Source organism: Nicotiana attenuata, unplaced genomic scaffold (assembly GCF_001879085.1).
Source record: "Nicotiana attenuata strain UT unplaced genomic scaffold, NIATTr2, whole genome shotgun sequence".
Classification (NCBI taxonomy): domain Eukaryota; kingdom Viridiplantae; phylum Streptophyta; class Magnoliopsida; order Solanales; family Solanaceae; genus Nicotiana; species Nicotiana attenuata.
Window position 1 is genome coordinate 155,393 of NW_017671594.1, and position 72,089 is coordinate 227,481.

At 40.8% G+C, this 72,089-nt stretch overlaps 4 protein-coding genes and 2 long non-coding RNA genes across 7 annotated transcripts; 4 read left to right on the forward strand and 2 right to left on the reverse strand.

Moving 5' to 3' along the window:
• The first annotated feature begins 19,070 nt into the window (after nucleotides 1–19,070).
• LOC109209181 (non-specific lipid-transfer protein-like protein At2g13820) lies at nucleotides 19,071–20,520 on the forward strand. 2 transcript variants are annotated; one of them, XM_019372390.1, is made up of 3 exons: nucleotides 19,071–19,480; nucleotides 19,720–19,845; nucleotides 20,207–20,520. In XM_019372390.1, exons 1-3 carry the CDS (start codon nucleotides 19,162–19,164, stop codon nucleotides 20,338–20,340), a joined length of 579 nt encoding a protein of 192 aa, XP_019227935.1. In that variant the 5' UTR covers nucleotides 19,071–19,161; the 3' UTR covers nucleotides 20,341–20,520. The 2 variants fall into 2 exon arrangements, with proteins under 2 accessions (XP_019227935.1, XP_019227934.1); XM_019372389.1 differs by having other exon boundaries at nucleotides 19,077–19,480; nucleotides 19,717–19,845.
• A 1,841-nt stretch (nucleotides 20,521–22,361) lies between these two features.
• LOC109209170 (non-specific lipid transfer protein GPI-anchored 2-like) lies at nucleotides 22,362–24,126 on the forward strand. Its single transcript, XM_019372378.1, has 3 exons — nucleotides 22,362–22,823; nucleotides 23,515–23,559; nucleotides 23,691–24,126. The coding sequence occupies exons 1-3, from the start codon at nucleotides 22,508–22,510 to the stop codon at nucleotides 23,807–23,809; spliced, it is 480 nt and encodes a 159-aa protein (XP_019227923.1). The 5' UTR covers nucleotides 22,362–22,507; the 3' UTR covers nucleotides 23,810–24,126.
• A 1,864-nt stretch (nucleotides 24,127–25,990) lies between these two features.
• LOC109209172 lies at nucleotides 25,991–27,347 on the reverse strand. The gene is made up of 2 exons (XR_002065316.1): nucleotides 26,500–27,347; nucleotides 25,991–26,395 (listed from the first exon to the last, which is right to left on the reverse strand). It is a non-coding gene; the product is annotated as an uncharacterized LOC109209172 (long non-coding RNA).
• Nucleotides 27,348–27,485: 138 nt separating this feature from the next.
• Nucleotides 27,486–28,091, reverse strand: LOC109209179. The gene has a single exon (XM_019372388.1). The coding sequence runs from the start codon at nucleotides 28,089–28,091 to the stop codon at nucleotides 27,486–27,488; it is 606 nt and encodes a 201-aa protein (XP_019227933.1).
• Nucleotides 28,092–46,934: 18,843 nt separating this feature from the next.
• Nucleotides 46,935–48,691, forward strand: LOC109209182. The gene is made up of 2 exons (XR_002065317.1): nucleotides 46,935–47,662; nucleotides 48,366–48,691. It is a non-coding gene; the product is annotated as an uncharacterized LOC109209182 (long non-coding RNA).
• Nucleotides 48,692–66,226: 17,535 nt separating this feature from the next.
• LOC109209183 lies at nucleotides 66,227–67,124 on the forward strand. Its single transcript, XM_019372391.1, has one exon. The coding sequence runs from the start codon at nucleotides 66,493–66,495 to the stop codon at nucleotides 66,982–66,984; it is 492 nt and encodes a 163-aa protein (XP_019227936.1). The 5' UTR covers nucleotides 66,227–66,492; the 3' UTR covers nucleotides 66,985–67,124.
• The last annotated feature ends 4,965 nt before the right edge of the window (nucleotides 67,125–72,089 follow it).

Genomic DNA, 72,089 nt, shown 5'->3' on the forward strand with positions numbered 1-72,089 from the left:
ATACTAAAACAGTATCTTGCTGGAGGATTTGCTAAGCAATCCTTGAGCATCAAAATCAGTTGAGGATGCTCGGTTGAGTCAAGCTGACGACTATAACTCAGAACTACCTTTAACTCTTCTACTATTTAGATTTTTCACTTTTGTTTATAGCGTAGAATAGAGAGAAAGTAGTGTATATTATGATGTGGTAGGTGCAGGAAGGTACATGTCGCGGAAGGTAGGAAGTGAGGTGTCTAAAAGAGCCCTTTTGAATGTATATGTGCGCGACCGCGCACCTGGGGAGGGGGGGGAACACCTCGCACATTTGGTCGCGCAAAAGGCAACGTCAGCTGAGGCGAAACGTGCGCAGCTTTGCACCTGGTCGTGCACTTTCACTTATGTTCTACCATACTTGCGCGGCCGTGCACGAGGCGACCCGATCGCGCACAGGTAAGATTTTTTTTCCCTTTCCCTTTTTAATTTCGAACACCCCTCTCATTTTCAGTATTTTGTTTTGAAATAATTACTCGAGTCATCGAGCCGCACTTGTTGACATTTTAATATTTTATTAATGCATTACTACTTTTCGTATTTATTATCATTCTTTATATTTTCTTTACAGCATTATTTTTACCTATCCCGAGGAACCTATGATTGTGACATGTAATGAGACAATGCAACATAAGGATAGTGATTCAAAGGATCTGCAAGATGATATAACACCTAAGGAAATCATTAGAGAAGTGGAAAACTTTGAAAACAAACCAAAGTCTAATTTGGAGGAAATCGAGACCATTAACTTAGGGGATTCCGGAACAGTCAAGGAAACACGCATAAGCATTCACCTATCACCGTCAGAGAAGGAAGAGTACACCATATTCCTAAAAGAGTATGAAGATGTCTTTGCATGGTCCTACAATGATATGACTGGTTTGAGCACATCCATAGTGTCTCACAAGCTACCCATTAATCTCATGTGTCCACCGGTAAAGCAGAAACTCAAAAAGTTCAAGCCGGATATGAGTTTGAAGATAAAAGAGGAGGTCACCAAGCAAAGCAAAGCCAAGGTTCTTAGAGTGGTCGAATATCCGACTTGGTTGGCCAACATTGTGCCAGTTCCGAAGAAAGACGGGAAAGTTAGAGTATGTGTTGATTACCGAGATCTAAACAGAGCAAGTCCCAAAGACGATTTCCCATTACCCAATATACACATGCTGATTGACAACTGTGCCAAGCATGAACTCCAATCCTTTGTGGATTGCTTCACAGGATACCACCATATCTGGATGGTTGAACAGGATGCCGAAAAGACATCCTTCATTACACCGTGGGGGATATAGTGTTACAAAATGATGACGTCCACCTACATGAGAGTTATGACAACCATTTTCCATGACATGATACACAAGGAAATAGAGGTGTACGTGGATGACGTTATCATCAAATCTAAAAGGAGTACGGATCATATAGCGGACCTGAAGAAATTCTTCAATCGGCTTCGAAGGTACAATCAAAAGCTGAATCCTGCAAAGTGTGCCTTCGGAGTCCCTGTTGGAAAGTTGTTAGGATTCATCGTCAGTCACCGAGGGATTGAGTTATACCCATCAAAAGTCAAAGTAATCCAGGACTTGCCACCTCCGAAGAATAAGAAAGATGTGATGAGCTTTTTAGGGCGTCTCAATTACATCGGTCGTTTCATAGCACAGTCAACCGTGATATGTGTGCCGACAGTCAGGATGCTGAGGAAAGATGCTGCAACGAACTGGACTGAAGAATGCCAGAAAGCCTTTGACAAATCAAGGAGTATTTATCTTAACCACCCATTCTAGTCCCACCAGAACCAGGAAGACCTCTGCTGCTTTATTTGTCCATATTGGACGGAGCTTTTGGTTGCGTTCTGGGACAACATGATGAAACTAGAAGAAAGGAGCAGGCGATATATTATATGAGCAAGAAGTTCACGCCTTACGAAGCCCGGTACTCTTTGACAGAACGTACCTGTTGTGCTTTGACATGGATAGCTCAGAAGTTGAGGCATTACTTCTATGCATACACCACATATCTCAAATTAAAGATGGATTCACTAAAATACATCTTTCAGAAACCCATGACTATGGGTAAGTTAGCAAAGTGGAAGCTATTGTTGAGCGAGTTCGACATCATCTACGTAACTCAGAAAGCATTCAAAGGGCAAGCATTGGTAGATCATCTATCAGAGAACTTGTAGACGGAGAATACGAACCATTGAAAATGTATTTTCCCGGTGAGGAGGTATCATTTGTAGCAGAAGATATCGCCGAGGCATATGATGGTAGGAGAATGTTCTCGATGGAGCCACAAACTTCAAAAGAGTGGGTATCGGAGCTATCTTAGTATCAGAGACCAGCTAACACTATCCAGTTTCCGCAAAGCTCAGGTTTCCATGCACGAACAATATGGCAGAATATGAGGCTTGCATCTTGGGACTCAGGTTGGCCATTGACTTGAATGTTCAGGAGCTACTGGTAATTGGAGATTCCAATCTTTTGGTGCACCAGGTTCTAGGAGAATGGGCCACAAAGAACACCAAAATATTGCCATATTTGTACTATGTACAAGAGCTGATCAAAAGGTTCACAAAGATAGAATTCAAACATGTTCCAAGGATTCAGAATGAGTTTGCAGATGCATTAGCCACTTTTTCTTCCATGATACAACATCCAGACAAGAATTTCATTGATCCTATCCCAATAGGAATTCATAAGCAGTCGGCTTATTGTGTACAAGTTAAAGAAGAGATTGATGGAAATCTGTGCTTCCATGATATCAAAAGGTACCTAGAAATAGGAGAATACACAGAGGCTGCTACCCATACTCAGAAGCGCACGCCTCAGAGATTAGCCAATCACTTCTTTCAAAGTGGGGGAATTCTGTATAGAAGGACTCCAGACCTGGGATTATTACGGTGTGTCGATGCCAAGGAGGTATCCAGATTGCCCGAGGAAATACATGCTGGAACCTGTGGACCGCATATGAATGGGTTCACCTTAGCCAAGATGATACTAAGAGCGGGGTATTTCTGGATGACCATGGAAACAGACTGCATCAAGTATGTTTAGAAGTGTCACCAGTGCCAGATACATGCTGACATGATACGAGTACCACCAAATAAACTCAACGCAACAAGTTCACCCTGGCCTTTCTCCGCTTGGGGTATGGATGTCATCGGCCCAATCGAACCCGCTGCTTCAAATGGGCATAGGTTCGTTGTGGTGGCCATAGACTACTTCACAAAATGGGTGGAAGCTGCATCTTATAAAGCTGTAGCTAAGAAAGTCATAGCAGATTTTGTTCAGGGCCGCATTAGTTGTCGGTTCGGAGTATCAGAGTCAATCATCACTGACAACACCGCCAATCTCAACAGTGATCTGATAAGGAAAAGATCAAGCATAAGGACTCCACAGCATACAGTCCACAATGAACGGAGCTGTAGAAGCCGCCAACAAGAACATCAAGAATATATTGAGGAAAATGGTAGACAATTACAAAAAATGGCACGAGAAGCTGCGATTTGCTTTGCTTGGATATCGTACCACAGTTCGGACATCAACTGGGGCAACTCCCTAACTACTGGTTTCTGTACTGAAGTGGTTATTCCTGCCGAAGTAGAAATCCCTTCTCTAAGAATCATACAAGAAGCTGAGCTCAGCGATGCAGAATGGGTATAGAGCCGCTATGAACAACTAGCTCTCATTGATGGGAAGAGAATGAATGCAGTATGTCACGGTCAACTCTACCAGAACAGAATGGCAAGAGCTTTCAACAAAAATGTTAGACCAAGGCAATGCACACCGGGGCAATTGGTGCTAAAGCGAATCTTCCCACATCAGGATGAAGCCAAGGGGAAGTTCTCACCCAAATGGCAAGGTCCCTACATGGTTCATCGAGTACTAACTGGAGCAGCACTTATACTTGTTAGAAACTAAGCGTCCACCAGACTGTATAGAGAACCAAGTTCTCTATGAGTTTCCACTGAAGATACTAATGAACCAAACTGTATAGCGATCTGGTCCTATATCAGTTCCCACAATGCTAACTACTGAATCAATATGTAAATGAGACACAGGATAAGTTCCTACTGTACAGAGAACCAGATTCTCTATCAGCTCCTACTGTAAGCAACAGACTGTAAAACCAACCAGTATAGGGAATCAGGTTCTCTAATTGTTCCACAGTAGCTTGGCAGTAAGTAAAGAACACAGAGGATTTTTACGTGGAAAAATCCCAACTCAAGGGGACAAAAACCACGACCTACACTTGTAGGCTTTCAACTTCACTAACTTGTAAACACCTATTACAAGCCACTTTGTAATGACTCTATTACAAAGAATTCAACTAACTTGTGGTACTCTTACCACAAGCCACTTTGTGACTCCCTAGTTACATAGACTTTAACTAACTTGTGATGCTCTCACCACAAGCCACTTTGTCACTGTATAGTTACAAAGGCTTTTACTCACTCTAACTTGTAATAACACTTATTAGAAGCCACTTTGTAACTCTCTAGTTACAAAGACTTTAACTTATGACTAAACCAAGTCACAACATAAGAGTTTAGGAATTTTGGGTTTCCTAAAAATAGCTTCTAAGAAAGCAAGATAGGAGTTACAATGAAGAACAAATAACAAAGACTCAAAAAACCTAAGGACTTAAGATATCTTCGATCTTGGATCAGGTCTTTGAGGTTGCAGCAGCTTTTTTCTTAAGAGAGGTTGTGGCAAGCACTTGAGAGAGTATTTTTGTTTCTGATTTTGCAAGCGTTGGAGAAGAGTGTCTTTTGCCTTGCACCAGGTTTATACTACAAAAGACATCACCTTAGTGATGTCAAATCTTGGTTAGTACATGCCTCTTCTCAATGGGAAGTGACTGCTGCACTGTCTGCTGAACTGTTGCGTGTACAGTTGCAGGCAGTCACTTTCTATAGTTGTTTTCCAGCTGTAGTTGACTTATATTTCTGTTAGGAGAACACCAAGGTATCAGGTTCCTAATCTGGTTCCTGTCAATCTAAAGGCACACTGCCTAGATTATCTTGAATTATTGTACCAGGATGCTTCAGGTCCTTTATCAGGTTCTCTCATGAAGTAAGTTGTTTTACCTTCCTTGTTTGTATTTATACGTGTGTGACATCACTTACAATGATGTAAGCAAGGTTGGTAAAAAGCCCTCCATAGAAAGTTGACTACTGCACTGTTCCTGTGCAGTAGCGTGTGCAGGCAGCAACTTTCCTGCTGGAGAGTTGACTTCATACAGTCTCCTCGGGAACAGGTAAACCTGTTTCCTCAGCTGTTCCTTCCACTCTGAAGAGTTGAGTTATATCCCACACTGGATCCCAACCTGGAACTCGTGATCTCGAGGTCTTGTGAATGTGTAACAGGTTCCTTATCTGGTTCTGGATGGTAAGTTTGTTAGATCATCAAAACATAAAGTAAAGTACCTATGCCCAAGGTACTTGTAACCTATCAATTTCCCCCTTTTTGATGACGACAAACTTTGAATTGATATTCCCCCTGCGAACCAGATCTCCACATTGTTCCCCATACGAATCAGCCTTATTCCCCATGAGAACCGAACCTAAGGAGCTGATCACAACCTGTTCCTCAAGACTGTTTGACAAATCATCAAAACTCAAAGTACCATAACTTATCAATTTCCCCCTTTTTGATGAATGACAAACCCAGAATTATTCCCCTTGAGAATCAGATTCCTAACATACATTAATCACATCTGGTCCGTGCCCAGTTCGTTGAGAACGTTTGTCATCATCAAAACATGACATAGTATAACTTGGATCAATTTCCCCATTTTTGATGATGACAAACCCGAAATTATTATTTCTCTTGAGAACCAGATTCCTCACATGTTTCCCTGCGGATCAGACCTATAATCAACATATTAGCAGCATCGTTCCCCCTGCGAAGCAGAGCTATCTTTCATGCACAACACAACATATCAATTCGATTATGTTCCTCCCCCATGTTGACACCTATGTAACTTCCCCCTTTTGGCATCATCAAAAAGAATAACAGAAGAAGCACAACCAAAAGAAGTTCAGCAACATTAACTCAGGCCACTTGAGCAATATAGCATAAACAATAACAAGAACAACAAGTGAATGTCAGTGCACAAAATAGAGTGATTGCCCATAGTGGAGTAATTATAATAAAAGCACAGTAGTGTCAACAATACATAATATGACAATTTAAACAACTGAAGTACCAATGTCATCAAATATAGGAATCAAAAGAGGATAAAAATTCAAGGGAATTTGGAAGGAGTGAAAGACATGGATCACTGGGCAGGAAGAAAGGTAAGGGGCTAAGGCCTTGATGAGCTTGTTCATTCGTGCGTTTACTCTCCTTTGATCAATGATCATCTGCTCTCTCAGTTCTTCCACCCGTTTCCTCAATTTTTCATTCTCACCCTTCAACTTAGCATCTATTCTGCCGAGGGTCTTCGAGGACCAGGTTCTCAACCTTTCTGAATAGGTTGAATCATCAATCAGATCACCAAGAATCTCCCCAAGCTTCGTCTCATCAAGAACAGACTCAATCCCATGCACATATATCATCATAGTATCACATGAAACATAGAAGTTTTTACTTCTTCTCCAGAAACATTAGGACTTGGAGGAACAAAGAAGTGATTCTATTTTTGGAACTCAACAATGTCTAGAAGTTCCTCCATTTTTCAGTCAATATCAGAGTCAACACTCTGCCTTACGACACTTTTTGAGACTTCAAAGTCTTCTCCCTCCAAACCTAATGGCTCAACCTTTTGCTTCTGTAAGGAACCAGGTTCCTTACTTACACTACCCTTTCTATCCCTGAGCAGCCATGTATCCATCTTCTTCTTCTCAATCTGTTTACCCTTATCATCTGTTGCATCTTCCTCAACCAACCACACCCTTTTTTTTAATTTTATTTTTCTCACAAGGAATCGGTCACACCACTTCATCATCAATCAACCTACTTTTCATCAATCATTTTTACTGGATCGGAAGTTCGTTTATACATAGAACTAAAGAAAAAAAGATTACCATTAAAATTGACTTCATGAGAAGGACTTCAGGAATCAGTTCCCTCATTCAGTCCTCACATTTACCAATTTCTCCATCCTTCAAGGCTTCCACAAATCCAGCAACAACTTCAGCCTCACGCTCTAGAATATTAGATCTACCCTGTTCCCTTTCAGTTAAACTTCCATCAAAATCTACCAAAGAGTTCTTGGGGTTTTGATTCTGATGGAGTTGGGTTTTTTGGAAAGTGAGAGAGTTGGGTTCACTTCTGGCATATTTGGAGAGAAGTATTATTTTGAGATAAGATTGATTTTGTTTTTGAGGAAAAGAATTGGTTTTATTTGGGTGTAAGATAGAGAAGTGCCTTTTTTGAGGCAACGGGTCAGTTCAGAAAAGGTTTATCATTTTGGACTTCAAAAGTTAGGAGGAGAGGCAGGAGAAAGGCAGAAACAAATTGATGACATGACACTTCAGCAGCTTAAAAAGGCATATAAGTATTGAAGAGACTACTAACCTGAGTCACAGGAACCAGGTTCCGTGACGGTTTTTTGAAAATTTTGAGCAAAGACTCCTAGAAGTGCAATGTCACTCTTACTTGTTTTTGTCCTGAAACTGCCATATGTGTATGCCTGTAACAGTATAGATTTGAGTTAGATGTCGCCGAAAAATACTTTTTAGCATTGTACCTTTCCTTCTTAACATAGCCAATCATTGAGGGACCAGGTCCTTAGTTGAGCTTGATCAACCCCAACTACAGACGATTTCTTTCAAAATGTTCCCTGCTCAGCGCCTTGGTGAATATGTCTGCTACCTAATCCTTCGTCTTCCAGAACTTCATACAAATCAGAACCTTTTTAACATTGTCCCTGAGAAAATGGTGTCTGACATCAACGTGCTTGGTTTTCTTGTGTTGAACCGGGTTCTTTGCCATGTTGAGAGCACTGGTGTTGTCGCATAGAAGCGGTACAAAATCGATGTATACACCAAAATCTTGCAATTGTTGTTTAATACACGGTGAATGAGCGCAGCACGAGGCAGGTGCAACATTTTCAGCTTCAACAGTAGAAAGAGCCACACAGTTTGTTTCTTTGTACCCCATGAGATCAAGCATGACTCCAGAAAATGTGCCGTTCCAGAAGTGCTTTTTCTATCCACCAGATATTCAATACACTCAGCATCAACATATCTAACCGAATCAAAAGAATCTCCTAAACAATAGACGAGGACCAGGTCCTGCGTTCCCTTAAAGAAGTAATTGATGCAAGTAATTGAAGTAAAAGAAAAATTAAAGAAGCTGAAAATTGAGCAGTTTCTTTTTTTTTTTTTAAATTCTGAAAGATTAAACAGCTTCTTTAATTTTTCTTTTGATTTGTAAGAAAACTGAATTGCTTTTGATAAATTCCATAAATGTTTTAAACATCGGAGCTCTTTCTTGCCAAAACAAAAATGCGAAAGGAAAGTAAACTAGTAAAAATAATATAGTGCATGGTGCTTGTTCAACCTTGCTACCCCGAGGCATGCCGGGCTCTAGCGGTTCTGACGCTCCAGTTGTTGAGGCATGCTCCTCCGCTTACAGCCTGTATGGAAGGTCCTTCCTCCCCCTCCTCCTCAAAAATAACACAGCAATCCATGTCATCATCTTCTAGGAACAAGTTCCTCATTGCTGCTAGTGCTTCCTCTTCTTCTGACCCATATATAACATCGGCTGGCTGGAAAGTCTGCTCTAAGCGAGGTATTAGTTGTTCCAATAGATAGTAAGGACTGTGCCAGGTGGCGACCATTCATTGAATTCCTTCCAGGTATACTCATATCCCAATCCGAAGGTGGTGCCGTGTTTCTTGAGCTTGATGGGCTTAGTTCCTTGGAGATTCTTGCCAAGTCCCTTGCCAGGTTCATACCCGCTCCAGTTCAATATGCTTTCAATTTTGTTGTCCCACCACTTGTCCTTATGAATGGCGTTGACTCGCTCGATGTGATGATAGGTCTCCCCACCTATCTTCCTTCTTCCTCCGACTGGGATGGTCTGGTGACTGTATATGGGATTGCTACCGTCGCCGTGAATAATCACCTCTTGGTGAATCCATTCAAACTTCACTGCCTGATGTAGGGTTGATGCTACGGCCCCAGCGGCATGAATCCAAGGCCGCCCCAGAAGCAAGTTGTAAGATGCGGGCACGTCTATCACTTGAAAATCAACATCAAACCAAGTAGGCCCCATTTGCAGACATAAGCTAATTTCCCCAATAGTGGACCTTTGGGAACCGTCGAAAGCTTTGACGTTGATGGCTCCATCCTTGATCTCATGCAGGCTCTTTCCCAACATTCTGAGAGTTACCAATGGACAAATGTTGAGGCTGGACCCTCCATTAATCAGGATTCTAGTGATAAAATAATCTTCGCGTTGCACGGTGATGTGCAACGCCTTGTTGTGACTCAACCCTTCTGGTGGTAGCTCATCTTCATGAAAAGTGATTTTGTGACTTTCCAATACCCGACCCAACATGTTTGCCATTTCTCCTCCAGTGTTATTGCTTGGTACATATGCCTCACTCAGCACTCTTAACAAGGCATGCTTGTGTGCATCGGAACTCTGTAGCAAAGCCAGGATAGAAATCTGCGCCGGTGTTTTGTTCAACTGATCAATGACTGAGTATTCCTTCGCTTGTATCTTTCTCCAGAGATCATCGGGCCCGGTTTCAGAGATGGCTTGTCGACCAGAGGTCTGCTTACTCAACTAAGCCAAGTGTTCCGGAGTATAAACCCTGCCGGTTCTTGTCATACCTTGTGCGGCAACCGTTTCCCCGAACTTGGCTTTCCCCTTCCTTCTTGCCTCGGCTGAGTAGTCCCATGGTATTGCTTTTGTGTGGAATGGAGTTACGGCTGCCATTGCCACTGGGATGGGCACCCTTGCTTTGGAAGGTAATACAGCAACTTCAAATGGCTCAAGCGCCTTTGGGGACCCAAACTCGACCTCAATTGGTGTTGGCGTCTTTGCAGAGGCCGGTGTTTCAAACTCAAGTGGTATGGACATGTTCACCTCGGCATCTTCAGAAGGCTGAATCTGGACTACAATCGGATTAAGGGTGACTGTTGGTTTCTTTGGATCGTCGCCTTCGGTGATCAAACCGATTGATCCCTTGGGATCCCAATCATCCTCTATTTCAATCATATGGACACCTCCACCCTTGTGGTCTGGTAGAGGGTTATTGCGGACATTCGGGGCTGGCTCCTTTGCCATCTTGTTGTCAATCAAAGTCTGGATCTTATCCTTGAGAGAGCGGCATTCATCAATGGTATGCCCCTTCATGCCAGAATGGTATGCACAGGTTTTATTTGGGTTAACCCATTGGGAAGGGTTTTTAGGGGTTATAGCAGGGATAGGGGTGACGTAACCAGCAGCTTTGAGCCTTTCATACAGCTGGTCGATTGGTTCAGCAATGGCAGTATACTGTTTGGGAGGTCTGCGGTCGAAATTTGGTCGAGGTCTAGGAAAGTTTGGCGAGTGGGAGGTGATTGATGGTGGGATGGTTGAGTGTTGTAAGCTTGGTAGACGTGTGCGGGTTGGGAATATCTGGGTGAAGCACGTTGATATGTAGGAGGTGGAGGCGATTGATAGGTAGGCGGTGGTGTTTGGTAGGAGGGTGCAGGTGTTTGGAAATTTGGAGTGGGCTGATATGTAAGTGGAGGTATTGGGTAAGTTTGGTATTTGACAGGTGATTTGGTACTCTGTGCAACCATTACGGCACCTACGTCCCTTTTCTTGGACGTACCACCAAACTGTAGAGCCTTGTTGGTGGCTTGCAAAGCTTCAAAGTTTGTAACCATACCAGTCTTGATACATTCCTCAATCCTTTCTCCTAGCTTGATGATGTCAGAAAATTTATGGTTTTCGATCAACATCAGTCTTTCATAGTATCGTGGATCCTGAGCCCGGACGAAAAACTTGTTCATCTGTTCTTCCCCTAAAGCAGGTCGAACCTTAGCAGCCTCTGATCTCCAACGAGCGGCGTACTCGCGGAATGTTTCTGTGGGTTTCTTCTTTAGATTCTGAATGTAAAACACATCCGGTGCATTTTCCGTATTGAACCTGAATCTGTCCATGAAGTCAGACTCCATACTTACCCAGTTTGACCACTTCTTTGGGTCTTAGGTAATGTACCAGGACAGAGCATCTCCTTTCAGGCTCCTCATGAAAAGCTTCATGCGGATCTTCTCATCTTTTCCTACTCCGACCAGCTTGTCGCAGTATGTCCTCAAGTTAACCCTGGGATCCCCTGTACCATCAAACATTTCGAACTTGGGAGGTTTGTACCCCTCGGGCAGTTCGACATCGGGCTGTATGCATAAGTCTTCATAGTTTAGCCCCTTAATTCCCTTACTACCTTCAACGCCTTGAATTCTGGTGGTCAACTTCTTAAGCTTTTCGGCCAGATTTCTGATGAGCAAGTCCTTATCATCGGACTCGGGTGTGCTTGAGATGGGCTGGGTGGAGCGTGGCACGGTCTCCACGTAGATGGGGGTGTTGTGTTGGGTGTGGCAGTGGTCATTTGTGGAGTTCAACGGTTCCGGGATGAGCAGTGGAGTGTTGTTGGGAGTGTGGAAAGTATTGCAGTGGTGATGAGGAGCGGGCTGCTTCGGGATGTTTTGTGGACGTATGGGATTCTGAGTATTTGGGAAGGTAACTTCTGGAGTGGTAAGGGAAAATGACAGACTTGCCAAATCCTGGACTTGATCAAGCTCTTCTTGGATTTCAGTAGTTTTTGTTCTATCTGAGAGGCATTTTCCTTGGGGACCATAGCACCACGAGTGACCTCTACCCGTTCAGCTGAGTTGTTTGAATCTTCCATTTTTCTTTTGCTTTTGTGCCTGACGGGACTGGGAGGAGGAGTAGGTGGAGGGCCCCTGGATCTGGTAAAGTATGTTGATGTTGCCAGAGTTCACGAACTAACCTTTGGGGAGGGGAATAAACAAAAAGTAAAACAAAAGGTGACAAGTTAGTAAGGATCATAAGGAAAAATGTTTCGATATTTAAACACGTAGTGCAGGAAATATAAAGCGTGTCCTAATTTTGGGGGACCTCGTTGTGCCCGAGGTAGGCCTAGCGACAAGTAAATTTGGAGAACTTGGAATGCTAAATGCCTCATTTTATTGATAAAAGGTAGACGAATCCCAAAACGACACTAAATAACAGGAAATAAAAATGTCACTAGTGGCCATAGGCCTTATTACATTTCTCAAAGAAAAAAGGAAAAGCTCTTATCTATTTGGTCCCAGAAGGACCTTCCCCAGACTCGGCAGTGTTAGCTCCCTCGAACAGCTCTCCCAACTCGCGCAATCCTAGCAGCAGGTAAGCTCTGGCCAGATGTCCTCCTTCATTGCCTTCAGCAACTCGGCAGTCTTCGACCCTCTTTAGAAACTTCTTTTCCAGTTCCACTATACCTCGCTCTAAATAGACCAGTCGTTTGTTGGCGCTGACAGCCATATCCTTCCATTCTTCAATTAGTTTTTGATTGGCTTCTTGTATTTCACGGTGCTCATTTTCACATTCACGCATCCTCTTGCGTAGTTGGTTGTACTTTACTTGTGCTTCAGCCTTTTCATCGATGATTCTGTGACCTCGAACAAACCCAGGTTGACCCAAACCGTTGTGATTGTCCTCCAGCCAGCCTGAATAATGTAGGGTAAAACCAGCATGGTAGCGATCCGGTTCGATGGTGTATTTTCCCAGGACAATTTTGCAGTGCCACATATGCTGAGCCTTGCACCTGTGCGGACTATCGTCGTTCTGGAAGTCATCCCGGAAGTGACTCATCTTGTCGACCCTTGGTATAACCTGCTTCCTACCAGCCTGTCTCATAACTCGAAGAGGGACATAAGGGTAGGTCCCCTTCAAATCGATCAATATCAAAAATGGCGCATCCCTAGATCGAACGATGAATTCTTCAGTAGGGAACCACTCGAACATCCATTTCACTCGGTCCTCAGTCAGATTATCAAAGAGTTCGACCCATTCTCTAGCATTCTCCGGTTGGGCGAACATGTTGGGCATGTAATTCATTCGCTTTGGGTGATGAAAGGCGATTGATCGTCCCAGTCTCTACGATGGATTTCCTATCGGTATTCACCCTTTTGGAGGTGTTCCATGAGCCATAGTTGAAGTAGAAGATTACAACCCTCGAAGTGCTTGGCTCCCTGTTGACACCTTTCTAGGGCTCGGTATATTTCTATGATGATCATTGGTACGAGACTAAATGGTTGTCCGTCAATTCCTTCCATTAGAGTTTTCGTGACCATAGCTAGCCCGGTATGGATTCTTGATTTCTTCATTGGAAACACTATCATCCCCAAGAAACAGAACATGAAGACAAAGACCCTTCGATGGATATGCCCCAATGATGTAAGGGCGAACTCATCAGGATAAGTACGGAAAGATTTGCTGTGACCGTACCTTTTGTACAGATAGTCAAAGGGAATGTACGACTCCTTCAAACATGTCAAGTCAGGATTCTTCTTTAGACCTATCATTTTGAGAAAACCTCTACCTTTGCGGTTTTCCGGCATCAACAAACCCGGATTTTCCCACAGTATTCCAGCCAGTCCTCCTATCTCCTCAAGCAAAGGTGTCATCTCAATGTCTCCGAAGCGGAATACCGACCTATCACAGTCCCAGAATAGAGTGGCAGCTTCTATGATTTTGTTGTCGGGTTGAATTTCTACCAGAGAAGGTAGGTTTCCTAGAAATTTTCGGACAAGAGCTTGATCACTGGAATGAAGATCTTCTCACCATCTTAACAATCTGGGGTGAATGTTGGTGACCATGCCAAATCTGGGAACCTCGTGCCTCATTTCTGCAAGACAAAAGTGTTAGACCCTTACCCCCACCAGACTCGACTATTTAATATCAACAATTAGCATAAGAAGCATTTAGTTCTCCAAATAAATGCACAGAACGTGGTAGTGTCCGTTTGAGTTTCAAGGAAACCCAGTGGACTTTTGACAAGGCTATCTTAAAGAGTCATTATGCGGACAACATAACTGACTCGGCTAGGTTTGACAATGATGCATGCAGAATTACACAGAGTAGGGTTTCTATGGAGTATTAGACTGGTACCCTTGAGCGGACAACTCAAGAGGGAAAGGCACGGAACCGTCGACTACACCGTTGATCAACTGGTTTTACCGCAAATATGCCTTTGCTGGATTTAGGGGGTGATAATATCGGAAGGGAGCAACCAGTCATTATAAGCGTTGCTATGGTATTTTGTTTGGCACGAGTGAAATATGATGTTGAATATGCAGTTACAATAATTAAACAAATTGTCATGTATTTGCACGTTCATAGAGTAATAATTACAACAGTTTCTCATAATTTACAATAGTATTAAAGGAAAGCGACAAAGAAAAGCATTAAGAAAAGAAACAAAGAGCCAAGTTAGTTTCGTAGTAGAAGAAAGAATAAATACTTAAAGGCATTTAAACAAGTAAAGACATGTAAAGAAACATAAAGTCACAAATAGCATGAAATGGTAAAAGCCTTAAAGAAGTCCCCAGCAGAGTCGCCATGCTGTCGATGCCCCCTTTCTCTCGCGAAATCGGGTTTATGACATTTGGGCGGACAACTCATTTCCTTTTGGGAATTGGTTTGCAATTGAAGAGTCGTCACCTAATGATTAAGTGCATTAGGAGACTAAAGAAATTTGATTTAGAAAAACCAGAGATTGGGTAAGGGCTTGAAATTATCTCGAGGGAAGGTGTTAGGCACCCCTCAAGATCCACTAGTGTGGTTCCCAGCAATGCTACAATTGTGACTTTAAGTGCAAATGACAAGTGAACAAGCAAGAATTGCAAATACGAGATAGTTTTCACATAACGGTTGCAAGCAACTGAAGCAAAAGAAGTTAAAGAAACTGAAAGTTGGGAAGAAAGCAATTTTAAAGTTCTGGAAATAAACAAGTAAAAGGAAGGTTTTTACGTAATTGATGCAAGTAATTAAAGTAAAAGAAAAGTTAAAGAAGCTGAAAATTGAGCAGTTTCTTTCTTTTTTTTTAAAGAAATTCTGAAAGATTAAACAAGTAAAGGGAAGGGGGGGTCCTAGGTTTATAAATAATATGGATCACCCCATATAACACCCGGTAACCGTTTATACACGTGGTGTTATCGCGTGGTCATCATATCCATATCTATCCTTTCCCACCCTGTTAAGGTATTAAAGCGCGGAATAGTCTTGTTACTTATTGCATGCTATTACCCGTCCCAATCCTATCAGTCCGGAGGCATTTGGGACTACTAGTCCTAAAGGAGGGGTCAATTTGGCTATAATTGAAATAAATTGAGGCTATATACTAAATAGCCAGTTTTTCCTTTTTTATTTTATAAAAAATAGTAAAATGATTCTGAAATTAAATTAAAAGTACTGAATCAGTAAATACTATATAAATATTAATTTAAAAATATTTGAACCAAATTTATAGTTATAAAGTGCTATTAATCTTAAAATAGGCTAAAATTGCAATTATATGTAATTTAGCTTTTAAAATACCAAATAAATTTGTAAAAAATATACAAAAATTACCTTAACTTTATTTTGGTATAAATATGGGAAATAAAACAAATTATCCACCAAAATAATAATTTTGGGAATAATTATTGGTTTTTATACTGCTAAAATGGGCAATAAATTGATTTTCAAAATTAGGAAAAATACTAAAACACTTTGGCATGCTTATATATGCATGCATATGTTATTTTGAAAATACATATAAGGAAAAATTGGGTATCAAAATTAGCTCTCTGCAATCTTCTATTTTATGGCCATGGGTGCCATGATACTTGCATATTTGGTTTGGGTTTCTTTGGGTCGGATCGGTCTGCAGAGGTCGAGGCCACCTAGTATCTTTTATACGCCCAATGGCCAATACTATGGCGAAAGCATCTACGCTGAAGTTATATTCTGACAGTCGAGGTGCTTCTTTGGACCCGGCATCCCTGTCGAAACTACTCTTACTCATGAGCCCTCGAGAGCTTCGTCCCCGATCATTCCTTCTATCATTTCGAACAGGTTTGTGTCCAGACCTGTTGTTTCTCCGATCTCTCCCGTATGGCTGATATCGGTCTCTGTTCGATCGTGGTTCCCGATCAACATCCCTTTTAACTTTGTCCACGGGCCTTTTGGGATAAATCAAAACAATTGGATCCCCCAGTTGATCGTCTTCAACCCTAATCTTCGACTGATATCGATTATGTACATCGGACCAAGTGACGACTGGATATTCGATCAAATTCTACTTTAATTACTGCGAAGATATGGAACTCCATTCGTTGAGACCTTGTGTGAAGGCTTGAACAGCCCAATCGTCGGTGACCGGTGGTAAATCCATCCATTTCATTTGAAATCAAGATACAAATTCCCTGAGCATTTCGTTGTCTTTTTGCCTTACCTTGAATAGGTCCGACTTTTTAGTTGCAACCTTAATGGCTCCCGCGTGCGCCTTCGCAAAAAAATCTGCAAGCATAGCAAATGAATCAATAGAATTAGGTGGTAAATTATGGTACCATATCATGGCACCCTTTGATAGAGTTTCTCCGAATTTCTTCAGCAACACGGATTCAATCTCGTCATCTTCCAAATCATTTCCCTTAATGTCGAACGTATATGAGGTGACGTGTTCGTTTGGATATGTCGTCCCATTATACTTCGGAATCTCGGGCATACGGAACTTCTTTGGGATTGGCTTTGGGGCCGCACTTGGGGGGAAAGGTTTTTGGACAAACATTTTGGAATCAAGTCCTTTCAATACCGATGGTGCCCCCAGGATTTGGTCGACCCTGGAGTTATAAGTTTCCACCTTCTTATCATTTTCCTCGATCTTCTTTTTCCCTGTTTCGATTCGCTTTGTCAGGTCTTCTAGCGTCATTTTGATAGAAGGATTGGTCTTCGATTCTCCTCCATTCGTTTCCTTTGGCACCGACTCGGCTCTAGGAACAATTTCTTGCGATGGCTCGAGCTCGACCCTACTTTGTGCACGATTCTGATTTTGGAGTTGTGCTATTGTAGCTTGTTGAGTCTACAGTATCTCGAATATCATTCGAAGGCTAATTCCGCCTTCTTCACTGCTCTGTGCGTTTTGATCGGCTGCTCGTGCGTCTCTGCAGACGTTATTCTCAGGGTCGACGCCCAAATTCCCATTAATAGCAATATGGGATCTGACGTCGATTGGGTCCACGACCGGAGCTCCATCGGAGTTAACTGGAGGTACTCCGTTTCCTGGGGCGGCTATGTTTTCGTTCTCTCCATGAAGACCAAGGTCGTTGTCTGTGTGTGTGGGTGCTACTTGGGAGTTTGACATGTTTATCCTGAAATCAAAGACACTTCAAAGAACAAGCGTAAAATAATGTGTGTTACGAAAATTGTACCATGCAATCACTATTCTCCTTAGCCCCACGGTGGGCGCCAAACTTTTTACCCTCAAAATCGGATAACAATTAAACTTATAAGTGATTTTAAGGATATGTAATTTCACTTGGCACAAACTGATAAATATAAGAATTAATGCTAGGAATTAACAGTAAAACAAAGCAACCCAATGTGATGAACAATTATGGCCCTTGAGCTAATTGCCCTTGAGCCAACTGAACAAGCTATTGAAAGTATGAACTGGACAACAGAGCTTGCAAGAGATAAAAGTGTGATATATTGCTTTGATGTAAGATGGTTACAAAATGATTAGAACCCTATTTATATAGTAGAGGGATCCTATTTATGGTACAATTCTAATTACAGAAGTAAATCCCATGATGGGCTAAGTATCCGATCCTAATTCGATACGTGCCGAGATTTCCGCCACGATTCTCGCCTAATCACAAATATCTCGGCTTTTTGTTATTCGACATAGCAGGCCTTCTTCGATCTTGTTCGATCTCTTTCTCGCTTTGATCTCGGTCACGGCCAGCCTCGATCTTCATCGGCCATTGATCCACGAGTTTATCAATCTGTCTTCGTACCATGCTCCGATATAACTAGGGCCGGGCCTTGATCTTCCGTCCCGACTTCGGTTAGTCGTACAAAATTAGGCAAACTCGATTTTGATCGTATACAATAAGAAAAAGGAAATCAACGAAGCAACAAAAAGAAAGCCCATTCTATTCTTGGAAGAAAATCATCTTGATTGATTCTGAGAATTAACTCCCTTGGGTTGCCTTTCAACCATTACACTATCACGCCATGAAGAATGGAGACCAACTCTTTATATATTCTATAGAAGATGCAAAGGAAGAATATACTTTGATCGAACCAATATCAATCTCTTTGTTCTAATTCAAACAAGCACTCTAGTCTGCTATAGATTTATTTGTGTAACTAAGAAGAGAAGAAAGAGAAAAGAACACTAGTGAGGCATTGTATCAAGCATATAGAAAAGAACAATGTGACAAAGTTGTTGGTGTATAACAACATCAACCCATACGTACTAAGCTACTTCATACTTGAAAGAGAACACCCTTGCAACCTAAGAGGACTGGACGTATGATTCATTCTGAATCCGAACTAGTATAAAAACATTCTGTGTCATTTACTTCTATAATTTATTTCCTGTATTCAGTTTTTAAAAGCCCAGTCGACTAGAACGCAAGTTAGTCGACTACATCGAAAAAGAAAAGAAAAATTACTATTCACCCCCTTTTGCATTTTCAAGAATGACGTGGTGAACAAAGTCATATAGCCTTAATGTGCTGGTACACGCAAAGATAAAAAAAATTGTTAACGAACTTTTCCTATATAAGAAGACAATCTAAACCTTTTCAAACGAATAATACTACAAAGGGAAGATCACCTAATTTGGTAAACAATTGTCAAGGAGATAGATATAAACCGTATTCTTTATTGAGGTTTAGTTATGAAATAAAGCCTTCCTCAGAGTTGCTAACCATTCATTTGGGTGTGGTAATTAGTTTAATAGTTGGCCAACAAAACTACCTATCTTTTCTTGTTCTTTTGTGCTGAAACTTGCGTATATAACCCCCAAAGCTCTGTTCTTGCTCTGCACTCAAACCTGACAAAAAAAAAAAAACATAACCAAATTTCTTTTTCTTTTGCTCTTTTCTGAAAATCTGTTTTATCCTCAAAAACAAAAATGGCATCGAAAATCAATGTGATGGCTCTAGTTATTACTCTTGTGGCCTTTTTTGGGACTGGAGCTTTAGCTCAATCAAGTTGCATGACTACACTTGTAAGCTTGTCCCCGTGTTTGAATTATGTTAGTGGAAATTCATCAACACCATCTTCATCTTGCTGCACTTCACTATCTAGTGTTGTCCAGTCCAATCCTCAATGCCTTTGTGTTTTGGTTAATGGTGGTGGTTCTAATCTTGGCATTGCCATTAATCAAACTCTTGCTCTTGCATTACCTAGTGCTTGTAATTTACAAACTCCTCCAGTGAGCCGGTGCAATGGTAAGACAAAATCTCTAATTTTTCATTATATGAGCATTGCATGTAAATGATAATTACAGGTAACTGTTCATAATAAGTGAAATTAATAACGTGAAAAATAAAGCAGCTAACATGCTACAATAGGTTAAAATATACTGATATTGGAAGATTTTGTACAGTGTCAGTGCGTATAAAGTAAATCCTTGAATTGTTATAAAATATAATGATCTAACTGATTGTTGTGTGCATATATTAAGCAGCTGCAAATGGACCAACTGCTTCAGCTGCAGTACCAGCAAGTTCTCCTACAGGTTCCACTACCCCATCTGATTCCTCAAATGAACTTCCAACAACTCCATCAGGATCAGGCTCCACTGTTCCAACAGGTAAATCTGAAGGATTTAACTTATATATACTTAAAGTAGGAGTAACATATTTAATTTGTACAATATCAGTGTATTTTAACATGTTATAATCAGTGGCGAAGCCAGAAAATTCAATAAGGCCGTTCAAAATTTGAACATACTTTTCCGGTGGGCTATGCAAGGTTGTTCAAAGTCTATTTTTTGGTCAATAGCAAGTAATATTTTACCCTATACACAATATAATTTTGAGAGAAGAGTGTTCAGTTGACCATTATTGGTCACATATAGCTTCGCCCCAGGTTATAGTTGGTTGCCTAAGAGAACTAGAGAGCTAGAGTGTATATTAGTTAAACTCAAACGCGAATGCTTTTTATTGATGCAGGCGCTACAGGTTCTAAAACAGTTCCTTCAACACCTGGATCGTCATCAGCAGGAAACAACTCAAAAATTTCAATCAGTTTAGTTGGATTCCTCCTATTTGTTGCATCATTTGCTTTCACTTCTAGGGGATTCTGAGTTTGTGGAGCATCATGAGAGCTTGAGGAAAAAGTCATTTTTATGTCAATGTTGTATTAATAGAACAGTACTACTGTTATTCTTTTGGTTTCTCTGTTTTTAGTAGGAGTGTCACATTGGTTGTAATTTAGCTATTTATTGTTGCTTATTTGATTAATATATTCAGGATTTATTCTGTCACTTGTTTTAAGATAATATAATTTTTCTTTCAACACATAAACAGATAGTATTTGTTTTTTGTCCCTTCATTAATTTTCTTAGCAAAATGTGGCTTCATAATTCAATTCAATATTGGGAGAACATCACCTTTCAAGATTTTCAAACATAATTATCCAAACAGGTCATTAATGGCGTGATAGCAATATGTAACTTGTGCGGCGAATGAACAAATTAGATTACTTACCGAATGTGAACTATCTAGATCATGGTCCGGAAGAAGAGTCTTGGAGCAACGATAAAGTTGTCTTCGTGTGACCTATAGGTCACGGGTTTGAGTGTGAAAGTAGCCATTAATGCTTGCATTAGAGTAGATTGTTTACATCACAGTGCGTGATGAAATGCCTTGTGTATCAAGCTGCCTTTTTTAGATCATTGTCTGATCAATAGCGTAAAAAATTATTTATAACAGCTAAGAAAGAAATATTTGTGGGTAATCTGAAAGATATCCAGCAAAAGTCAGCTATCTGTCTATCTGTTTCAATCTTTTATACTTTTACAATGATAACTCAATGTTAACGTCTCACTAGACCTATAAGGTTTGAACACTGCATTAAACCTTCTTTTCATTTCCTATTTCTCTTTTTTTTTTTTCAAACTGTTGAAGGGAAGCCTTAGAGCAGCGGTAAAATTGTCTCAGTATAACCTATAGGACATAAATTCGAGCCATGTAAGCAGCAACTAATGTTTGCATTAGGGTAGACTGTCTAAATCACACCCCTAATAATGCGACCCTTCACCGAACCCTACGTGAATACGGGCTGCTTTGGGCATCGGGATACCCTTTTTCTTATGGTGGACAACCTTATACTATTCTTAATTCATGCTTCCAATATTTGGTTTCGACATCATGGTACTACAGTGATGGCAATGGGGCGGGGTAGGGCAAGCCTTTACCTGCTTAACATTTTTACCCGTCCTGCCCTGCCCCATATGAAAGAGCATATTCTCCAACCTTTTTCCCATTTTGAGGGAATAATGACCAAATTAATCGAGGTCTAAAAACCGATATCTGTTTTGAATTATGAATACGAAATGTGAAAATTGACCTGTCTCTCCATCCAAATGCGGCCGGCACACATGTGAATATTGGTTCTCCAATCACCGGCCATGACTGCCGACCTATCCAGTTTGACTAAGCCGTTAAGTATAGGCGAACTAGAATTTAAAGTTTATTGATTTTGAATTTGATGCTAAACGCTTAAATCGTTTACTAATTGAGTTGAGATTTAAATATTTATATATATTTAATAAATTTTCTAATACAAACATAAAGTCTAATCAAAAGTTATTAGTTCGTCCAATCCATACGTAATACACTAACTCCGCATATTCCATTAAGAATTAAAAAATGTAGGCACCTTTCTGTCCACATGCTTAAGGAGTTTAACCTGTGTATACTTATAATGTAAAAGAGTTTTACGTTATTAAATTATGTAAAAATAACTAAATAATTGTTCATAATTAGTACGAAAGTTGTTATAATTCATAACCTGCTACAAAATTAAATCATTAACCATCTAGAAGTACATGATATATTTAAGTTAAACACATATTTAAGTTGCATGATATAAGAGTGTTATTTGCTGGAATAAGCAGCAAAGATAACCTTTTCTACTCCTTGAACGTGGAAGCTATAGAGTGGAAGTACTTGTCTTTTCACAAAAAATATAGACCAAACCAGAAAACCTACACCTATAATATATAGTACCGCTGTCATTTAATAAAAGTCGAATGTAGAAAGAAAATTAATAAATGCTTACTCACGGATTCGTTATAAAGTAGGAAAAAAGTTGGTCACCCACATAACAAATCTGTCTTTAATTTATTACACCATTTTTCCCCTTATAAATATCTTTTTCCTCCTATTCACTCTACTACTCAAATATCAGAAACTCCTAACCAAAACTTAGATTTTGAGAAGAGTTTCAAAGATCAAATATTCAAGAAAATGAAAATGTTAGCTAGTGCAAATACAATTTTTGTAGCTATTGTTTTTCTTTCATTACATGTTAGGGCTCAATCGGATTGCCAACAAGTGATCGTTGGTTTAGCCCCGTGTTTGCAATACATTCAAGGAAATGCGACGACCCCATCATCAGGATGTTGCACTCAACTTGCTACTATAGTGAAAAATCAGCCACAATGCTTGTGTCAAGTGGTTAATGGTGGGGGTTCAAATTTAGGAATTAATGTTAATCAGACACAGGCTATGGCTCTTCCTAAAGCTTGCAATGTCCGGACACCCTCTGTTAGCCTTTGCAAAGGTAAGTTATGTTTATCAATAATATACTGCTTTTTTCTTTTTTCTTTTTCCTTTTTTCTTTTTTCTTTTTTCTTTTTTCTTTTCACTTTTGTTCAAACTTGATGTATATATTTTTGTTTCTAGATAAATATTTTCTTTAAAGAAGTCATTTTCTAAGAAATACATTTTCAATCAAAAGGGAAGAATGACTTCCCTTGGACGAAATTTGTTTTCCTTACAACAGTATAATTTTAAGTTTTAATTTTATATTAGTTACTTTCTTTGTTATTATTATTATTATTATTCTGCTATATAACTTCTTTTTTCAAAAAATATTACTTTCCAAAAAAAAAAAAAAAAAAACTTGGAAAACGCCTTCTTTTCTTCCTATATGTTGATACTTGCTGGTCTTGGACAAAGATTTTATCAGCAATTAGGTAAACTTAGGACATTTTTATTTTTTTTATTTGTGAGTACTTTAATTAATGAGAATATTATCGTTTATGGCTCTATGCAATATTCAAGTCAAACAAATCGAAGTTACTTGATCGAATAAACCGAGACCGAAAGAAGAAATCGAACCATATCGAATTTAATTATGTATGGTATTGGTATAGCATTTTAAAAAATCGAATATTGTACCGTACTGGCCAACTAATTACGCTATATTTTTCAAGTTTATAACATGTTTTGTCTTAATATAAACATTTCAGGTACTACTCCTTCAGCTTCACCGGGGTCTCCATCTACTCCTTCAGGTACGGATAATACGAGCAAAACTTCAATTTCTAGTAATATATAACAAAACTCGATCTTTTTTTTTTTAACTCCACTCTTTGGATTTTTTTTTTTTCCTCTTAACATAACTAATCTTGTATACTTTTGGCAGGTGGATCTAAAGGTGAGCCAAGTGGAAATTCATCAGGAAACTCAGTCAAGATGCCATACTCTCTCTTGTTTGTACTTGTAGCTATCGCATCTTTAGCCACAGTCTTCACCACCATTTGAGCTCCAGTTTTGCCTATTCTTTGCAATTGGATTGTAGTGTGGAGTTGGCACAGTTTGGTTACGCATTTTAATTAAATTTTTTGTTTATTTTGTTAATGTGATTGATATACCCTTTTGTAATACACTACGCTAAAGGCTAAGGCAGAGGATTTGATGTAATAAGTTAAATTTTGAGCTGTATTGAGAGCTGATCAAGATTGCTTTGTTTCTATCCGTACTAGATAAAGCTATTCTTTTTATGAGCTACTTGCCTACTTCTAGTGTATATTCTATTATGCCTTCAATGGTAACGAGTAATATCAATATGAATTTTCAGATAATTGAGATGTCAACATCACTCTGCCTTATATCTAAGGCAGCTAGATATCAATATGAACTGATTTTTGTTTATTTTGTCCTCTAAATGAAATCTCCCTTTCTTTTTCTCCATTCCGCTTTGACATAGATTCTCGACTAAGAATTTTATGTTTGTATCTTATAGATAATCATATCTGCTAAGGCTATCATCAGGATAAAAGAACATCATATTTTGCAACTGAATACAAGAAGATATGAGAAAGAGAAAGGGATTTTTAACTATGGAGCTGAATCCACCGATATTTCCCAATTAATTGCAAATAACTGCTGCTGAAGAGCTATAAATCATCATTTCATTTTTCGATTATAAAAAATAACAGTAACCCTTCTTACAATGTTCCCCAATAATGCTTCATATGCAATAAGATACAGAAGCAATATCTACCAAGATTAGGAATAAGAATAGTTTATCCTGTAACATAAAAGAGATATAAATAGGAAGGACCTATGCGCTTCCTAATGAAAACAAGCTTTTCTGGTAAATTCCAGAACCCAATGTCTGAATTATGGTGTCTAGGCAAATTCCAAAATCAATTTTCCCTGCTCTAAAGCATTTTCTTTTTAGGCCATAGAAGACAACCTTACCCAAATGTATAAATGTTAGTATTTCTTTATCCAACGTCCTGAGTGAAGATAGGCAAAGTATGGCCAGCTAGGCGCAAAGTTGACCAAATTGAATGTATTTAAAACAGTAGGTGAAGATTTCGGCAATTTACAGAATTGTTGCATGACAGGATTGCACAGATAAATGCAATCATCCGATGAAAGGCAAACTAATAGCCCGTTTGGCCAAGCTGCAAAAATCAATTTATTTTGAGAAGTGCTTTTTTTCAAAAGTGATTTTCTCAAAAGTACATTTGGTGAGAAGCAGTTTGTGTTTGGCCAATTAGTTTGAAAAGCACTTCTGAGCAGCAATTAGTGTTTGGCCAAGCTTTAAAAAACTGCTTCTAAGTGTATTTTTCTCAAAAGTGCTTCTCAAAAAAGTGCTTTTGGAGAGAAGCTACTTTTTTCTGCTTCTCCAAAACTGTTTCTGCCTCTCCCCAAAAGCTTTTTTTTTCCCTTCCAAAAGCTTGGCCAAACACCTCAATTTTTGGCCGAAAGTCCTTTTGGCCAAAATAAAGCACTTTTGACCAAAAAGAAGCTTGACCAGGCTATAAGCCAGCGGCCACATGGAAACCGTATTCTCCCTTTCCTTCCATTTCTACTGAAACAATGTGGCGCTCTTGCTTGCGTCATGGCTAACACTTCTAACAAACGTTTGACCTTAAAAACTCATATGGCAAGCGAGAGGTACAAGTTAAAGACAACCCCAAAAAGTATCATATTTCTACAAATTCTTGGAGCACTTAAAATGGGAGCTTTAACTAGGTTTGAATAACCATGGCGCTCCTAGCCCTAAACCGGAGTTCATGGTCCACTAGACCCTAGCGTGTGTTCTTCAATTTCTTCAGCAACAATGAAGCTCGTCAGGTCCATTTCAAAGCTTCAATGTCTTTTCTCAATTAATATAAGCATAGTTATGGATTTAACTTTAACCGTTTGTTCAGATTTTTCATGCAGTGGAACAACGAGTCTGTATCTATTGAGCTCAAAAACGGCAGCCTGTTATGAAGTAGAATGGAGTAACATATTTGAAAGGGAAGATGTACGTACACAAACACAACTATGACAAGTAGGTCAAGTAATTTGTAGCAACCTTTCGCCTAAACAAAGAACCACCATAATTTAGGATAAATGACAGATTAACTACTCTCATCTTGGCTACAAAAAGTATACAGAGTTATCCATATGAAATCACCAGTAACGATAGCTGTCTTTGCTAAGTACAGGAAAATCGGTCAAGTTATTAAAAAATTCCGACTCCAAAAGAGGAGAGCCAAGTAAAATATTAGTATGTCGCAGCAGCGGCATACACTTAGGAAGGCAAACGAATGTGGCAAAAGAAATTAAACTAGTCTTTATCGAACTGCTAGATTAAAAGCAAGACGGCATTGCTTAGTACAACGACAAAAGTAAAAGCTCCAAAACCTAAAACATGATATAACTAGATTACTGCACAGTACCAGTTTTGTCGAAAGAAAGCAACTATAGACCGAAGTGTCCAATAAAAAAAATTAAACGAAACATAACCAGTAATGCTACCACCGAGAAAGCATGGAGGAGATCATCTTCAACAATGATGAGGAGCCTCTTCAACTATCTTCTTCCAACAGCTCAAACAGAAAAGCACTATACACAAAAAGAAGTAAACAAATATAAGCAAAAGTTATAGCAAATCATAGCTAAATACAAAGCAGACATCAACAAAACAAAGAAAACTTAGGATAGCTTACCTTATGAATAGCTAGGTGATCATCAATCTCCAGAGCAAATGGAATTTAGCTGAGAGAAGGCGGAATAAACCACTTAACATGCATAATTGGACTCACAAGAGGAAAGCTAAAAGAGAAGATACCAAAGACCAGGAGGTGAAAGGATAGAACTAACTATTAATTCCCCTTACCAATTTTCATTCCAAAAAACAGAAAAATGGTCAAGGGGAAGAAGTAGGAATTAGATCCTATTCAAAGTAAAGAAGTAAAAATGACAAGAATACAGGTAACGGGGTGACGACCAGCCAATTTAGGCAGACTCTGATATACTACAAGGAGATAGAGATGGTTAGGATGCAAGATTGAATGGAAGGGCTAAGAGTTTGGTAACAGAATAAAACAGAAATCCAAGTTGCAGCTATCTAATCTGGTAGAGTCTAAGATATATACAATATCTCTGACAAACGGAAGATCTAAAGTAATGTGAAGAAGCAAAGAATGAACAATCCTATGAGAACTAGAATCAAGAATGAAAATTGATGATTAGATGTTATCTCTATAGCATCAAAGAGTTGACCAACAGTTCTGCAGCCCCACAAAGGACTGTAAAGCTATCTATCAATTACTGCAACAGGAGCTTCCCACTCAACACCCAGCTTCTTCATCCACTGATGTATGCACAAGTATGCATACTTCCAAGATGTTGAACCCCATAGAATTTAACCACATCGGCACATAAATGCATGAACTTTGAAGCAACCTGGAGAGAGTTGACCAACCTGCCAATGTTCATATTGTACTTCCCTTAAACCAACCACAATTAACAGCTGTTGAAGCTTCACCACTGAGCTTAAGCTGCTCTCCACCACGACAAATGCTAAGCAACTAACACAAAGTCAATCTAAAGACTGCTTTATTCACGATTTATACAAATCTACTAGTACTACCAAATTCAAACTACATTATCCCCTACTTAGCTGCTACTCAGCACTCCCACTACACATTCATCAATCTGTAATTTCGAGATTGAGGATACGACGAAGAGTCTGTGTGGCAGAGTCAGTACTGACAAGTACGATTCCTGGAGAAGGGCTGTGCTCCCTGGTTGGGGATGCAGGAGCAGACTTGGCAATGGGACGCAAATCAATATCAGACGCTGAAGCAGGCAATTCAAGAGAGACAGTCCTTTTAGGCCTGAGAGAAAATTTGGGCATCGGCAATGAACTAGGGGGAGGAGAATTTGAATAAGCTGGCCCCGCCCACAGTTCAGAAAAATTGTCATTCAAAGAATCCTTCTTGGTAGAACCAACATCCACTTTGATTTTAATTGGTATCGCAATCATGCTACTTGTGGCTGGTTTTCTTGATTTCGTTTGATTTTCAGAGTGACACTTCACAGTATTAACTGGCAGTGATGTCAAAGGTGAACGTATTTTGGGAGACAAGGAATCCAAAATGCCCCGTTTAATGACATGTTTAGACTCGAAAGCCCGGTAATTTTCCTCCCTGCACCTACCAGAAGGAGGTGAACCAAATGACCCATATCGAGCAGGGCCATGTTGTACTCTGCTTCTCCCATAGTACTGATTCCTATGCTGAGCAACAACAATCATTTTCCAACTGACTCAAATAACCAACCCAATCAAAATCCACTCTAACTAACTATCTTATCAACAAACCTAAAGATCTAACAATAAACAACAGAGGTCAAAGGTTCATACTGGAGTTCTGAAATTCTGTAAAATGACTACAGATCTTAGATCCTCTTTTTAACCACCAGATCTGAGCACATCAAAATCACTACCAGATTTGTCCACTATCACCACTGTAATCTTCAGTTTCTTCAGATCTATAAGCCAGTAATAAAAAGGCAACAAAAAAAGCAATAAGAAAAAAATATCAGCCAAATTACATGATATCAAAACAAATCAGTAATCAAAAATGAAACACACAAATCAAAAAATACGAACCTCTAGCATCACACAACATAACCATTACATCTCAATTCCATAAGGTTTATTCTAATTAAAAAATCTCAGAAATGTAACTTCATAAAAATCTAAGTTCTTAATTTTCATTTTCGAGTAAAGTTTCGAAAATTTACCTGATGTCAGAAAGTATGTAGTGAAGCAGATGTCCTGATAGTGTGGTTTTGGGTGAGAATTTTTATCCCTAAACCTAACAAAATTAGATGTACGTATGTATATCTGAATTTGAACAGTAAATACTATTTGTATGGTTGTCTGTGCAACCGTTTGTATTATTATGGAGACACCATTGGATTTGCCGACTAAGCTTTTTTGAGCCCTGAATCCCCGGATCTGAAAATGAATCCAAAAGTCGTATTTAAATTTTTCATCATAGGTCCAGCGGCGTGATTGTACGATTAGCCCTCCGTTATGACGTATAATTACGAAAACGCCATTACTTTTTATGATAGAATATATATTTTGTTACAAAACTTAGCTCAAAGTAATAATATAAAACAAAAAGATAGACAACAATGTAGAGAGAAAGAGAGAAGAGAATCTATTTCTTCCATGTATTCAAGTGTGTACAATGTGATGCCAAAACCCTCTATTTATAGGATTACATAGAGGCATACAAAAGAATGCCATAAACATGACATTGAACATTTGAGATCATGGAGGAAGATCATGGGGAGGTTATGGAGGTTGTATGGGTCAGAATCTGTTCTCACGGTAATTAACAGAGTTAATCTCGTCTTGAGCTAATCCATAATTAATGAGTGGTATGGCCACTTATTCATAACAGGATTCGACTCTTGTCCGATTTAATCTACGAGGGCACGGCCCAGTCATTCCCCCATGGGGACGGAACCTCAGAGTGGCCACGGTCATTTATTGCCAGCTCATGAAGCTCACATCTATAAATGCTAAGAGTGGAAGCCCTAGAAGGAGGGCTGCTTCTTCACCACTATTAAGAAGAGAGAGAGAGAGAAGAGAAAAATATACCCATCTTATGGGAAGAGAAAACACCATTGTAAGGCTCTGAACCTCTTCATGGAGAGGCAGACCAAACCAATATTATCAATAAAAGCTGTTAAGATTTCTTCTCCTAACCTTGAGTACTTATTTTCATGTTCTTCGCTTGGTCCAATGGATTATTACGATTTGCTATAATTTTCCCGTAACTTATTTATATTGTTTTGCACTTATAAAGCACATGATAACTTTTGAGCAAACAATTTGGCGCCGTCTGTGGGGATTTCCTAGCAAAATCGCGTAGTTCTTCCCCGGACCAAAAGAAAAGAAACACCAAACTCGAAGGGGAACTCGAAGATCTCAAATCAAGATCTAAGTCCTCTCTCTCTCTCTCTCCGATCTCAGATAGTGCAAACAAAAAGAAGAAGCCCTCCCCCCCCTCCTAACGGGAGATCTCTGTAAGGCATCTCCNCCGCATCTGATTCGATCAGCAAGGCCATGGCCCATCCGCCACCATGAAGGCGAAATCCCAACGTGGTCACGGCCACTTATTGCCAGCTCACGAAGCTCACAGCTATAAATACCAAGAGAGGAAATCCTAGAAAGGGGGACTTCTTCTTCTTCACTATTGACGAGAGAAAAAAGAGATAACGAGACCCATATTATGGGCAAGAGGAACACCATTGTAAGGCTCTGAACCTCTTCATGGAGAGGCACACCAAACCAATATTATCAATAAAGGCTCCTAATGTTTCTCCCCCTAATCCTGAGTACTTATTTTCGTCTCATTCATTTGGTCCAATGGATTATTACGTTTTGCTATGATTTTTTCGTGATTTACTTATATTGTTTTATACTCATAATATATGCGATAACTTTTGAGCAAACAATTTGGCGCCGTCTGTGGGGATTTCTTAGCAAAATCGTGTAGTTCGTCCCTGGACCAAAAGGAAAGAGACGCCAAACTCGAAGGGGAACTCGAAGATCTCAAATCAAGATCTAAGTCCTCTCTCTCTCTCTCTCCGATCTCAGATAGTGCAAACAAAAAGAAGAAGACCCCCCCAAGGGAAGGTCTCTGTAAGGCATCTCCCACATCCCTGATACGAGCTCCGGCCAGAAACCGGCACGGAGATATCTCGAGCCGAGAGTCGCCTCAAGACAGCCTATATACCCTGGTTGGGAAGACAACGGATGAGCCGCTCAAGGTCTCGAATCCAAATCGAGCTTCGGCACTCAATACCAATAATATGGGACTCAGGCCATGAGCCTTCGTCATCAAGATCGACATAGTTCAACAACAGTTGAACTGGGACTCAGGCCATGAGCCTTCGCCATCAAGATCGACAAAGTTCAACAACAGTTGAACTGGGATTCAGGCTATGCGCCTTCGCCAGTAAGTTCGACTACGGTTGAACCAAGATTCAGGCTATGCGCCTTCGCCAGTAAGTTCAACTACGGTTGAACCAAGATTCAGGCTAAGCGCCTTCATCATTAAATCAAGGCTAAGCGCCTTCGCCATTAAATCAAGGCTATGCGCCTTTGCCAGTAAGTTCAACTACGATTGAACCAAGATTCAGGCTATGCACCTTCGCCAGTGAGTTCAACTACGGTTGAACCAAGACTCAGGCTATGCGCCTTCGCCATTAAATCTAGGCGATGCGCCTTCGCCAGTAAGTTCAACTACGGTTGAACCAAGACTCAGGCTATGCGCCTTCGCCATTAAATCAAGGCTATGCGCCTTCGCCAATAAGTTCAACTACGGTTGAACCAAGNATTGCCAGCTCGCGAAGCTATCATCTATAAATACTAAGAGTGGAAGCCCTAGAAAGGGGGCTGCTTCTTCACCACTATTGACAAAAGAGAGAGAGAAGAGAAAAATATACCCATCTTATGGGAAGAGAAAACACCATTGTAAGGCTCTGAACCTCTTCATGGAGAGGCAGACCAAACCAATATTATCAATAAAAGTTGTTAAGATTTCTTCTCCTAACCTTGAGTGCTTATTTTCATGTTCTTCGCTTGGTCCAATGGATTATTACGATTTGCTATGATTTTCCCGTAACTTCTTTGTATTGTTTTGCTTATTGTTTTGCACTCATAAAGCTTATGATAACTTTTGAGCAAACAATTTGGCGCCGTCTGTGGGGATTTTATAGCAAAATCGCGTAGTTCTTCCATGGACCAAAAGGAAAGAAACGCCGGAAAGGAAGAATAACCCCGCATAAACAAGCCCAAGCGGCATATCAGGCCGATGGAACTCGAAGATCTCAAATCAAGATCTAAGTCCTCTCTCTCTCTCTCTCCGATCTCAGATAGTGCAAACAAAAAGAAGAAGCCCCCCCCCCCCTAAGGGAATGTCTCTGTAAGGCATCTCCTACATCCCTGATACGAGCTCCGGCCAGAAACCGGCACGAAGATATCTCGAGCCGAGAGTCGCCTCAAGACAACCTATAAACCCTAGTTGGGAAGACAACGGATGAGCCGCTCAAGGTCTCGAATCCAAATCGAGCTTCAGCACTCAATACAAACAATATGGGACTCAGGCCATGAGCCTTCGTCATCAAGATCGACAAAGTTCAACAACAGTTGAACTGGGACTCAGGCCATGAGCCTTCGTCATCAAAGATCGACAAAGTTCAACAACAGTTGAACTGGGACTCAGGCCATGAGCCTTCGCCATCAAGATCGACAAAATTCAACAACAGTTGAACTGGGATTCAGGCTATGCGCCTTCGCCAGTAAGTTCAACTACGGTTGAACCAAGATTCAGGCTATGCGCCTTCGCCAGTAAGTTCAACTACGGTTGAACCAAGACTCAGGCTAAGCGCCTTCGTCATTAAATCAAGGCTAAGCGCCTTCACCAGTAAGTTCAACTACGGTTGAACCAAGATTCAGGCTATGCGCCTTCGCCAGTGAGTTCAACTACGGTTGAACCAAGACTCAGGCTAAGCGCCTTCGCCATTAAATCAAGGCTATGCGCCTTCGCCAGTAAGTTCAACTACGGTTGAACCAAGATTCAGGCTATGCGCCTTCGCCAAAAAGTTCAACTACGATTGAACCAAGACAGGCTATGCGCCTTCACCAACAAGTTCAACTACGGTCGAACTGGGACTCAGGCTATGCGCCTTCACCAAAAAGTTCAACTACGATTGAACCAAGACAGGCTATGCGCCTTCACCAGCAAGTTCAACTACGGTTGAACCAAGACAGGCTAAACGCCTTCACCAAAAAGTTCAACTACGGTTGAACCAAGACAGGCTATGCGCCTTCACCAAAAAGTTCAACTACGGTTGAACCAAGACAGGCTATGCGCCTTCACCAACAAGTTCAACTACGGTTGAACCAAGACAGGCTATGCGCCTTCACCAAAAAGTTCAACCGTAGGCTATGCGCCTTCACCAGCAAGTTCAACTACGGTTGAACCAAGACAGGCTATGCGCCTTCACCAAAAAGTTCAACTACGATTGAACCAAGACAGGCTATGCGCCTTCACCAAAAAAGTTCAACTACGGTCGAACCGGGACTCAGGCTATGCGCCTTCACCAAAAAGTTCAACTACGGTTGAACCAAGACAGGCTATGCGCCTTCACCAAAAAGTTCAACTACGGTTGAACCAAGACAGGCTATGCGCCTTCGCCAGAAAGTTCAACTACGGTTGAACCAAGACAGGCTATGCGCCTTCACCAACAAGTTCAACTACGGTCGAACTAGGACTCAGGCTATGCGCCTTCACCAAAAAGTTCAACTACGGTTGAACCAAGACAGGCTATGTGCCTTCACCAACAAGTTCAACTACGGTTGAACCAAGACAGGCTATGCGCCTTCACCAAAAAGTTCAACTACGGTTGAACCAAGACAGGCTATGCGCCTTCACCAGCAAGTTCAACTACGGTTGAACCAAGACAGGCTATGCGCCTTCACCAAAAAGTTCAACTACGGTTGAACTAAGACAGGCTATGCGCCTTCACCAACAAGTTCAACTACGGTCGAACCGAGACTCAGGCTATGCGCCTTCACCAAAAAAGTTCAACTACGGTTGAACTGGGATTCAGGCTACCCGCCTTCGCCAATAAGTTCAACTACGGTTGAACCAAGACAGGCTATGCGCCTTCACCAAAAAAGTTCAACTACGGTTGAACCGGGACTAAGGCTACCCGCCTTCGCCAATAAGTTCAACCACGGTTGAACCAAGACTCAGGCTATGTGCCTTCGCCGTTAAATCCAACGAGCTCGACCTCGCTCGAACTTCAAGGATGGACGCCTTCGTCCTCAACTTTAGCAAGTTCAACCACAGTTGAACCGAGGTTCAGGCCAAACGCCTTCATTTGTGAAAGCAAAATCACGACCTCCAACGAATCGAAGCGCAAGATAGGCACCCTCGCCATTCAAGTAAGTACTCCCAACTCAAACTAAGATTGGGGACACGTGAAGTCCGGCCCCGGTCAAACTACAAGGCCGCGTTTCTGTCATAACGGCCGACAGTTCGACCGCGCCCGAACTGGGACTAAGGCTAAGTGCCGCTATCGCCAAGCAACGGCTCCGACTCGCTCACCCCGAGTCGAAGAAGAAGAGTCGTCAACAATTAAAAACTAACATGCCTACCAGAGTCGAACTCGAAGGCAAATCACCCCTTCGAGCGCATGCAAAGAAAAATCTAAGGGGGAAAAAGAGGAGATACAAAACAGACACAAGGCAAATAACGGAAAGGAGATCTCATTTATCAACAAAGTTAATTGCGGGTCTTCCCCGCTTACACCCGGCCAAGGCCGATCAATACAAGGAGAGAGAAAATAAAAAGCAAGAAAAAATGCATATATTTTTACTCGGCGCCATCCGCGCCACCATCTGCACCAGCGTCAGCCTCTGGCGTCGGCGCGTCAAAACCACAGTCGGTACGGGCCTCACGAGCCTTTTGACGCGCTCCCTCGAAAGCAGCTTCGGTCACGATGCCGGCCTCCCACAAATTCTTATATACATCACGTTGGGCCTCGGCAAAGACCCAAAGTTCGCGAGCCTGGCTGGAAGAAGCGGCTTGGTCCCGTAGGCGCTGATTCTCTTCTTCCAAGGCTGTGATCCGGTCCGCCATGACTTGGGCGTCCTGCTCAAAGACACCGATCCGCTCCTCGAGACTCGCTTCTCTAAGGGCCGCAGTAGCCCTCTCCAACGCCCGTTGGGACTCGTGCACGCGGATAGCTTCCGTTAACGCCCCAGTCCTCGACGAGGCATCCCTCACCTGAAGCTTCAATACCGCGACTTCACCCTCCAACGCAGTCACTTTCCCGCCCCATGCCACAGCGGCCTCCGCCGCCTTAGCCTGGCCCTGGCGCTCACACTCAGCTGCGGCTCTCTTTACCGCCTCGAGCTCCTCATCCTTCCGACGGAGCTGCTCCTCGAGAGCACTCGTTCTGCCAAGTGTTTGCTGCATCTGAAGCTCCCGCCTCGCCAGTTCCTCGACCAAGGCCCGACTACGAGGATCATTCCTCAAGCGCACGCGCAACTCTCGGCACTGATCCCGGTAGCGGCGATACTTCTCCAGCGCCCGCAAAAATATCCCCGAGCGGACTTTGGCTCGACGGATGCTCTCCACCTCCAACAAATAAGACTGCAAAGCAAAGACAACGATTAAGATAAAGAACAAACTAAGGCAAAGAAGAAGCGAACCGACGTAATAATACATACCCTCAAGCCCATCACGGCCACTTCATTCATCAGTCCGATATCCGTAACGCCCCTCAACGATGCATTCTCGGCCTCCGAGCATAGCGGCTCGAACTGCGGCACCAAGCTTTCCCCTTGGAGCAATAAGTTCAACTCCGTGGGAACCTCGACGAAGCGAGATCGCCCCTCTGCGCGCACCACTGAATTGGTGAAGCCTTCCCGGAACATACGGACGTCGTCGGGGTCCAAGTCGGATTCGGACTCGTACTCATCTCCTACAGCATCCCCTCCTCCTTCCGCTACCGGCGAGGTAGAACCACCTGCAATACCCACCGTAGGAGCACTTGCCTCACCCACATTAGCAGCCGCTGAGGAACTATCGCACGTCTCAGCGACTGGGACCACCAATTGAGTCGCCGAAGCGGCGGTATCATCACGACCTAAGACAACCGGGGCAACCCCCATGGTTTGTTCGCCCTCAAGGGCAGGCGCCGCCGCCGCACTCCTCTACGCATCCGCCGGGGGGGGAGTCCAAATTAATTACCACAGGAGGAGCCGGCGTGAACACGACCCTACGCCTTATCAATTGTCTCTCCTCCTCCCCATCTGATGACGATTCCGCTCTAGGGCGCACAACCCCCGATGGCCCCTCGTCCCGAAGTAGGGTCCGTGCTGGAGAAGGAACCACTGAAGATTCAACTGATGCCGCCCTCGGTATTGAGCGCGACACCGGAGCTGCAGTAAGCCGAGCAATTGCACCAGGCCGACGGAAGGACAACTGAGGGGCCCTGACGTGGCGTGCCCTCCCTGATCACAGGAAAACAAAGTTGATGAATAGAGTTGAAACAAAGCGGAACAGAAGAAGAAATCAATTTTTTACCTGCCACAGGCCTACGGCCATGCCTCTCCCAGAAAGACGCCCATGTGCGTATCCCCACCGTATGGGGGAGTACGGCCTCGACCCACTCACGTATCCAAGATAATGGGGGCGGCGGCGACCTGTCGGCTACAAAAAACGACACGAGTTAACGCTCATGATCACAAATCATAAAGAGGGTAAGAAAAGGGAATTCAACCACTAAAGAACTTACGTGCATGGTTCCAAGCCTCTAGGAACCCAGTAGCATCCGCCACCAGATGCCTGGTCCTGATATAAAAGAAGTGCTCGAAAGGGCGAGGGTCGACCTCGTCATCCAATCTCATGACCAGGCCCCTCGACCCACGAGGGCACGCCTGAATCATGGTGCCACGGACTCTCTGGGGAGCGTAGAGACTAAGCACAACTGCAGCGTGACCTCCCTACGGGCCAATTCTGCGTACTTGATGAACATTGCCAACAATTTGTAGAGGGAAGGAGTGAGCTGACCCGGGCACACCCCGTAATAACGGCAGAAATCCACCACCAGCATTGGGAGCGGGATCTTGAACCCCAACCTGAAAGGATAGGCGTAAAAAATGCAGTATCCCCTGCGGTCGGTGTGAACCCTCTCCTCGCTTCTAGCGAGAACGATGTCTGCATGGGTGGGAATGACCCCCTGTTCCCGTAATCGGGCCATCCCAATCTCCCCCATTAACGGGGCTTCATCCACCGGGTCCTCTCCACCGTCGATAGTGAAATCAATCGCCAGACCTCCGGGCCGAGGAACTACCTCGTCAACCGACGGAACTTCTCCGGTCTCTATCTGTTCTGCACCTCCCATTGCCGGAGGTGGCCCTTCAACTACCGGAAAATCTATCGGAAGAGCATCGTGGGAAGAACTGCCTGGCATTGTTGATCTACTAAAGAGAAAGGGATAGAATTCGGTGGGCAAGACAAAGGTTATCACAATCAAAGGAAAGAAAGGAGAAGATGAATTAGCAGAACGAAAAAGTTTCCTCAGAATCTCTCTCAGATAAACAATGAAGATATGAGAAATGAATGCCTCAATCCACCTTTATAGGCAACGTAAATGGCTTTCGCGAAACCCAATAGCCATCATTAATTGCACGACCAACCGTAAAACGGTTCGGTTCTGCCGAAGCATGCGTCATTATGACAAGCTCCGCGAAGCGGCTTCTCTGCCATCCGCCAACGTCCCGCCGTCGGAATAATCGCAACGGCCTGTGAACGCTGAAAGAATGCGCCGGACGCCTTCAAAATTCTGGACGTGACCAAATACGTACCCGGCGCATACTCATTCTCCACGGCCATCGCCATTATATGAAAGGCTACGGCCATCTCCAATATATGAAAGGCTACGGCCATCCCCTTTATATGAAAGGCTACGGCCATCTCTAATGTATGAAAGACTCTCCAATATATGAAAGGCTACGGCCATCTCCAGCGTGTAAACGGCTAAGGCCACCGCCGTCAATAAGTCGAACCCCTTATTCGAGTTTTTTTTTTCAAAATCACAATCGATGAAGTCCGCTCATCGAGCTTGGCCGAAACACGACCTCAATAAGCGGAGGGACTAACTGTATAGGTCAGAGTCTGATCTCACGGTAATTAACGGAGTTAATCTCGTCTTGAGCTAATCTATAATTAATAAGTGGTATGGCCACTTATTCATAACAGGATTGACTCTTGTCCGATTTAATCTACGAGGGCACGACCCAGTCATTCCCCCATGGGGACGGAACCTCAGCATGGCCACGGCCATTTATTGCCAGCTCACGAAGCTCACATCTATAAATGCTAAGAGTGGAAGCCCTAGAAGGGAGGCTGCTTCTTCACCACTATTAAGAAGAGAGAGAGAGAAGAGAAAAATATACCCATCTTATGGGAAGAGAAAACACCATTGTAAGGCTCTGAACCTCTTTATGGAGAGGCAGACCAAACCAATATTATCAATAAAAGCTGTTAAGATTTCTTCTCCTAACCTTGAGTACTTATTTTCATGTTCTTCGCTTGGTCCAGTGGATTATTACGATTTGCTATGATTTTTCCGTAACTTATTTGTATTGTTTTGCACTCATAAAGCACATGATAACTTTTGAGCAAACAGAGGTGTGGGAGTTACAACTATAATGGTGAGAAGTAGTGGGAGTTATCTTCATAATGGAGAAGAGTAGTGGGAGTTATATTTGATTAGTGGACATCCATATAAATATGTATTTCATAACACTCCCCCTTGGATGTCCATAGATAATATGCCTCGTTAAAACCTTACTAAGAAAAAACCATGGAGGAAAAAATCCTAGTGAAGGAAAAAGAGTACACATATCTTGTAATACGCATTATTTGCTGCCTCATTAAAAACCTTGCCAGGAAAACCCAGTGGGATAAAACCTTAGCTAAGGGAAAAAGAGTACAACGCGTATTGCCTCCCCCTGATGAAAATATCACTTTATTTCTCGGAGACGCCGAATTCCAAGCTTGTATAACAACTTCTCTAATATTGAGATCGGCAATGCCTTCGTGAATTATTCCGCCAAATTATCACTTGAAAGAATTTCTTGAACATCTATTTCATCATTCTGTTGAAAATCGTGTCTGACAAAGAACTTTGATGAAATATATGATTTATTCAGTCTCCTTCAATATTCTTCTTTCAATTGAGATAAGCAAACATCAGCTTCTTCATTATTATTGGAATCTTCTCTTCAAAGAAAAGTCACACATCTTGTGAAATGATAATATGACAATTCCTCACATACAAATAGATTGTTTGAAGAACGGACTTCAATAAATGCCTGCATTTGCATAAACAACAAAACCTTGACAATATTTGTTAGAATAAACAATCTATATCAAGGATTCTTTTTGCAATATAATACTAATCATATTTCAATATCTCCATATAGCCTTTATACTTTCAGTTGTTGGGACTATTCGTCCAACTTCATATTTTTCAGATGAAGTCAATTTTCATTGAATATTTTTTATTTGGCCAATCATTTATCTGTCCAAATTCCATGACAGATTTGAGCTCAAGATCCTTGTCAATATTAATAATATTGAGCGCTACATTATATTAACAACATCGTCAACGATCATTTTACATCGGTTCCATCATCGCATAATAAAGACATAACTTATCGAGATCTCATTATTTCAGGTACCTGAGCCTCTCCCATGAGGTCTTATAAAATGTTATGTCATGGTGCTTTTATAAAGCACTTGCCTCCTTATTATGACCATCTTGAACATTTGCTCCTCTCCTTCTTCAAGGAGTTTTATCTTTGGAATCGATTAGTCTATTACGCTTCAAGAGTTCCATAGACTATGTACATCATGGACTTTATTCTATTTGGAGCATTAGTAGCTGAAATATGACATTTAGTTTGGGTCAGCAAATGCGCATGGAAATATTTTGAAAATAAATTATCACTTGAACTTCAAGTTCATATTTTCTTGTACGAGGATCTAATATACTCATAATAATTCATTCCATGTATTACTTTTTTTCAGCTGCTCATTTTCTCCCCCTAATGTTGGGATCACCAACACATATCCCCAACCTTCATTGAGACCAATCTTTGTGCATTGTGGTAGCACAATTAAATCATATAGTACATCCATATTTCTAGATGAAAATATTTGGTTCCTGACCCTGAACCAATTGTGATGGGAAGAATTTATCATTACTTATTGGCTAGATGCGTACAAGTGCTGTTGTATATTAAATAATATACTTAATACAAAATTTCTATTTGGAGTTTTGTTCTCATAACCAATGGTTTAGCTATAATTGGAGGCATACAATTTCTACTAAACCAACTTGGATTTAAACCAGCATTATCAAGATAAATTATCATAATATATATTCTGGAACTGTACTCTAATAATTTGAGCAAACAACCTTGCAAAAACCAAAGTGCAAGTTGATAATAAACGCACATGTGACCATACAATAGATGCATCTATTAAAATCATATAATAGTAAACGATCCACATGGCAAGTGATTGGGCCCATACATATATATCACCTTTTATTCGTTCCAGATATCAAGGGATTCAATCCCAACCTTAACTGGTATATCATGAGAAAAAAAACATCACAAGAGAATTCTTAAAGAATCTTCTATTTCTTTAATATATGCCAATGTGAATTCTCAATCAATTTTCACATCATAATTGAACCAGGATGGTCAACCGGTCATGCCAACTAATATTTGTTTCAATAAATCTCTAGTTTACTTATGGCATGTGATTCCATCACGATGCTTATACATCTGTAGTACAAATAGAGAAAAATCGGGTAACCTTTCATATTTACTCGGTATGAATATAGTAATATGAAGATATTCAATCTTCCTTTCATTTATAGTCTCAATATGCCAACCACTTTGGCTAATACATTTGAAACTCTAAAAGTTTCGTTTGAGACTTACTACAATATCAATGTCATGAACAATTTTATTTATCGGAAGTAAAAAATTAGCCCTTTCGGAGCTCTTAATTGATTTTGTACTACAAGACTTTTTCTCACCAATCCATATGTGAATGTCTCCTTCACGGAGAAAATCATATCATAATAATTGTCATGGTCAAAATCATCATAAGCGAATCATTTCTTACTTTAGTTTGCCTTTAACAACTTTTATAAAGCATGACAATATATTTTTAGCGTACCACATGTACGCGACCAATGACATATTCATGTAACCACATTGTAATATTTATTAACTTTATTTCTCTCAAACCTCCCTTAGAGGTGAGTTGTGGTATTTATACAATCATGTATAAGCACATTTCTTATGCATATTTATATCACATTTATATTTTCACATTCACTTCAGGAATGAGTCTGCATTTGCAATGCTTGTCACAAGTCGCATTCTTTCAAAAAAATGGACTATAATCGTCAGAGCGTGCCTCACTATTTACAGACTATATTGATACACAATTCCTTCACCTTTGAAGGATTATTCTGAGAACCCTTATTGTTCTCTTTTTTACATTTACCATAATGATGACTATATTATTTTGGTCTTTGGCACGCCCACGTTCATTAGTCAACCACTTGTCTTTATTTAGACTTATTATGCATCGCTATCACATTCCCTTCAAGAATGGAGCAAATCAAGTGGGACAAACTTCATGCATTTTCATGAAAAATATATTATTTTTCTTTAGTCATCATTATATCATCAATATGGTGCACTGGGACTCAAACCCAATGCCTTACCTGTGCAAACGTATGATAGGCCATAATGCGTTGGGACTCAAACCCAATTCTTATTATCATGTTGCATCAGGACTCAAACCCGATGTCTTACTTTCGTGGTGCGTTGGGACTTGAACCCACCGTCTTATCCTTAATTAATGGCATAATATGCCAAAGTAGACTCACCCTTGTGACTTTCATGGTATACTACTTTTAATAGTAATAAAAGTAAACTCATATATGTGTTACACAATAAGTATCTATTTACTGGTAACAAAGGAATCAAAGTTCTTCAAATCACTTTGCAAAAGCTGGCGTAGCTCCTTAATTTATGTACATCTTTGGTCTCTGGTTTAGTATGTAACATTTAGCTGCATCATTATATGCTTCTGATTATCGTATAACATCTAACCTGAACATTAGGTGAAAGAGATTAGACTAAACTAACAATAAATATTAGAAAGAAAAATATGGAGTAGAAATTAATTTACATCTAAGTATTTTCAACTTTACAAAGTAATACTTAGTATTGGAAACTTTTCCGACAAATAAAGAACCTTTGAGAAAAAACTAACAAGAAAATGAATTAATTAAAAAAAAAATTAGAAAACGTATCTTAGCATTATATGTCTTTTCACGATGTGCTAGTCTCCTCAACCTTGATATTCCTTTTATTATATTTCATACCATTATTTGAAATTGCTAAATGAAAAAGAAAAACTCATCTCTTCCAGAGGAATATCAGGCACAACAGACATATGCTTTTTCTTATGTAAGATAATTTTGTAGATGTAGTAACTCAATTGGATAGAGACTCATGCTGATAACGTGTTACAAAACTTAGCTCAAAGTAATAATATAGAACAAAAAGATAGACAACAATGTAGAGAGAAAGAGAGAAGAGAATCTATTTCTTCCATGTATTCAAGTGTGTACAATGTGATGCCAAAACCCTCTATTTATAGGATTACATAGAGGCATACAAAAGAATGCCATAAACATGACATTAAACATTTGAGATCATGGAGGAAGATCATGGGGAGGTTATGGAGGTGTGCGAGTTACATTTATAATGGTGAGAAGTAGTGGGAGTTATCTTCATAATGGAGAAGAGTAGTGGGAGTTATATTTGATTAGTGGACATCCATATAAATATGTATTTCATAACATATTTAAGTTTATTAGATTATTTGCTCCAAGTATTGAAACTCCAATAGGAAATGCTTGTTTTTAATGGTTGTTGTGTTTAAGCTAGTTAGATATGCATTAAATAATTTGTTTAATTAATCAAGAAGAAAAACACGTTAGAGAAGTGATTACACACCTCCTGATTGGTTTAAAAGTTTTAATAAGATTAACCCTTATTTATCAAAAAGATACAGTAAAATACTTCTAAGCATGTTAGGAATGTTCTCTATAATTGTTAAATCTTTTTATGTATAAAGTTCATGCAAGCGGTAGTAAAATCAAGTTTCAATGGTTATGCCAACTTAAAAAATGGACTTCTCAAACTTCAAACATTCATGTCTCAATGCAACTTTAAGCCTAACTTCAGATATTCAGGTATGAAGTTAGTTGAAGATACGAACTCCAGACATGAATGTTTAAGTTGGACTTCACTGAGACTAAAGTTTAATAGCACGTTAGGCCAAGCTCTCTTTTTTTTTTTTTTTTTTTTTTGCGAAAAGCACTTTTGGCCAAAAATTGAGTTATTTGGTCAAGCTTTTGGAAGGAAAAAAAGTACTCAGAAGTAGTTTTTGAGAAGTAGAAAAAAGTAGCTATATGGGTCAAAATCTGACCATACGCAGATTAGCGCTAAAAGTAATGGCAAGGAGTCGACTAAGCTGTGGTCGTATCCACAAGGCGTAATAACGACGAGTATCGCCGCTGAGATCGAACCATCAAAAAGCTTGTAGGACAATGTATGTGTCGTGATACTTAAGGGAGCGACGTAAAGTACAATCGAGGAATTGGGGTACTCTGGCTAAGGACCGTTGGACAAAAGGGAATACTGATAATATATATAGGAGGTAAGAGGACAGAAAAAGGGGGCTCCCTCCTTCAAGAAAAAGAGACAAAAGAACCGGAGAAGATCTCGGAGGAAAAAAAAGCGAAGGTCTAGATCTTGGTTACAGATCTTTGTAATCATCATTGTTAAATCAATAAAGATGGATCTCGTAGCTATCAATAGCGTTCTTTCTATTTCTTCTTTGTTCTTACATTACGGAACAGTACCTCAAGAATGTAAGCCTATCATTTACGTTTGATAAGTTTTATAATCTTAAAAAGGTTATAAGCTTGATTATATTTCTGTTTTCGTATATAACGTGCTTTGATCTAGAGTTAATTATCCTTGGCTAGGATTCACCCTCTATTTTCTCATTAGTTAGTTTAACAAAGAGCTTAACACTTTTTGGTCAAACAGTAGTTTCTCTCCAAAAGCACTTTTCTGAGAAGCACTTTTGAGAAAAATACACTTAGAAGCAGTTTTCAAAAGTTTGGCCAAACACTAATTACTGCTCAAAGTGTTTTTCAAATTATTTAGCCAAACACAAACTGCTTCTCACCAAAATTTTTTTTTTAAAAATACTTTTAATAAAAACACTTCTCAAAATAAGCTGATTTTAGAAGCTTGGCCAAACAGGCTATAAGTCAGACATAGGGCCTAATTTGGTTTTGGCAAGCTCAACGTCAAATCCGTAAGTCTAAAGTTTGAAACTTCGGACCTGAAATTTTCAACTTCAATTTTGCGAGCCTAAGGTTAATTTTGAAGCGTCTAAACTTAAATAGAAAGAGCCGAGAGTCTATCGAATCTACTCCTCTGCACCAGGGGTAAGTTCTGCGTATACACTACCCTCCCCAAACCCCACTTGTGAGATTTTACTGGATTGTTGTTGTTGTAAATTTAAATAGAACATATAAATTTTGGTTATTCTTTAGGAAAACTATCAGCTCTGTCCATTTATAAGTAGCTCATTACAAAAATTGGTCAATTAATAAAATACTAATAATAATAGCCAAATTTAACTAATATTAGCCAATTAGCTATTTGTAAAAGTCAAATCTTTGCTTTTTTTGAGGGTGTGATTAGAATAAATTGGGTACATCTTAAGGAGCTTGAATCTCAGTTTTGGGATGATTTGGTGGAGTTTTGAGATGGTCTGAATTAAAAATTTGAAGTAAAAAAATGATATGTGCATCATTTGTATATCACATACGTATCATATTTGTATCAATTGTGTATCACATGTATATCCATGTAGACCTGTATATGAAATACATGTGTGATACATGTGTCGCAGAAGAATTTTTCGAACTCGATTTAATTCAAATTTTGATAACAAACCAGTCTAAATCACCTCCAATCTTCCTCAAATTTTGTATATTGACTTATCTATATGTTTTCAATGAATTTCAACTATACCCATTGAAAAAGGTCCTTTTTTGCTTAGATTTTTGGAATATAGTATATATATATTTTTTGTATTTTACACCTTATTTGTCACCTCATCCATGAAGTTTCCTTTCTGTCTTGCATTTAATGTTGCTAATCACGCTTAAAAATATGGAAGGAGATTTTTGCGTGTGATTCTTTGAGAGAAAGAACCTTATTTATTTGGTTTTTCAATTTTTATATATGCTTGGCTAGTTTTTTTAAGTCTATAACTAATGGCTAGAGCTTTGTAAGTTGAGACTTATTTGGGACATTGCTGTAAGTTTCCCTATTCTTTACAGAGTGGTCCTCCAAAGTGCACTTGCCCCTTAACTACTCTAATATTGGCCCATCTTGCAATTGCCCAAGACTAGAACACTCTCATATGACATATCTCGAGTCCAAGTATCTAGAGGCTGAATGAATTCGAGATGTGCCTTAGCCCTAGGTCTGCTTGATTGACGGCCCAAAATTAGTTATAGGAATAAATCTGGAATAATCTAGTGGAGATTGATTTTTATTTTGTTGGTATTTCTTTCACACAAACTATATTCGAAGATCTATGTTGAGAAAAATGTTTAAACAGTATTTAGGTCCATCTATTTTCTAGGTAAATTGTAACACCAAACGTAGTATTTTAATGCAAAATGTGTATGTTTAGAAACTATACAAAAGTTCTATAATAAATATTGGCAGAATAGCCCTGGAGACACTTGTACTTATTTCGGTTTGTCATCCCGGTCCCTACACTCCATAAAGTTTCACCCAGACACTTCAACTTAATCAAAACAAGACTTTTAAACCCTTCTGACCATTGACCGAGCTTATGTGGCATTGATATGGCTAAGGTGGACAAAATGAGTGATTTACACGCACATTAGGTGCGTGAGCTGATGATTTTTCTTTATTAAAAAAACTAAAACTAAATAAAAATAAATAAAATACTACCAGCGATTCCCTTTCGTTCTGCCCCCTTGTTCTGCCCCCCTTTCTCTTCTTCTTCAGCCCTTCGTTCCGCCCCCTCCCCCCCCCCCCTCTCTTCAGCCCTCCGTTCTACCCCCCTCCTTCTTCAGCCCTTCGTTTTGCTCCCCCCTCCCCCCCTCCTTCTTCTTCAGCCCTCCGTTCTGCCTCCCCCCCCCCCCACCTTCTTTCAGCCCTTCGTCCCCCCCCCCCCCCTTCTCCTCGTCTTCGTTTTTTACCTTCCCCTTTTTTCTTCATCTTTTCTTTCAATTCCCCTTTCTTTTCATTAGATTTTCTCCTTGGTATGTATTTCTTCTTCCATCATGTCATCTTCCCCTTCTCTATGATTCATCCATTTTTTCCGGTAGTTTTAGCTTTTAAATTTTTTCACAGCCCTTCCAAATTGGGGTATAGGAATAAGTCAAAATTCAAAAGACTTAATTCTCTGCTCTTGTATTTTTCATGGCTAGATAACTTTCTTTAAACGAAGAGTGAAGGAAGTAGTGGTACTCATGGTGGAGGAGCCATGGCAGGTGGGTTATTGTTTTAAGAAGGTTGAGTGGGTGGGTTTGAAGAAGGGAGGATGGGTTTTCTTTAATTTTAAATTTAGTTTTTTGCTTTTTTTATTTTAATTTTTGTTTATGAAATTAAAATTTTGTTAAATAATATTATTTTGGTATAGAATCTAATGTGGATGCTGATTTGTCATCAACGTCAAGCAAGTGAGCATCACATGATTCCGGAGGTGTTTAAAAGTCTTGTTTTGATTAAGTTGAAGTGTCTGGATGAAACTTTATGGAGTGTAGGGACCGGGATGACAAACCAGAACAAGTACAAGTGTCTCCTAGGCTATTCTGCCATAAATATTTTCTATAGTTTTAACAACAAAAAAAATTAAAAAGTATGTCACTTAAAAACCCGACAGGTGTAATGGAAGGTAATTACACATATGCTCTACCACTGAAAAATAAAAGAAAACAAGAAAAGGACGTTAGAGGCAGAGGCTAGAGAGGAGAGCTAGGATGAAACATGTGGATGAATGAGGATGAGATTACGTGATACTAACAAACGGTATACTATTATATTACTGTAGTATACTACTATGCGTTAAATATATTATGTGAAAAAAAAGTACTTCAATTTAAAACTCAAACTCATGCTGACGGGTACTTACTGATAAAATACTTAATTAATCATATTGCAAAAGGTTAAAGGACGTTCTACTAATTGCATATTATAGGTGTTTGAACAAAAAAGTTTAAGACTTTTTTGCCAACTGTAATTATCAATAATAAAGAAGGTAAATCTTAGCCAAGCATAAGCAACTTCAGATTCAAACTCATATAACGAGAAATAACGAAAGGTAGGAACATATTAGATTTATTGATGTGATAATTATGCATCAAACACAAGAGATGAGCTTACATGAGGCGAAAAAGAATTATAAATGAAGGGTAAAGGGGAAAAAGTGAGACAACTGTTCATCCGAGAGAGATTCTTCTTTTCTCCTCTTCTTCTTCTTCTCTTTTCCTTCCTTGTTTGTTGTCCCTTTCCCTCTCGAAAAAGCCCTTTCTCTAAGCTTACCTGCCATATATATATATATAGTTCCTAGGACTTCTATTCAATAGTTTTTGACCAACATGCTTTCGATGATTTGACCCCGAGGATGGCCGAGGTGTTCTTTGCTATTTCGCCACCTGAGCGGGATCCCAACTTGGTCGACCCCCTATCATTCCTATTGGGGGCAACCACTATGATCAGATTTTGACCCATACAATAGGGTTCTTTAATTTTCTCCAAACAAATTAGGTTGGAGTTTTCCGTACAATAATGTAAGTTGAATTTATTATCCTATTTTCTGTCTCCCAATGTAATTCTAAAGAAACAGAAAAGGACCAAAGGCACAGAGCCAAAACCGTGTGGTCTGTTCCATGGCAATGGCAGAGCACGATGCCAAGCCTTTTCTCTTGTGTCGTTTCGTTATTTCTTTTACAAGGACTGGTATGTAGGGTTGGGGTCGCATTGTTTTGTCGTAAGGAACTGTTGGAGTGCACAAGAAGTTGGAACAAATGACCTACAAGGGCCGTAGTGAATTGGTAACTACTTTATCTTTAATTAGAAGTTTCTATTTCAAACCCCTAAATATGAAGTTGCTTTTGTTCGAAAACGTTTAATCTCTGATATGAGATTTTTCAGCTTGAAACCAAATTTATCTTACCCCAAATTCAGAGGCGGATCCAGGATTTGAGGCTTATGGGTTCCTACCATAATTTTAAATTAATATACAATAATAACTGGGTTCACAGTTAAATATTACAAATATTTTATGAATTACTTAATATAAATACAGGGTCTACGCAAGAGTTATTGAGTTCCCGAAAACCCGTATTGAATGCTCTAGGTCCGCCCCTGACCCCAATAAAGATACGGAATACCGAACGAAAAAAATAAAAGAGTTGGCACAAATGATGTAAATAGCAATTTGTGAAGGATTTGAGGAGGAGACTCTCATATAGTTATAAAATCTTACGTCTCCGATCCCCATCGCATAAAGAATTCTTTTGAAGCATCCGCGTAACTTCCTATTTGTTTTGTCCTGCCTGCACAAATCTAGCTATGAAATACCTGCTATTATCACAACCAAAATCCATAATTTTAAGCGTGTTTAATTTATGCCAAATAATTGTACATAAGTATTAGCATGTTATCAGTTAACTTAGAGTATTATTTTCAAGTTATCGCCGGACATTTACATGTAATTATCTCTTAGTTGACCTAACAATACGAATTTTTTTACAGTTGTATCGGTTAAAATTTGGACTGGACTTAATAACTGCAAATGGACGTGGTCGAGGATTAAGCCGACCACGGGCCAATGGCGAGGAGTCGTCTTAAGGAGGATTAGTGCCGAGGTCAAGTAAAGAATGTACGGAAGCAACGGTAGAACAAGTTTAGAATAGAAAGAAGGAATATTCCTTTGGATATTCTTTCAGTTGTACTTTAGAGTTTCTTAGGAATATCCCCTATAAATAGGAAGAGATAAAGAACAAAAAGGGAAATCTTCACTTTTGGGATAAGAACACATTGTAAAGGTTGACTACAGAGAATATACAAAGCTTGTCTTGTCCATTGGTTCCATTATTCAATATATATCTTTTACTCACAAGATCCAAGGATCTCTTGTCCACCTTCATTTCCTTTTGTCCCCACGTCGTTGTCAATATATAAATCATCTAACATTTGGGTGACAAGTTCCTTCTTATTACATTTATTGTCATTATCTATATTCATTGCAGGCTTTCTTTATTGCATTCATTGACAATCATTGAGCACTCTTAATCGGCATTCAATATTATCGGACATGATCCTACATCATTAATGCATTAGTCTTCAGATCTAGTAGTAATTATATTTAACTAGGATTCATCCCCTGTTTTCTTATTAATTCGTTTTAGAAAAAGGTTTAATACTTTTTTGGTAAAACAATTTGGCGCCGTCTGTGGGGAGTTTCTAGTTAAAATTTTAGTTTCTTCTAGACCAAAAAAAAAACGACAACAACCAACTTTTTCTCGTTTGCACGAACTAACAATAGCAGAAAAAGGAGACGAAAGACTGAAAGCAGTAGTGGACGTTGATCGCTACCTACTCCGCACCAATAAAAGGTAGCAAGAGAGGGTCGCAATAGCTTTTACCCGATTTTGGGTCGGGATCGAATCCACAGAGAGCTGGGATTGGAGTTGAGTATCTATTTAGCTTAGGATTGCGTGTGTGCTTTTAATTGGTCTTCTATTCATTTTTGGGTTTTCTTTATAGTTCTACTTTTTATCAACTACTAATTGAAAATGCAACTAGATTAAGCTAAGAGATAAATTGCTACAAGTTGTATCTAATAGTTTAACAGGCACTAGGGTAGTGACCTTCACCTAGGTGGCTAATTGACAGGTAATTGCATCTAAAGCTTGATTGACATGATTGGGGAAATATGTATAATCGTTGCACAATTTTACCCACTCTCACACCTCTCGGTCGAGAGAGTGATTTTGCCCAATTGACTCTCGAGAGACCAAATGGGTAGGCAAATTAGCTCAAGCAACTAGGGTTCAAGTCGGGTAATTACTCTCTTGAGATTTAACCCTTTAATTGGGACTATCAATTCTCTTGAGTCCATCCCAATTCCTTTTTGGGTCAATTTTGGAGACTTAGGCTCTCTCTCTCTCAAGAAGAGCCAAGTCCACTTAGCACAAACCAGTGTTTGCAATCACTAATTTATAAATTAAACCATAAAATTGACCCAAATAACAAACACCCATAATCAATCTGGCCTTAAATCACAATACCCATCAATTACCCACACTAGGGTTGAGCCACAACCCTAGCCAATGGGTTTAGCTACTCATGCTTGAACAAGAAAATAAAGAAGTAGATGAAGAATAAGACATATTAATTAAACACTAAAGTTAAATACAAGAATCTATCGTTAAAACTAAGCTAAGATGCCAGAAATGGCTACAGATGATGTTCTCATGAGCGCAACTGCTAAAATAAAATAACTGATTATAGCCGGATACCCTAAAAGTGGAAAAATGTTCCATTTATACTAAGCTGGAAAAACTCGACAAAAATGCCCCTGCGGGGTCAGTGCGGGCCGCACAAAATGGACTGCGGCCGCACTAGGCTCTTGGACTTAAAATCTTGGCTCTCTGAACTCAGGCTCCGCGGACCGCGCAGAATGGACCGCGGCCGCGGAGGTTTCTAATGCGGTCCGCATAGATATGACCGCGGACCGCGCAGCTTGAACCATGGCAATTTTCACCTCTCTGAACTTCTCTTCCGCGGACCGCACATAATGGTAGTGCGGCCGCGGAGCCTTCACCGTGGACCGCACATAATGGAGTGCGGCCGCGTTGCTTGAAGCCTTGATTTCTGACTCTCTGAATCTCTCTAGTGCGGCCGCACTAGGCCTGTTCTCCTGAGTTTTGCCTTGTTTTAGGTACTTGAGCAGGTTTTACTCCTTTTAAGCCGATCTTTGACATTTCGTCACTTTGTCGATCAAACCTGCAATCAAGCACAACTTATGAGCCTCTTGGGACAATTTTGTAACAATTTATAATCAAAGCATAAGCAAGAAGGAGCATGAAACGCGTCAAAATCCCTAGTTATCAGACGTCACTGCCAACCTCTTGAACACTATCGACGAGGTTGTTAGAGAAGACGAGGAGAATGTGACGCCGAGTGCTACACCCAGGCGGAGTGACTCACCTTCCCCTTATGGAAGTGTAACCGCTTTACGCGAAAGGGGAGCCTCCACATCCACAACTAAGGAAGCGCCACCAGCAGTAAAAAAACTACTGGAGGCGTGGTTGACAAGTACTCTAAACAACATACTCGACAAACCCGTTCAAGGGGTGAGTAGAAGCGCCGCACGAGCGGATACCACAACAACCGCCAACGAGCAACCTACTCCCGCTCCTCTCCCAACTGGTAACACTCACAGCGTTGTTGATGCAGGTAATGACGCACTTGCGGCCATTCTAAAGAAAATGAAAGAAATGGAGAACGAGAATAAAGCGCTCCGTGATCAAATGAGGGAGCATCAAGAAAGGGTGATAAGATACCGGGCGCCCCGAAACTGCTACCAAAACGAGACATCGGCCGGTTCATCGAACAACCGTATAGCAAGGAGGAAGCCCCACACGCCATACCCAAGACCTTCAAAATGCCACCACATTTGAAGATATACGACGGCACAACAGACCCCGAAGATCAGATCATTCATTACGGCACAACAGTAAAAGGCAACGACCTCTCAAAAGAGCAGGTACCATCAGTGTTGCTGAAGAAGTTCGACGAAACCCTAATAGGGGGATCCTTAACATGGTACTCACAATTACCAGCACGTTCAATAACAACGTTCGAGGAAATGGCTGACAAGTTCGTCACCGCCCACGCCGGTGCTAAGAAGGCGGAGGCTAGGGTGAATGATATATTTGCCGTCAGACAATCGCCTGGCGAGGGACTCAGGGACTTCCTCGTCCGGTTCAACAGAGTAAGAATGAGCTTGACAAACATATTAGAAGGGATGGCGGTGGCAGCTTTCCGAAATGGGTTGAACAGGAATGGGTCGAGGGCGACCAGAAAGTTGTTAAGCAGACTCATGAAATACCCTCCTACCACTTGGGAAGAAATTCACAACGCCTATTGTGCCGAGGTGAGAGTAGGCGAGGATAACCTCAACGGTCGAACCCAACGGCTAACTTCAGTCAATACGGAGTCGAGGAAAGACCGTCGTAATGACAGCCGAAGAGACCATTCAAGTCCACGCCTCAACTGGGACAGGCACAACCATATGTCGGAACGACCATCCCACCATCTCCTCGCCATACAGAAGGGTCGTCCAGGCCACATACAGGGACTCAGCGAAACGAAAGAGGTATTCCTCCACTCTTATTTGCTCACAATTTTTGTGTTTCCCCTTCAGAAATAGTGTACGCACAAGAGAAGCTTGGCCCGAAGGTGAAGTGGCCACAAAAGATGAAGACCAACCCAAGTACCAGAAAGTCAAACGCCCTCTGTGAGTTTCATCAGGAGCGGGGTCACAAGACCGAAGACTGCATAGCCCTGCCGCAAGAAGTGGTGAACATGCTTCACCAAGGACACCTAAGGGAGCTGATGAGCGACCGAGGAAGAGCCAACTTCGGCCGCAGACGAGAACAACACCAAGGCCCTCCAAAGCCACCCTCCCCCGCCCGCACCATCCAAATGATCATCGGCGGAGGCGACGAAGCAGCAATCAATCATGTGAAGTTCACCACCACACATAAACTGAAGCGATCGATCCCCCATGAACGGTATGATGACCTCGAAGACTGTATCATCTTCATAAGTCAGATACCCATGGTTTGACCTTTTCTCACTTCGATGCTCTTGTCATTACTTTACGTATTTCAGATACTGATATAAAAAGAATAATGGTAGACGACGGGAGCGGCGCGTGTATTATTCACCCTCGAGTTCTCGCACAAATGAGACTCAAGGACAAGATAGTACCACGCTGCATAACGGTAACAAGTTTTAACAATGCAGTTGAGCGAACCTCGGGAAAGATAACGCTGCCCGTTCTGGCCGGGGGCATCACCTTAGAAACAACGTTTCATGTCATGAACCTGGACACAACTTACAACGCCATCATAGGGCGACCCTGAATACACGCCATGAGGGCCATCCCGTCCATCTTATATCAAGTAATCAAGTTTCCTACTCCGTGGGGGATATTCAGCATCCGAGGCGAACAACGCACAGCCAAAGAATGCTACCGCATCGCCCAAGATTGTACATACACTCAACAGTTAAAGGGAATAGGCTCGGGAGCTTAGAAATTACCAAAGTCGGGGCTCGAACTCAACGAACAAAAAGACATCATCAAGGATCCTGACGTCGTGGAAGCCACGGGGTCAACGGTAGAAGACCTCGACCCCGTCCAACTTGACAACAGCGACCACAACAAAAAGGCTTACATCGGCCATAAACTCTCAGAACCAGGTAAATTTCATAAATTTTTAATTGACAACGCCGATCTATTTGCTTTCTCCCATGCACATATGCCAAGCATCCCGAAAGACATTGCCACGCACAAGTTGTACGTCGATCCACTCTACCCGCCGGTATGACAAATAAGAAGAAAATTCAACGCCGCAATCAACGAGGCCGTCCGTGATGAGATGGAAAAACTACTCACTAACGGCTCCATCCGAGAGTCGAAATACCCCCAAAGAGTCGCCAACGTGGTAATGATGAAAAAGAAAAACGGAAAGTGGCGGATGTGCGTAGATTTCACGGACCTAAACAAGGTCTGCCCGAAAGACTCCTTTCTGTTGCCTCACATCGAGCAACTCATCGACGCAACGGCAGGGCACAAGTTGTTAAGTTTCTTGGATGCCTACTCAGGTTACAACCAAATCCTCATGGAGGAGGAGGACCAGGAAAAGACCACTTTCATCACCCATCAGGGGACGTACTACTACTGAGTCATGCCATTCGGGTTGAAGAACGCAGGGGAAACTTATCAAAGGCTGGTCACCAAGATGTTCAAGGACCAACTCGGCAAAACAATGGAAGTTTACATAGACGATATGTTGGTCAAATCAAAAAGGAAGGAAGACCACATCGACCATCTGAAGGAAGCCTTCGATATACTAAGGAGAAACGGCATGAAGATGAACCCCGAAAAGTGTGCCTTCGGCGTAACCTCGGGCAAGTTCCTCGGCTTTCTAGAGTCACAAAGAGGTATCGAGGTCAACCCCGACCAGATCAAAGCCATCGAAGGAATACCCGAAGTATTGACCAACAAGAAACAGGTAAAAAAAACTGACCGCCATATAGCTGCCCTGTCGAGGTTCATCTCACGATCCTCTAACAGATGCCACAAATTCTTCAACATGCTTAAAAAGGACAACGGACTCCAGTGGATTTCAGAATGCATCGAGGCCTTAAGAGAACTAAAGGCATACTTGTCCTCGCCTCCGCTACTCGCCAAAGCAGAACCCGGCGACCGCCTCTTGATATACTTGGCCGTATCAGAGGTCGCAGTAAGTGCAGTGCTGGTCCGTGAAAACAAAGGTACGTAATCTCCAATCTATTACATTAGCAAAACCCTGGTCGACGCCGAAATAAGGTACCCCCACCTCGAAAAGTTGGCCTTGGCATTGGTCATAGCTTCACGAAAGCTTAGACCCTATTTTCAATGTCACCCCATCACGACCTTCTCCCTAAGGAGCATCCTACATAAACCCGAGTTGTCGGGGAGATTGGCCAAATGGGCCATAGAATTGAGCGAGCACGATATAACATATTAGCCGCGAACAGCGATAAAATCGTAGGTACTCTCCGACTTTTTCGCCAATTTCAGTGCCAAAATAATGCCTGAGGTCGAGCAGGAAACTTCTCGTACCTCTCCCAGGTTACCCGACCTATGGGTCCTATACACCGATGATGCTTCCAACGCGTCAGGATCTGGACCGAGACTCGTACTTGAGGTCCCAACAGGCAAAGTCATCCGCCAGTCCATACAGTGCCCCGATATGACTAACAATGAGGCCGAGTACGAGGCCGTAATTGCAGGACTAAAGCTAGCTCTCAAGTACGGAGCACGACGAGTCATCCTCCGATGCGACTCACGACTCGTTGTCAACCAAGTCACAGGGACTTTCCAAATCAAAGAGCAGAGGCTACAAAAGTACCAGGCAGAAATTCATAAACTACTGCCAGAATTCGACGAATGTCAACTCGACCTGATACCTCGAGCACAAAACATCGAGGAAGATGGCCTCGCCAAGTTAGCAGCAGCCACCAAAAACATGAGTAGAAAAGAAAACGTGGTTACCCTCTTCCTCTCGTCAATAGACCAACTTGAGGTACACTCTGTAAATTTAACTTGGGACTGGCGCAACCATATTATAACATATTTGCAGGAGGGAATACTCCCATAAGACAAAAAAAGAAGCCAAAAAGCTTCGAATGCAGGCGGCTAGATACAGCATCAGAAACAACGACCTATACAAAAGAACGTATGGCGGTCCTTAGGCGAAATGCCTAGGGCCAAACCAAACAAGAAGCGTCCTCAAGGAAGTACACGAAGGCCACTGCGGTGCCCATACCGGCAACCGAGCCCTCGTCAGATGCCTCATACGAGCAGGCTGTTATTGGCCCACCATGAAGAAGGAAGCCGCCGACTTCATCAAGAAGTGTGAGCAGTGCCAAAAATACGCTCCTATGATACACCAAGCGGGCGAGCACCTCCACTCGGTCACATCACCATGGCCATTGATCAAATGGGGAATGGACATCGTGGGACCACTCCTAGCGGGATGAGGTAATGTGCGTTTCCTTTTGGTTTTAACTGCCTACTTGTCCAAATGGGTAGAAGCAGGTGCATTCGCCCAAATACGCGAACAGGAAGTTATCACATTCATATGGAGGAACATCATATGCCGCTTCGGCATCCCCAAAGAAATCAGATGTGACAACGGACCCCAGTTCACCGGGAAAAAGACCGCCAAATTCTTCGAGAAATGGCACATCAAGCGAATACTCTCCATGCCATATCACCATGCAGGCAACGGCCAAGACGAATCCTCCAATAAAACAATACTAAACATCATGAAGAAGAAACTCGAAGACGCCAAGGGACTATGGCTGGAACTACTACCAGAAGTGCTATGGGCATACCACACCACGCCAAAAACAAGCACAGGAGAAACGCCATATTCACTAGTCTATGATATTGACGCAGTGATACCAGTCGAGGTCGGGAACCAAGTTTGAGATACTCCAATGAGAGCGGACCAAGCAACGACGAGAACAGAAAGCAAGACCTCGACGAAGCGGAGGAGCGAAGAGACATGGCTCACATAAGAATGATAGCCCAAAAACAGCAAGCAGGGCGGTATTAAAACAAAAAGGCAAAAGTAAGACCATTCAAAGTCGGGGACTATGTACTCAAGGCCAAAACAAAGGCGGGCAAAGACCCAAAAGAAGGTAAACTAGGAACCAATTGGGACAGGCCATACAAAATCATAGCAGCAGCAAACAAAGGATCATTCCAACTAGAAATAATGGAGGGAAAGCTACTACCAAACAATTGGAACGCCGCCCACCTCAAATACTTCAACTTCTGAGAACGGACGCCCTCCAAGTCGTACTCTTTTTCCCTCACCCGGGTTTTATCCCAATTGGGTTTTATCGGGGAGGTTTTTAATGAGGCAACGAAGGGGATGTCTCGAAGTTCAAGTATAATTCATCCCCTCGCCTATCGACTACTTCTCCAGGCCGAGCGATGAAGGGACTAGGTAGACTGGAACTTCTCAAATGTATGTATGGAACAAATAGAAATATGTAATATTCTCCAATGAATGAAATAAACAAAGCAGCTTACAGCATTTTTGCACAACTCCACCAAATCATTCTACATCTTACATTCGACTCACTCGAATTATTCGATATTCGACCTCGCTCGAATTATTTGACATTCGACTTCGTTCGAATTACTCTACATTCGACTCGCTCAAATTATTTGACATTCGAACTCGCTCGAATTACTCTACATTCAACCTCGCTCGAATTATTTGACATTCGACCTCGCTCAAATTATTTGACTTTTGACCTCGCTCGAATTACTCTACATTCGACCTCGCACGAATCACTTTATATTCGACTCGCTCGAATTACTTTACATTCGACTCGCTCGAATTATTCGATATTCGACCCCTCTTGAATTACTTTACACTCAACTCGCTCGAATTACTTGACATTCGACCTCGCTCGAATTACTTTATATTCGACCTCACTCGAATTATTTGACTTTCGACCTCGCTCAAATCACTTGACACTCGACCCCGTTCGAATCAATCAAGCCTCGACCTCGTTCGAGCTAACTAATATTCGGCCTCGATTTGGTCTATGTTCGACTCCACCAAAATCAACATCACATACAAATGGCCGAAAAATCAGGGACTTTCCCACATAGCAAACGAGAAGAAAAAGAGAACGGGAATCCGAAAATACATAGCAAAAAGGCAATTGTTCCATTTCAATTGTTGGATTACAGTACTTTTTGCAAAGGACTCGAGGACGCCCTCACAAAAATAGCAAATCAAAAAAAAACTAAGTACAAAAGCTTCACGCCACATCATCCCCATCAACATACTCATCATCATACCAAGGATCAGAGGCAAGCCCATCCACGACGTCGTCATCATCATCCCCGCCAGGTGTACCAGGGTCGTAACCACAAACTTCACGAGTTGCACGTGCCTTGACATGAACGCCCTCAAGCTCTGCCTCGAAAACCTTCCCGGCAGCACCTTTAAAGACTTGTACACGTCAAGTTGAGCCTCGGCATGGACTCACATTTCATACAACTCCCGCGACACACCGGGATTGGCAGAAGTATGAGATATAGACGGTTGTGCCTGCTGTTGTGTCTTCTCGGCGCTCAGGACGACGACTTGCTCATTCAACTCGAACAACTCCACCGCTAAACCCACGATTTGCTCCTCAAACCTCGCCTCCTTAAGCGCCAAAGTTTTCGCCTCAGTAGCCCGCTCGAACCTGTGAACACGGAGGGCGCCTTCTAGGGCCCCCGCCTCTGCCGCAGCGGCCATTCTGATTTTCTCAGCTCGACCCAACTCTTCGACCTTGGCACTCAAATCATCCCTCAAGTCGACGGCCCTTGCCTTGCTTTGCTCGAGTCCAACCTTTTAAGACGCCACTTGCGCCTGAAGATCAACATTCTCGGCCATCACTCCCTTGCTCACCTCGAGCTCGTCCTCTTTAGCCTTTAGCGCTCCTTCAAGCACGCTGAATCTGCTGATGAACCTCAAAAGCTCCTAGTCCTTCTCCCTCAGCTCCTTGTCCTTCTTCTTCAGCTCCTCGTCTTTCTGCTGGATCCCATCACGGAGCGACTAAAACTGGCCATTTTGTATGTGTAAGTCGGCTAGAGCTCGGTGCTTAGAACGGTACTCTCTGTACTTGGATGTCATTTTCTTGAAAATGGCCGTCCTCCTCTCTTCCCGCCAATCCCGCTCAATACCCATGATAAGGGTCTGACATGCAAAAAATAGAGGAGGTCAGTAGAAGCAAGTTACGCATACAAAATGAACTTAACCTAACACGGGAAAAGCAAACTTACTCGAAGGCCATGCCCGATATACCCAATGACAGATCCACATCTTTCAGCGTCTGCAGCGTCCTATTCTCAGACTCCGTGCACAGGGGAGCGAAGGCCGGCACCGCCCGTTCTGAGTTGGCCAGAAGGTCATAATCTACGGGGATGATTATGTGTCGATCAGGTCCCTCCGTCCTCATCTCCACTCGGGTAAACCTCTCCTCAAAAGCCCGCACTTCCTCAAGGTCAACGTCAGAACCCGACCCATCATCTTCCACGAGGACGGTTTTATCCCTTTCGTCCGCTGAAGATGAGCCGACTCCGTCTATCCTAGCAGGCTCCCTCCTGTCATAGGCCACCTCGGCCGTTGACGGTCTTTCCTCCATGACAATAGCCGACGTGGGAGCAGCCTCAACATTTAACGAGGGAGCCGCCTCCGCATCCAAATCAATGGGCCTTTCCAACTCGGTATCAACACCGTCGGCCCTTCCAATCTCCACCCTCCGTCTTCTTCGGGGTACCGCCTTCCCCTCGTCATGAGACGACTCGTCAAATAGATGTAGGACGTGGTGATCAGAGGTCTCAACAGATGTGATGGTGGCCCGCGCGGAAGAATCACCCGACGACGGAACTAGAGTACGACTCCCCCCTCCCCCCCTCCCCCGTGCGGACTCGGCCAGTACGAGCTGCATTCCAGCCGATGCGACAGCCTGGCAAAATGCAAGCACATGAGCCTTCGCCTCTTTGGAAGCTCGCCGACCTAGCACCAAAGGAAGGTCGTATCAAAAGGCGATAGTGAACGGGAATAAGCTGGAAGGTAGAAACAACACTTACTGGACGAAGTCTTGGGTCCCAAGCGCTTGTGGAAGGACGCTTAGTCGCGAATTCCGACGGTGTAGGGGTAACACGCGAGCCACCCAATCTTCAATATCGAAGACGAGAGAATGTGCACGCCTCTCAGCTGAAAACAAGGAAGCCGTGAGTGGGTCGAAAATGAAAGAAGAAGAGGAAGAAAAGAGAAAATAATGAACATATGGAAAGATACTTACGATTATAGTTCCATTGCTCGGGGAACCCGTTCGGATTCACCACTAGATGTTCGGTCTTGATGAAGAAGTATTTATGCTAGAACCGACGGTTCGCCTTTTCATCCATCCCGACCACCAACCCTTTGGTCCCACGGTGTCGCAGATGTATCAATGTGCCTCTATAAAAACTGGGCGAGAATAGATGTAGCTGATGGTAGATATTGACCTCACAGCTGGCCAACTCTACGTACTTCGCAAGCATCAGAAAAACTTTGTATAAATAAGGGGAGAGCTGCGCCGGATAGACGTTGTAAAAGTGTCAAAACTCATTCGCTAATGGGGGGAGACGAAGAGAATAACCAACTAGGAACGGATAAACGTAGAAAGCACAATATTCGAGTCGGTGAACTTGTACTATGTCGCCTCCCGCTGAAACAATTTCGACGTGAGAAGGAATACGATATTTGGACCGAAGGTCCGCTATTTGACACGGCCTTGTCTCAGAAAGCTCCTGAGCAAGAGCGGGAGCAGGTTCCTTTGGGAAGTCATTTCTGACCGAAGAATTCTTAGGAACCACCTCCTCCACGATGGGGAAACTTTCTTCCTCCTCAACCATGGATTCCTCACCGCCAGGAGGAATGGCAACCGATAAAGGAGGGGCGTTGGAGACTCCGTCGTGAATATGAGGGGAATTTGACATATTTCCGTAGTAAAATGTGTACTGGAATTGAAGAAGCTGCAAGAAATCGGAAGTGGAGATCATAGAAGAAGATCAAAGAAGAACAATATGCATACAAAATGGGAAAGGCTGAAAGTTTCGAAAATGAAGCCCCTCTCCTCTATTTATAGGGTTGGGTGACACCAAAATTGAGGCAAAGAGCCGTCAATGGCACCAAAATCGAAGCGACAGAAGCACAGACACTACATTGGGAAGACGTGTAATGATGACGCGCGTGGCCATGACGTCATTCTAAATCAGCCATACCAACCGCAACCCTGCTGACAACGGCGCCAGTTCGACCTCGATCGATTCGATTCAATCATCACGACCTTCCTCTGAACGGTTGCAGATAGAATTCGCTCATCAAGGACGTCCAAGATCACGACCTCAACAAGCGGAGGGACTAACTGTATAGGTCAAAATTTGGACTGGACTTAATAACTGCAAATGGATGTGGTTGAGGATTAAGCCGACCACGGCCCAGTGGCAAGGAGTCGTCTTAAGGAGGCTTAGTGCCGAGGTCAAGTAAAGAATGTACGAAAGCAACGGTAGAACAAGTTTAGAATAGAAAGAAGGAATATTCCATTGGATATTCTTTCAGTTGTACTTTTTAGGGTTTCTTAGGAATATTCCCTATAAATAGGAAGAGATAAAGAACAAAAAGGGGGATCTTCACTTTTGGGATAAGAACACATTGTAAAGGTTGAGTATAGAGAATATACAAAGCTTGTCTTGTCCACTGGTTCCATTATTCAATATATATCTTTTACTCACAAGATCCAAGGATCTCTTGTCCACCTTCATTTCATATTGTCCCTACGTTGTTGTCAGGAAGGAGAATCATATAAGTTGTCTAACATTTGGGTGACAAGTTCCTTCTTATATACATTTATCGCCATTATCTACATTCATTACAGGCTTTCTTTATTGCATTCATTGACAATCATTGAGCACTCTTAATCGGCATTCAATATTATCGGACATGATCCTACATCGTTAATGCATTAAGTCTTCAGATCTAGTAGTAATTATATTTATCTAGGATTCACCCCCTGTTTTCTTATTAATTCGTTTTAAAAAGAATGGTTTAACACTTTTTTTTGGTAAAACAACACTATCAATATATAAGTTGAATTCTAATCAATGCTAAGTTAATGCATGCATTGTGTTGGAGCCCATGAAACAATACACGGGCCCAATATAGAAGAGGCCCGCTTGAAGAAGTTGCAACTGATGAAGCAGCCCACTTAATAGACCCGGTTCATTTTTATTTAATTGGACCTGGTTCATTGTAAATATATAAATAGAGAGTTTTAGATTATTTTGTACAGATTATTACATATTAATAAAAGATCTCTCTTCAGCTCAAGTTCTTTTCTCTTCATACGGACATTTCATCTTAGGGTTTCTCGTGTGAATCTTGCTCGAGTTCATGAAGAATTCGGCTGTTTTCATGGTATCATAGCTCGGGAGCTCGTAGATCTTGTGTTTCTGCATCGATCGATGGTACCCTCGCTCAGTTTGGTTAGAGTTTGATTCCGTCAATTTTCTGGGATTTCGTCAGATTTGTTCCGTTTTTTTTATGAGATTTTCTTTCGATCTCGACAAAGGTTCGAAGCTAAGTGTTTTTCCTTCAGCTTGGGTTTTCAATTGGTAGTTGTTTTGCTGTTTCAAGCTATAGCTCTCATCAGTGCTGTGAAAATTGACTGAATTTGTGAAAGCCCTAATTTAAAGTTCATTGGCGTATTCCCCTTCCCCTTCTATTCCCAAAAGTTGATTCAATAGGCTTCCTTTATGGATTTTTTTTGTCCAAACCTAAATTTTCAATTGCATAATTTTCTATCAATGGCTCCTATTGATGATTCGTCTACTACTACTGCCACTACTTCTTCAACCTCAACTATCTCTTTTTCTGTTGAACCGTTACACCCTTTGTACCTGTACCCGTCTGATTCGTCGGGCACAATTTTAGTCACAAAGACCTTTAATGGCACGGGTTATGGGTGTTGGAGACGAAGCATGTTGACTGGCTTATCATGTAAAAATAAATTGGGGATAATCAATGGGACAATCCCCAAACCTAGTGAAAACTCTGTGTTGTTTGAACCCTGGGTCCGTTGTAATGACATGGTGACTGCATGGATACTAAATAGTCTAGACACTGAGATTAGGGAGAGTGTGATGTATACAAAATATGCTCAAAAACTTTGGAAAGAAATCGAACAACGATATGAGAAAGCGAATGGGACTAAAGTGTTTCAAATCAGGAAGGACCTTGCTTCCATTTCCCAGGGATCCTCTAACATTGCTTCCTATTTCAGTCGCATTAAAAAGCTTTGGGATGAGTTGTCTTATTCAATCACTTATCCAGACTGTACATGTGGTTGTAAAGAGGCCTTTCAGAAGATCGAAGAAGAGCAGAAGGTTCATCAATTTCTGATGGGGTTAAATGAAACCTACAATGGGGTTAGGAGAAATATTCTTCTAATGAAACCTTTGCCTGATATTGACAGTGTGTATGCTATGCTGATTGAGGATGAAAGCCAAGCTGAAGTCCAAATTTCAAATTCAGTTTTTAGTCCAGAATCTGCCACCTTTAGCACAAATGTTCAGAAACCTATGAATTCAAGGATGCAATTTGACACTACTAGGGAGAGTACCAGAGTTCAAAGGCCTTTCACTCAAAGGATAAATTTTGATCCTACTAAGAAGGGGAATTCTAGTTTGATGTGTTGATACTGTAAGAAGCCTGGGCATCTAATTAAAAACTGCTACAAGCTGCATGGGTACCCTCTAGGTTTAGGTTCCAAGTTCAAAAGATCCGTTGCATTTGCTCAAGTTTCTGATCCACCTGACATGGGAGCTACTGATAACTCTACTTCTGAGAGCTCCAAGGTGATTCCACTTGACATTGGGGGCAACATTCGACAAAAGAACAATATGATCAACTGCTCAATTTGCTCCAACAGTCCAAGATGTCCTCTGCCTCTCAAGACATTCCATCTGGTTCAGCAAACTTTGCAGGTCTGATAGGTACTTCTGTTTTCAGTAATTTTGCTTCTTATGTTTGCAATTTTACTAAAGTAGAGGATGACTTTTGGATCATATACTCTGGTGCTACTAATCATATGATCCCTCACCAATCTTTACTAACTGATATTAAGCCCCTACCTTTGCCTTACCTTGTGACTCTTCCTAGTGGGTACAAAGTTAAGGTCCATTGTACCGGTTCTCTTTGCCTCTCTCCAACCATTTCTCTTCCTAATGTGTTACTTGTTCCTTCGCTTCATTATAAACTCATCTCTTTAAATCAACTACTTGTTCATCTTAAATGTAATGCCTTCTTTACTGCCTATGCATGTGCTTTGTTACAGGGTCCTTTTCTAAAGAAGCCAGTGGTGCTTGGTAGACTTTAGAAGGGTCTCTACATTCTTCAGCCCAATGATCTTTGTGACTGTGATACTTCTTCTTCCAATTCCTTTGTAAATACCATAACTGCCAATGTTGATATAAAGAATAAGAGCAGTTCTCTTTTATATCCTTCTGTGTGTGCTAATATTTCTACTTCTGCCTTGTCTATTGATCATACATGGCATTTGAGGTTAGGACATGCTCCTTTTGCAAAAATGAAGCATATTTCTTTTCTTTCTGATAAATTGCCTCCCAAACAATCTTTCATTTGTTCCATTTGTCCCATGGCTAGGCAACAAAGAGTACCCTTTTCTGAAAGTACCATTCACTCTACTACTCCTTTCCAATTGATTCATGTAGACCTGTGGGGACCCTATCACACCCAAACTTATAATGGTTTTAAGTATTTTCTGACCATTGTAGATGATTTTACTAGAGCCACTTGGACCCACTTGCTTTCCTTTAAATCTAATGCCTTCTCTGTTTTGAAATCCTTCATTGCTATGGCCAGCACTCGGTTTTCCCTTCCTGTTAAAACTGTGAGATCAGACAATACTTTTGAGTTGGGAGGAAGTAATGAGGCTAAAACTTTTTTCTCTGCTCAAGGTATCCTTCACCAGACTTCCTGTTCACATATACCATGACAAAATGTGTAGTGGAGAGGAAACACAAACACCTGCTTGAAACTGCCCGGCCACTCCTCTTTCAATCAAATTTGCCTCTCAAGTATTAGGGTGAGTGTGTTTTGACTGCCACCTACCTCATCAATAGGTTTCCTTCACCTCTACTTCAACATAAGTCTCCTTTTGAATTGTTGCATGGTTACTCTCCTTCATTTGCACATTTGAAAGCTTTTGGGTGCTTATGTTTTGCTGGTGTCCCTAAGCCTTACATATTAATAGAGAATTTCAACTCGGTTCGTTGTAAATATATAAATAGAGAGTTTCACATTATTTTGTACAAATTATTACATATTAATAAAAGATCTCGCTTCAGCTCAAGTTCTTTTCTCTTCATACGGACATTTGATCTTAGGGTTTCTCGTGTGAATCTTGTTCGAGTTCATGAAGAATTCGACTGTTTTCATATTGCTTTTTGTAACAATAAGTCTTGAACTTAGTATAAACAATTAAGTCGAAAATAGTGATCCCGATTGCATCTTCTAGTCAAATACAACATCTTTCCATTGTATTATTAGCCATGTAAAACTTTCGCACAGGAATTTCCAGTATACTGTTATTCTATTATGTCGAGAAAAAGGTAAATCCCAAAACTAGAGAAGATAAAAAATACCAAACTTTTACGTAAAAACATTTTAATTTGAAGGTAAAAACCACAGGATCACAAATAGAAATATTCCTCTACACACAAATAAGATACTCCCTCCGTCTCATATTATTTGTCATGATTCTCTTGTACACTCCCCTTAAGAAAAATTAATTAGGATGAGATTTTGACTACTTTACCTTTATTCATGTCTTAATATTAATCTTTCTTCATTGGTATTTGAACAAAGTTATCCACTGTTAAGATGTTTGTAGTCTTCAAGGATGATTAATACTAAGGGTAAAAAAGAAAAAAATTATCAATTTTGTCTTGAACTTCTAAAGTAACAAATAGTTTAAAATAACTATTTTTAGTAACCAGGACTGATAATACGACAAAGAGGGAGTAGATTTTTACCAAATTCCGAAGGTCAAACTAGCTCACATGATGTTGGAGAGTGAGTGTGTTAACATATTAGTATAATTTGCATAAAACAAATCCGTGCTTCACAGATTACCTCAACTTCATTACACTTTCACTCTGTTAATTGTAATGTCTACAATTATCCAGTTCCAAAGAATCAAATTTAATTCACTAAACGGCCTTTCTAACCATAGTAAGACTCTACAACTTTAACTATCATTTTAGATTTTTTTTTTGAGCCCAACATATATAATTGTTCTGATTCCTTGAAAATGGAGAGAAGACATGTATCTTTTAAATAAATAAATTCGTTCACAGCTATTCTAAAGATATTCTTGTGTAATTTCAATGACTTTGAGATTAACCAAATGTATGAGTCAATCTTTGTACACAGGGGAAGTATTTACAGCTTTTTAATGTATGCTTTATCTTATAGTAATACAATAACGTAGTGTAATTATATACCAAATCAAAATGCAAATCATAAAGTGCCGTACAATTATATACATAATAATAACACGTGTTTTAGACAAGAGAGGTTAAAGTTTCGTCCTTTAAAAGTTCGTTTTTTCCCCTTACTTTGTCGACAGAAAAAAGAAAAGAATAGATTCTGTTGGGCTGGAAACTGATGTAAACTATTACTGTAATACGGGGTATCTTAACGATATCTTGATTTTTAAGTCAACGTATAGATATCAGTGATTAATCATAACGATAAGATTCGATTTCTTGTATGGGATTCCATTTATTAGACTAAAAATTAAATTTATGTTCTAAAATAATTATTCCCATTAAATGTTCAAAAGGACAGTACCATGTGTATATGGATTCTAGGTGTAATAGAAGTCTACCTTGTTGTTATTACCATCGATCATTTTCATGTTGTCTTTAGCCGAGTGTTTAATGTATTCTATCCTCCCAAATCTACTTGCGAGAACTATAGAAGTCCACCCCGTTGAGACACACTATATTTATTTGGACAAGTTTACACAAATAAGGCAACATGATCGATACTAGTATATTTATATGAAATCATATTAATTTATTTTAATTCAATAATAAGTTACAATAAAATATATATTAATTAATTACTCTTATAATATTGCATATATATATATATTCATTGAATTGGTGTGTCAGATAATATATTTCCAAAAAGAAAAAGCGAACAGACTGTAGACCTTTCCCTTGTTACCCTCACATCCAAAGCCAAAATTTCCACTACAGTTTACTCCTAAAACTTTATACACACACACACACAGTACTTTTCTCTGCAATTCTTTTATACCCAACTTTTCATCTGCTTCATTTTTCTGCTCAGTTTTAGTGATATTACTTCATTCTAATCAATCAAAATCTTATCTTTTTTTGTAACCAGTGAAAAAGGTTTTCCTTCAAATTTCAAAGGTTAAAACGATGAAGGTTCATCCAACACCAATAAGAAAACGAAACATCACGTTACGCAACGACATCGTATTATCAGCTTTCTCTCAAAAGAAGCTCCGGCGACTCCCCCATATCTTCGCGAAAGTTCTAGAACTTCCGTTCCATTCCGATGCCGACGTGTCAATCCAAGAAACCTCCGATTCGTTCCGCTTCGTTATCCCAACTGATGCTGATGATGGGGGCTTGGGCCATAATATTAGGGCCCACATAGTCGAGATCTATCCGGGTGTTACTAAGATTGTTATCCGAGGTGATAATGTTTTTGATACTTCGTCGTCTTTGTCTGGATTGGAGCTAGACTTATGGCGGTTTCGGCTTCCGGCAGAAACTTTGCCGGAGCTGGCTACCGCCGCTTTTAGTGATGGCGAGCTTGTGGTGACGGTGCCCAAAGGGGCTGATGACGACGGTGACGGTGGCGATGGTGATATTGATGGAGCTGGTCGTCTTGTTCTTGTACAATAATCCTCTTAATTCCTCCTTTTTTGTCTCTCAATTTTCAGCTATGTTGTTTTCACATTTTAATTTTTAATTTGAACTGTCTGGTGTTTAAATGAAAAATCGTTCAGGTCCTTTAAAAATTAATTATGGCTAATCCTATTTAATATCATTGCCTATAATAAATGGTAACGAACTTGTTATTAAATTATATTGATACTGTCAATGTATATACTTAAATCCGTTTCACTGTTTTACGGATGTTTAGTTAAACTTTGCTTTTTCAGTAGTTACTAGTACTGAGCTAAAGAGTAAAGTGTGTAATTAATTCTCTAATAGGTCACCCCAGAAAGGAAAAGGACTTTTCGTTAAATTGCAGTGGCAAAAAACGGTCAAAGTTGGCTTATAGGTTTGTTTCTCGTGTTTTTGGAATTTTTCATAATCACAACATGGCATACCTTGAGTTTCTTATTTGGTCGTTCTATATATATTAGACAAGGTTTATGATATTGCCAAAGACTGGACTTTTTCTTTTATATAGGAGTATTATTTTTTGGGTGATTGTTCATTGCCATGGTCTAAGCTCTCAAGGAAATCAAGATTTCTTCTTATCTGTGTATGTGGATGTCCTCTTTGCTCTCTACTTATTTTTTCCTTTTCTCATAATTTAAATCTCAGTTTAGTAGTCCACAGTAAGAGTGCCTTGTTGCTTATAGAAAGTTAAGTTCATCTGATATATTTGGTTGTGATTACAGCATTGTGGCTCCATCTGTAAGTTGATTTTTCCAATTCGTTTGCCACACTCATCATGTGGCTAGTGCCATAATTCATACAAGTTTATGCATGTCTAACTCTGTTTTAGACAGCTCTAATTTTATAATCAAGAATTGATTCCGCATCCTCTGATTTTCTCAAGTATCTTGCAGAGCTAAAATGTTGGTTATTGTAGTATCTTGATTATTATTGATCTCTGAGAATTAGACACGCTTTGGCTATTGTAAATTGGAGTGTTTAAGAAATTAAGAATGAACTTCAGGGAGCATAATTGCATAAAGTATGATAGTGATTATAGTTCAGCTGTGTTTGGAACAAAATCATCACTTACTTATATGCCGTCCTTGTGCTATATGTATGGTCCTTCTGGTTTAGATCATGTTTCTTGACATTTCACTCAGTTATTATACACATTTCTCATACTTGTATTGTCAATGGGTTGATCCTTGCTGAATTTGTAGGTTTGTTTTGATTTAGCAGCTTCTCACGCTAGCTATGCTTCTTGTGGTGCTTTTCTGCAATAATATTCTGTCCAGTGGCTCTTGGTTCCATTTTCTTTCGAGATTTTGTTGTCTTCTCCTTCATTGTGTTACGGTTTCTCATTCTTACTATATATAGCCTGTACTACCTGGTCAGTTTTACGTTGATAAAGCATTGAAATAACACAGACCATTGAATGGCTTAAAGTGCTGAGCCAAGCTGCATTTCAAGGGTCTGAAGTAACGAGAATGAAATTGAAAAAGAAAAGGAAAAACCTTTGGAGAAATTTCTAGTATTATAATAAGATTGAATTATTTATTATCCCTTTATTAGGTAGGAATTGGTAAGCATGGCTCTCTGAAGTTGGGAAAGTTGGATTTGATATCATGACCTTTGAGGATATAGCTGGACTCGTGTTTAATCATCCTTTTGGAAAGTAGAACTAACTTTTACGTGATCATGATACCATTTTTTGCATGATCATGATCCTTTAAGGATGGGGCGCCAGCAGCAAATTTTACCAATTCACTTTCTTGCTTGCTGCCTTAAAAAGTCTGTTAGCCTACAGGCTGCAGATATCAAATGCGTTATTTCAAAATCCCTGGTTAATTGGCCATAAGCTGATGCCAAGTAGCCTTCTATCCGTTGTAGACGTGAATCCTAATGTTTATTTATACCAGAGCAAGCACAGGATTCGTATGTTTATAGATGCTCAACATGTGAGCAATTCTTGATGCATGTCTATTGACTAGGATTTCATATGGATTCTTGTCTTTAGAATTTTGTTCAGCAGTTGCCTAGTATAGGTCTATCTGCATTCTCATAAAAATGTCTATTTGCATTATCGTCGAAGGAAATCCTGGCTGAATGTGCAATGTGTTTATTTCTGTCACATTGTTCTCACAAAGGCCAATGCGTCTTTTCATCTACTCTCTAGCCGAGGGTCTATCGGAAACAACCTCTCTGCTCTCCCAGGGTAGGGGTAATGTTTGCGTACACATTACCCTTCCCAGACCCTACTTATGAGAACTTTCTGGGGCTTTTTGTTGTTGTTGTTGTTGTTGTTGTATTCTTCCCGCAAAGAACGATGGGGTAACCTTGAAGACACCAAGTTCTTTGGCAATTTAATATCAGTTACTGACATCAGATATATATACCTGTGTTTTGTTTCCAACTGTTGTTACAATCTTGATTATTTTCTTCTCTAAGGATTTTGTTTAACCAGAAGATGGTCAAGTAACTTTATGATGAGATAAGTAAAGACTTGTTTGGTGTGTTCTCTCACTTGCCATCCCATTCACTGGTAATGCTGCCTCCTGGTTGTTTAGTGTGGAAATCCACACAAACACACTATTGAATAATGTCGTTACCTCATCTAAAAGCTTAAACTATTAGTGTCGGTGCACAGAAAGCCCTTTCTTTTGAGTATCTTTAGTGAGCCTAGAGATGGAGACCCTACAGAGCCCGTAAACTCCCGATTTAGACATGAAAATAGGCCATTCCTTTTTTTTACTAGTGTCTGCTTTAATACCATGTTAAATCGTATGATCACCTCAACTAAAAGCTTAAGCGCTTGTGAGAAAGTATATGCTTTTATTTCCTTAATATCTTCAACCCACTCTGAATCCCAATATATAGCAGTTGCTATTGCTTTTTTTCTTTTTTTCCATGGCTTTTCAACTATCGTATTTTTGCTTTCTTTGAGTCGAGGGTCCATCGGAAACAGCTTCTCTATCTTCATAAGGTAGGGATAAGGTTTGAGTACACACTACCTTGCTTAGACCTAACTTGTGGGATTACACACTCAGAGGCGGAGCCAGAATATAAAGTTACTCGGTTATGTTTTTGGATTCTAAAATAAGAATATGTACCTATTCAATGGATTTCTTAAGACAAAAAAATATACGATTTGCACTAAAATTACTAGGTTCGACCGAACCCATTACCGAAGCTTTAGCTTCGCCCTTACACTGGGTGTATTGTTCTTCTACATCCCAATATAAAGTCAATATAAAGAGGAAAGAAAAGGGTTCAAATAATTTTCTGATATTAAAGTAGAGGTGAACCATTTTCTCATCCTTTGCAATTGGGACACGAATGAAAATTTTTATTCAGTGACACACATAACATAACTGACACTAATTGTGCGAGGTTTTTTTGTTGTTTCAGAATTTTGTGGACCCAAAAAATATAAGATTGGATCCACAAATTTATGAGATAGAGACCTCACACCACTAATGTTAGTTGAGTGATGTTGGGCTAAACTAGTCCAAGTACACTCTTAATATGATGTGATATTGTCCGCTTTGGGCCAAGCCCGCACGGTTTTTCCCAAAAGGCCCCACACCATTAAGAGATCTCTACACCTTATATGTAGACTCCCAATCTTTTCAGCTACCAATGTGGGACTTTGTTCGCACACCCAACAATCTCCCCCTCGAACTAAGTTCCACGTGGTCCACTACCACGATCCACGGGTCAATTTTCGAGATTCACTGTGTGCCACCCATATTGTTAGAGTATTATGGCAACCGAAGCCCGCAACTAGCTTCTTCTTGTGTGTGCACCGCCCTGCACCATCACTCCGCCATCTCCATACTCGTTCCGCTGAACCTGGGCTCTGATACCACTTGTTAGGATCGAAAAAAAGTCAGGTATCATGCGGAAGCTAGCAAAGCAAACCTTCAACGACGATAAAGCAGACAACAAAGGAGAAATCTACCAAAAGAGACACAAACATTTAACGTGGTTCGGTCAACTGACCTGCGTCCATATGGAGATGAGCAATCCACTATATAAAAAAGAGAGTACAAAATATCGAGAGAACAACCTCACGAAGAGGCAAACACAAGTGGCACACTAACACTTGTCCCGTAAAGTTCTCCCCTAGACACGACACTCAAGCCCCCTATGGCTACATTGTGGATGCTACTGAATGAGAAGGAAGGATCTTCAATTTATTGAAGTCCAAACCTTTTCCTACAATAAAAAGGACTAGCCAAATATTTGGACTATCTACTGAATCCGAATCTCTCAAGTTAGCTAGCTTCTTTACCCCTTGTTCGCTAAGATGCAGAAATCATTTTCTGTTAACTGCACCATATAAGTATCGATAAGGTAAGATTAACTTCTTAATCCAACACATCGAAGCTAATTTATTTATACTCACTGATGTTTTGCTTAAAGTATATATATTTATATGTATATCGCCTCATATTTTACTTTTGTTTCGTGGATTTAGGATGTGAAATGTATGGATTTATATTAATTTGAGGTATTTTTATGTGTAGGAATGATCCGGGAGCAATTGGGGGTGAAATGTGCGAAATTAGAGCCAAAACGGACGAAAACAGGAAATTGGGACATTGCAGCGCCACAGGCAGCGCCCTGAGCTACCTGTGGGGCCAAAACCAGTAGCTAAAAATTGGCAGTGCCATTGAGGGCGCCTAGCGCTGGGCAGGGCGCCGTTGGCGTGAACCTTCTCCAATTCGGTCGGGACACGGTTATTTCGGCCCTAGACCTACCCAACACGTATAAAAGAAAGACTAAACTTATTGGTGAGGGGGTGACGCCACTTTGGAACGAAAATACACACGACAAACATTCGGAAGCGGAGAGATCTCAGTTTTCTTCATCTTTTTCCAGTATTTTCAATTATTCAACACTGATGAAATTGTTTGCTATTATCATGAGTGGCTAAAAATCCATTGTTCGGGGATTGTGATTTAGCCATGAATATTGTTGTTTAACATTGACTTAACCTTGATTATAATTCACTACTATATGGTTGTTTCTTCAATTCTGTGATTAATTGCTTAATTATCTGGCCAGCAGTTAGGTTCTATTTACTATCTATGCTATGCTTGGGAAATCCGTGT

Excerpts from the sequence above, each read along its gene's own strand:
- LOC109209181 (XM_019372389.1), top strand. The coding sequence starts at position 19,162 with ATGGCATCGAAAATCAATGTGATGGCTCTAGTTATTACTCTTGTGGCC. Across the intron at positions 19,481-19,716 it reads TCCAGTGAGCCGGTGCAATG|CAGCTGCAAATGGACCAACT; the intron begins GTAAGACAAAAT and ends GCATATATTAAG. Across the intron at positions 19,846-20,206 it reads AGGCTCCACTGTTCCAACAG|GCGCTACAGGTTCTAAAACA; the intron begins GTAAATCTGAAG and ends TTATTGATGCAG.
- LOC109209170 (XM_019372378.1), top strand. The coding sequence starts at position 22,508 with ATGAAAATGTTAGCTAGTGCAAATACAATTTTTGTAGCTATTGTTTTT. Across the intron at positions 22,824-23,514 it reads CTCTGTTAGCCTTTGCAAAG|GTACTACTCCTTCAGCTTCA; the intron begins GTAAGTTATGTT and ends TAAACATTTCAG. Across the intron at positions 23,560-23,690 it reads GTCTCCATCTACTCCTTCAG|GTGGATCTAAAGGTGAGCCA; the intron begins GTACGGATAATA and ends TACTTTTGGCAG.
- LOC109209179 (XM_019372388.1), bottom strand. The coding sequence starts at position 28,091 with ATGATTGTTGTTGCTCAGCATAGGAATCAGTACTATGGGAGAAGCAGA.
- LOC109209183 (XM_019372391.1), top strand. The coding sequence starts at position 66,493 with ATGAAGGTTCATCCAACACCAATAAGAAAACGAAACATCACGTTACGC.